Source organism: Salvia splendens, chromosome 13, assembly GCF_004379255.2.
Source record: "Salvia splendens isolate huo1 chromosome 13, SspV2, whole genome shotgun sequence".
Classification (NCBI taxonomy): domain Eukaryota; kingdom Viridiplantae; phylum Streptophyta; class Magnoliopsida; order Lamiales; family Lamiaceae; genus Salvia; species Salvia splendens.
The window spans coordinates 20,687,549-20,748,654 of NC_056044.1; the positions used below are offsets into that span (position 1 = coordinate 20,687,549).

Genomic DNA, 61,106 nt, shown 5'->3' on the forward strand with positions numbered 1-61,106 from the left:
CGATTATTAATGAGGAATCGCTCATTCAATATCTATGACTCTGTCAATATATATTTGTGTGCTTTTTTCCATTGAGGTGTGAAGGTGTGGTTTGCGGGATTCAATGAGTCAAATTGATAAAATTCGAGTTGGATGATTTAAACGAGGAGTTTGTTTTTGGACGCTTGATTAAATTTTTTCAATTACATAAAATTTGTAATTCTCCCTCCGTCCCATAAAAATATGGATAATGGAATGGCACGGAAATTAAAAAAAAATTAGTAAAGTAAGAGAAGAGAATAGAATGATATGGTAAAGTAAGAAAGATGAGGAGAATGATAGTTAAAGTGGCGTTAGTGGATAGTGAGACATACATTATTAAATTGATGGTATAACTTTCTAAAAATGGAATGCACGTATTTTTATGGGATGGATGAAAATGGAAAGTGTACATATTTTTATGGGACCGAGGGAGTATAAGAATACTCACATATTTCCAAACACAGTTATTATATAATTAGGAATCATATTTCTTAGAATCTAAATACTAAGGAATCATAAATTTTAAAAATCATAATTCCAAAGAATCATAATCAAAGAAATCATTATCCTGATAATCATTTTTCCTAATAAATTTACTTCCAGTCAAACAAACATCACCTACAAGTAATCTAATATCGGTTTTTTAATTAAAAATATCTGAGGGTGAGGAGTTAGGCGGACCTTCAATAGGTACATATCAACAAAAAATTCATTGGCTTTGTACATAGTCCAAAGTCTGAAAGTCTGAAAGTGACTTGGAATCAACAACAAAACAAGGACACAGACAGAGTAGACCCACAAATCGAGTACTACCATGAAATCAACAACTGAGAAAATACAAAAACTAAGCTAGAGACAATCAATTATGGGCCACATCTCAAACATAAAGCACAAAAGGAGCTAAGTGACTAGGGGAGGGCATACCTTTGCAGACCACCCTCAAACCAAGCTGAAAATACCTATTGTTAGGTTTGGTATACTGAAAAGCATGTTTCGAGTATGAATAGAATTTTGCTTGTATAAAAAAACTCTATAATTCACTTTTACTCGATTCACTATTATTTAAGCAGTTTCGCACGAATAGAATCAATATTATTATTACATTGTGTTTGCTTGTGCATTTATTTTATGCTTTTCAAACATTTAAATGTATAAGAAGCAAACAAAGCCTAAGTCTTTTGCTTAGTAGATTGGTTGTGGGCAACGTCCACTTTAGGTAACTACAATCGGTTCGTCCACTTTAAGGTAACTATAGTCGGTTCGTCCACTTTAAGGTAACTACAGTCGGTTCTATGCAATGTTTTGCAAAGGAGAAATTAGAATTTCACAACCTAGATAGTCTTTGGCTACCTATCGCGAAAGGTTGCAATGTCAGTCCACATATTTCTAAGCCTTACTAATATAAGATGACATTGGTGTGATATATCACTGAACGGATCTAACGGTGAGATACGTTTTTCTTGCTATTTACTAAAAGACGAGGTCTTGGTGATTGTTATTTCTTAATCATTGTTGACATAACATTGAGCATACGATATTGATTATGCACTACTTTGATTTATCAAATAGTGCAGGTTTTCGCAACCCAAGAATCCTGATATCTTGGGTAGCGGTGATCAATATCTAGAGGTGCTAGTATTGTTATTGCAATGAATCGCGGTAAGTGAGTCTAGTTTTATAATGTCCTCAAGAGGAGTTTAATATAAAGTTTTATTATTCAGAAACTGGCTAGTTGGAATTTATTCCATGAATAATAACGAAGAATTTCAAACTAAGTCCACTCTTGGAATAAATAAGATATTAATTAATTGAGTTAGTAGCAGACTTTAGTTATTAATGGATATTTATATCTTAAGCGCGGAAAATAACATATTAAAGAGGAATGCCCAGAATTACTCGTAATTTGGGATTGGACGGGAGGTCAATATTATATTATTGTAGTGGCTGATTATAATATTCTGTTTGGGCATTGAGGCACAATTTAATTAAATGACAAACAGACATAGCTCAATCCAACCTCCATGGATCCCTAATCTGGCCAATCATAACTCTATGTAAATGAGACTAGAAGACATGGAGAAAAATAATTCATATTTTTTGAAAATTCCTACATGGAGATTTTTTAATTTCTCTTTTTTTTTTTGAGAGTAGTTTTTGTCTTCTTTCTAGTCTAGTTCTTTCAGTTTTGATAAGCTTTGCCCACACAAAGATCATAACTTGAGTTCGGGAAAAGATTAGAAGATTTGTGGTTGAGTTTCAAAGATCATCATGTAGAGAAGGCGCGAGCAATCGACGATTCTTTGGAGAATCAATTCGGTATTTATAAACCGTAGAATTCATGTTTTAGGATTTATTTTCTTTTAAGCATGAATTATTTGCGTTCTAGCATGCTCTGTGTTAACATATAAATAGATTAATTCCATAATCCATCAAATATATCCTATGTCTGATTTATTTGTTTTGTACAAGTCTTCCGCTGTGCAAGGGGCTTCAAACCCCAACAACTATGGGGTGACCTAATCCAAGGAAAGAAACAATTGGAACAAATTAAAGGAACAATTAAAAAAGAAGCAAATTACAATGACAGGCAATGTCTAAATGGACTACCCGTCTCTACGTTAAAATTTGAAGTTAGGATAGCCTAATTGGTCCATTGAGCGTCTTCAGAAAATGAGGTACATAATCAACATCAAATAGAGAGTCCGGATTTGATGAAGACAAAATGGGGTTAACTTGATCGTCGGAAGCCAAGTGAGCTGCGCTAAGCGCGTTCGGGCAGTGAGGGGCTCGACGGTGGGTCACAGGCCGGATTCGTTTGATTTTGTCAGCCTATTGGGCTTAACTTTTTACAACGTCCGACTTTGTTGGGCCGCAGTTATCAACCCAAATTTGATTATATCTACGATTTGAGTATCTTTGTGACAATTACAAGGTTTAATTGGATTATTAGAAAATTATTCACTAGTTTTTTATTTCGGTTATCAACTTAGAGATCGATTGCGTTTTAAACGTGGAATGATGTTGCCATACGATTTGGATTTAGCTGGAACCCACCAATCATTTTTATTACGTATATATATCCTTTATATGTACATTTTTTTTATAAAGTTTCTCATAAATGTGGATTGGTTTATCCCATAAGTGGATAAAATTATGTTTGAACTAGATATTATAATAACTATGATATGTATTATGATTTGGTAGCTTAGTTAAAAATTTACTTTATCATGAATCTATGTTTGATAAAATTATGTTAATTTTTTGTGGACAAAAATATCCATAGTCTAAATTTATTTTGATCAAATTTACGATTTTAATTAACGGTACATGCCAAATATATAATACATGTATAAATATATAATACATGTATGTATATATATGGCGAGATGAACTGATCACTATAAAAATTATCATCTGAAATAGTAACAATGATGCTAATTTATTTTATTTCTATAGTACTACTACATATTATATTTAAAACAAACTTTGAGAGATTTCAGAATATGAGTCTTAATTTGCTGACCTTTCGAAATTTGGAATTAAATTCGCCAACCTTTCAAAAAATGGGATCGAAGCATACGAAATTTTCAGAATAAGGGGCTTTTACTTTGTTTTATCTTTTTTCTTTTCTTTTTTCTTATTATATCCTACACAATTGGGAGAGTTAATTTTATCACAGCGAGTTGAAAGGCTATGAGAACAGACTATGACTCTATGTGTGTTTTTGTGCTTGTCGACTGGCTAAACGGGTACCTAGATCTAGTCGTGTCTCTTGAATGGTGTATCAGACATGATTTAGGAGTAGGGAAAATAATGAGAGGAATAGAGAGATCGATAATTGGATGATGTATTATTTCTGTAGAGACTAACCCTTTATAAAGGGTTGATACATGTGTGATAAGTCGTATTCTAGGCCTTGGTTACTGGTCAGTATAACGTGCATAATTGGATTATATCTGCAAAACAGTTGCTAAAGTGTGCAGGGAAAGGGTTCTAGTCAGTATGGAAAGAGTCGGACAACTCAGGTGAAAAGGGCATCAGAATGTTGCTATACTGACCAGTATGCATGCCAAAAAGTCTCGAGATGGAGAAGAAGGATTGCTGGGAAGATCAACCACAAACAAGGGCAAAAGAGTCATTACACGAAGAAAGTCTACCCTAAAAATCAAGGGCAGACCTCCATATAAATAGAAGCCACTTGAAGAGAGAAGGCATCATCAATTTTAGGACCTCTACACTTAGTTAGAATTCTCTCTCGGTAGATAATTCCTTTCAGCATTGATAACATATTCTCGTTCCTCGCCACATCCATGGTCACCTGAAGTTCACCAATTCGCCGGAGTTCCACATTGTCTCGTTCCAGCCAGTTCATCGCGTAGTGACTGTCGTTTCATCGCCCGTAGTGGCAAAACAATCTTTAATTACTTTCGTAGTTAATCTTACTTGTTTTTCTTACATTGGATCTGTTGCATTTTCAATACTTGCTGACTTTGAAGTGCTTTGGTTGAGATCCAGACGTTTTATTACTATGAAGTTGTTTTTGTGCATCGGTTTCTGTTTGATTCAGTTTCTTTCTGCCTAGATAGTGTAGATCTAGTTGCTACTGTAATTTCCAAGTGTTGAATGCATATTTTCATTTCTAAGTTGATCGTTCTGAGTTTGTGAATTGAGTTTGATGTTAGATTTAGATTTAAGTGTTAAGTGCGAAGGCTTAGTTCATGTGATTTCTGCCACCTTGCATGCTACCCAGTGAGCGTAATTTCCGTTTCGCTAGTTTAATCTTTTGATTTGGAGTTTTAGTTGTTAGATCTGTTTTCGTGAGTTGTTAATTTGAAACTCTCGTTGATGAATTCTGGGTTTGTTGATCTGAGTTATTCATGTGGAAGAAGATAACACCTACATCTAAGTTTGGGACCACTTTTGCTTTTTAGTTACTTTTTGCTCTGTCCTTTACTTTTCTCTACCTTTTTCTGCTGGTACCCTACAGATCTTTCAGCCTAGTCACCTTACTGCCACTTATTCTCTGATATTCCGTTTAGCCTTTTATAGTAACCTGTATCCTCCAGATATTTTCTGAAACATAATGTTCCCTCAATCTCACGTACACAACTACTTGTTAATCATCCTTCACACCTCCTAATCAGTAGTGTACCACCTTAATTTCCAGTCTAGATAGAATCTCAACCCAAAGCGTGGTAGCTAACCAACAATTCCAAAATATCACCACAATTACCAAAGCGCATTCATCTCTGTGGATTCAACCCTTACATCCACTATACTAGTCAGTAGAAGTGGGTTGAGGAATTATTGATACCAGGTTCAGGCTTAGCTGGGACTTCCATCCTGATCAGTAGGATACATCCTTTGCTTGACGCGACACTTGCTCAAACCTGCTCTTTCAATGTGTAAATATTGTAAAATATCAATCAAATATCAATCATCCTATTCTATTCTTGGAGTATAATTGTGGAGCATAATTGAGATTAATTATTCCTTGGTATATTTTCTTTTCTTAACACTCCCCCTCAAGTTGAGTAGTGGGATCTCCAAAACTCAACTTGCCAAGTACGTTCATGAGACTTCTTGAGTTGACAGCTTTGGTGAGAATATCGGCTAGCTGTTCTTCGGATCGAACAAATGGTAGCTCCACAACTCCACTTTCCAACTTCTCTTTGATGAAGTGTCTGTCGACTTCAACATGTTTCGTTCTATCATACTATACCGGGTTCTCAAATATATAAATTGCTGCCTTGTTGTCACAGTATAGTTGACTCTTGTCTTGTATGAGCCCAATTTCATCCATCAGCCTTCTTAGCCATAAGATCTCCATTAATCCACTTCTTATCCCATGAAATTCAGCTTCCGCATTTGATAATGCCACCACTTTTTGTTTCTTACTCCTCCATGTGACCAGATTACCTTCAACAAACATGAAGTATTCGGCGGTTGATTTTCGATCAACTGGATTACTCGCCCAATCAGCATCGGTGAACCCATAAATTCCTCGGTGTTCATTCTTTCTGAACATTATCCCATGTCCGGCAGTTCCCTTGAGATACCGCACGATCCTCTATGCTGCTTCATAGTGATCTTTTTGAGGTCGATGCATGAATTGACTCACTATTCCCACTGCATAAGCAATATCTGGTCTAGTGTAAGAAAGATAGATGAGCTTCCCCACTAGGCGTTGGTACTTTCCTTGGTCCACTAACTCAGTTTCTTTAGAGATCTGCAGCCCGTGATTCACTAGAATTGGTGTATCGGCGGGCTTGCTGTAATGACCCGCTAAGCAGATATTATTATAAACTATATTATTAGCTTGATTATCTATATAAGTAACTTATGCGATTAAATCCGAGCTACGTTAGATTTTCGTTGTTTGTTTTGACATTAGGAAAGTGAATAGAACACGTAAAAATATTACACATATATGAATATAATATATTTAAATAAATAAATAAGGTCCCATAATCAAAATTTTAATGTCCGATACATCCAACAAAAGTCCAACAAAATTTAATACATCCTACAAAAGTGGGTACTTCAACGCGGACGGTCACGAACTTGAACCGATTATACCTACACCAAATTAAATGAACAAGTGAACAAATACTAAATTATTAATTTAATAAACAAATAAAATAAAAAAAAAGAAAAAAAGAGCAGATTTTTTCAGACAGAGCATTAAATGCTGCATTTAATTAGAGATAGGAATGTCAGGCAACTTGCTTACACCGTCCTCCCATCTCTTCCATAAATCTCTCTCCCTACTCCCTACATCTCTCCCACATCTCAACCAAATCTTCATCCTCTATAATATGTGTTGCACCATTCGTTTCTCCTGTCTCTGGAGCAAAACAATTATTCTTTAACTTCTTACTCAAGGTAATCTTGCAAACTTCCTTTATGTTACATGTTTTTTTTAATCAATTCATTCGATCTTCTTCCGGCCGAAATCGAGAACCAAATTCGAGAGAGGGAGCTATCGATAATTCTCTCAAAATCCGTTGAAGGTATACTCCCTCCCAAATTCAAGTTTCAATCATCAATTTATACATAATCATAGCATCAACCGAACTAATCGCATAACTCAAGCATTTAACACAATTGAACTTTCCCACGGCAAAATCGAAATGCGAAAAGAACGTAATTTGAGTGCAAGAACTTATCTTTCGGGATTATTCGGGTTGGTTTCGGGGCTGTTCGGAGGTGAATCGGGACTGTCCCGTTTGAACTTGGGGGCTGCGACCATGTTTCGGGGCTGCACGAACACCGATGGAGCAGCGGCTCCCGGCGGCGACAGCAGCAACTCTTCTGGCGTCTGACGGAGGCAGTGGCTGGACGACGGCAGCGGCGGATCGGCGGCAGAACCTCTTCCCTGCGACGGAGACTCTGGCAAAACTGAGAAATCAGAAGCCGACGACCTCGGCGACTCCGACGAAATCAAGGAAGAAGCCGACGGGAATTTAGAATTTTGTTCAGTCGACCGAGAGAAAGAAAGCCGAGAGAGAAGAAGAGAGGGATAGACGAGAGATAGGAGAGGAGAGGGGGAGCCGAGGGAGAGAAAGGAGGGGGAGAGGAAAGAGGTGATAGAGGGAACACGCCGACGGTGGAGCGACGGCGACGGCGACGCCGGATGGATGACTGGTCGACGACAGCGGGGTGTGAAGTTGTGTGAGGAGACGGAAATTCTGATTTTGGAAGATGGTTTTCCTATTTTGTGCAATTTGGGAGAAGAAGAGTGAATAGTGTTGATAGAGAGAGAAACCGACGGTGGATGGAGTATATAATTTAATTAAAATTAGAATTTGGGGCTGCTCTTTTGTTGATTCATCTATTGGGCCTCTAATTTAATTTGAGTTGGGTAAATTTCTATTTTGGCCCAAAGATTATGGGCTAGTTTATGGACCTTACAGTTAGGCTAGAATAATTAATTTTGGGTCATGATTTATCATAGAGCAAGGAGAGCCGTTGGACCAGATGGAATTAATTTCTAAGGGATTTTTGGACTGAAGAATAAAATGGTTAAGAAAGATAAAATAATTAGTTGCGATCCTGCGATCCGAATTGTTATAGTTTTGCGTAAATTTTGTAGTAGTGTATGGAATATCACTTTAGTCGGAGCTTGGAATAGCAAAAGAAGGAGTACTAAATAATAATATATGCTTTTTTAGAAATTTTCATAAGGATGAAAAATAAAAGACATTAATTAGGAGGCATGCATTCCTATTAACGTTTAAGAATTTCTTGAAGTCTAATTTAATATATTATATTATACTTTTTTCCAAAGGGTTATCTTTGCATGTTAAAGTTGGAGAGAGAATTTCAAGTTAAGGAAATTAGACGAACAAGGTGAGCTTTCTTATACGAAAAATAAAAATCGTATTATATGAAAACTGGAACACATGTTCGTGATTTTTAAAGATGTTGTCTTGCCATAAATGTTTTGTGTATGATGCCTATCTGTTTGGCTAAGGCCAAGTGAATTATGAATGATGATATAAGTCGAATTCGGGTCCCAGTGAGGGTGGTGTCCCCGCTCGGACTAGTGTACACAAGCTACCTCTGACATGTTGGGCAGAGCAGGTGACCGGGGAAGGTGGCCACCTTCCCGGCACAAGGATACCTCTGACATGATGAGCAGAGAAGGTGACCGTGCGAGAACACCATCTCGACGGCACAATGTGATCAGATATGGCTAAGTACAGGAAAAAGGGACTGCAGTCCAATGTGAATATTTTAGTAAGCTTGGGCCTTTTCAATAAAACCCCGAGTGTTACTGTGATGATGGCTTGACAATATTTTCAAATATATATTTGTATTTTTCGGCAATGTGTTCACTGAGTACTTTTGTACTCAGCCCTGCATATATTTCTAAATGTGCAGGTTGAGCAGCGAAGTGGTGGAGGAAGTGCTATTGAGACAACACATTTAATTCAGTCAGATTTTGACTCTCGGAGGTTCATGTCTTCATACATGGAACCGTGTTCATTTGCTTCCGTTGTGCATCTTAAAAGACTCAGGTCTATTTTGTTCAAAACTCTGATATTTTGACATTTTTACAAACAATTACTTGAGTTTTCCTAATCGAGTATCTTTTCTTCTATATATCAGCACTTGATTGGTCATGTATCGCAACCAATGCTTGATTTTATTTTCCCCTTATTTCTTTCCCTGTTTCTTTAACCCTCCCCTAGTCGCGATCACCCGTGTTTTCTATCCTTAGAAAATGCGGTCGTGACAGAGTGGTATCAGAGCATTCTTTCTCGCTCTGAACCCGAGAGTCTCATTTGAAAATCTTTGGTCTGGCCTTGTTCCACTAGACTGCCTAATCGATGAAAATACTCTTATCACTCCCTCCCATCGCGCTCAACGAGGAAAAAGGTAACTTGTTCTTTTTCAAAAGAAAGTCAAGATGTTTAAAAGTTTGAAATGGAAAAAAAAAGTACTGAAATATGAAAGTATAAAGTATATGAGTCTGGTACCAATTGTTGAAATGATGTCTTTTTTTTGAGTTTGTGAAATGATACCTCTTTTTGAGTAGTCATTGAATCGTGTTGCTAGTATGGGGAAATCGAAATTTCCAAAGAACTTAGAATACTTACTTATGTGTTCCTTCTAGAACACAATATGAACTCGAACTTAGAAGTACAGTATGAACATTTCTCGCTTTCCCGAGCGACGAAAAGAAAAGGACGCGATAAGAAAGAAACTTCGTCACGAGAAAAACAATCCAACATAGAACAAAACGATGATTCTTGAAAGATGGTAGGGGTTATATGCCATTTTCTACGTCCCAATGACATGAATAATCTGGGTTAGCCATTGTCTTTCTTGACAATCCAATCACTCCAAAGGATCATACCTTTGATCCAACTAAGCGATGTACACATACATAGCAAGAAAATATGATTGCAATGTAAAGAAATAACCTAGCTTTACAAAATAAGTAAACAGAAACGGCGTGTTACAAGGATGAGCGTTCTGACGAACCGAGAGTACCAAGGAGTCAAAATCCCCACATATGGTCATCTGACGTGATCGTAAGGTGAAAGTAGCTTGTGACCAAAGTTTCTCATAACTTAGTTACCATTCTCTATGAAGAATTAAACAAGGGAGTATCACCATTGTAGTTAACCAAGAAGATTCATCAGCATCGATTACTTGGGTTCCCATGAATTCCATTTTCTCACATCCCCCTTGATCAAAATACTTTTGTTGAATTAAGATATCAAATGACTTCTTTTGCAAGGTAATGTGCCATTATTTTCTCTCTTCTATGTCAGGGTTGTGAATCACTTTCAGTTTTGAGCTTGCTCCCTCATGTTATCTGATAACCTCCAATGACTACGGTCCTTCTTTACTCGTTCTGTATAAAAGCAATACATTGACTCTCTGAATTCTTGCCATCAAACTCCTATAATAGGAGCTGTTTTATTTATAGCCTTCAGAATGAACATGTTTTCCTAAACTATTGTCTCTTCAATGATAATATATTCTTCAAAGATCATTAGTAGACCTTTAGTGTTTTCAAATGTGCTTGCTGACACTCATTAATTTATAAAGAATAGTCACATCTTCTTAATCCCACTATAATTATTCCATGATGCTTTGAGCTCTTTAGCAACTCCAAGTCTAAAGTAATTTGCTCTCTTCCCGAACTAGTTTGCTCTGGTTGTCTTCTCTTTTAGTTAATTTCCGTGATTTGGTTATAAACTTTGTGAATTTATTAACATGATATAGTATCACGATGTTGTTGACCCAAAAGGGTGGTTCCTTGTTATTCTTCTTTCTCAAATCCACTTGAGCCCAATCATTTTCAGTCTTACTATATTGGAGCAGCAATCTGGTGAGACCTTAAACCTTTTAATTTGACCCTTTGTGTTTTCAGACATACTTATTGACAAGCTCTTTGTTTTACATGAGTACTCTCATCTTCTGAATTCAAATATGTCTGTTTCTCTTGATTTGAGCTTTTCTGCAAGCTCCATGTTAAAGCTGGCACATTGCTTCTCCCTTGGCTAGTTTCCTCTTGTTGCCCTCTTTATTAGTTAGTTTCCCTGAATTGCTTATAAACTCTAAAAATTTTATTGATATGATCTTCTATCACAGTGTTGTTGAGCAAATTGCAATTGTTTGTTTTCCTATTCTTTTCAAATCCATTTGTAACCAACCATCTCAGGTCTTCCTGTTATCATCTGGAGATACTTGAAACTTTTCTACTTCACTGTTCATTTTGATTAAATTATTGGCAACCCATTATTGACATCTACATTCTATTCACCATACTCTCACTTTCGCAATTTATTCCATCTGGCAAGCTCTTCCCACAACAAAATTTCCCAAGCTCTATGGGTATAGCTCAAGCCCTTTGAAGTTGTATATTTTCTTTTCTGGGAGTGAGCATAATGAGCCCAATTGAGCCTAGTCTTTGCACTTCATGAAAACTTTTGGTTGCAAGCTACGGTGAGAGTTTGTGATGAACCAAATTTCTCATGTAACCGAACTAATTAAGTCGTTTGTTTTCATGGTGACCTTGGAACCTCCCAAAGTAAGAACGATTCGAATGATTCTTTTTGAATCCCAAAATCAGTTCCTATCAAAGTTAAAACGGTTAGATCAACTCTATATTTCCTCGCATGAGACCCTCATGGAGGCAAGACATTGACCACTGCAGAAAACGCCAAAAAAAAAAATTGTACGCCGACGAACGTCAAATCGAATTGAAATTTAACATCAGAGAGAAGGTCTTTTTGAAAGTATCCCCTTCCAAAGGAATAATCAGATTTGGACTCAAAGGTAAGCTAAAACCACGATTTATTGGACCATATGAAATTCTGGAAGAAGTAGGCCCAGTAGCATATCGCTTGGCATTACCACCCAACATTGGGAACGTACACAACGTACTCCACGTCTCCCAACTTCGAAGGTACGTGTTAGACCCAAAACATGTGATTCGCCATGAAGAAATCGCTCTAGAACCTGACCTGAATTACGAAGAAAAGCCGGTAGAAATACTGGACCGAAAGGTACAACAGCTTCGGAACAAGTCGATTACTACAGTGAAGGTTTTGTGGAAAAACCACGGACAGGAAGAAGCAACATGGGAACTAGAAGAGAAAATGAAAGAGAAATATCCCAAACTTTTTGTCTAAATACATCCTAAATTTCGGGACGAAATTTCTTTTAAGAGGGGTAGAATGTAACGACCCGCTAAGCAGATATTATTATAAACTATATTATTAGCTTGATTATCTATATAAGTAACATTTATGCGATTAAATCTGAGCTACGTTAGATTTTCGTTGTTTGTTTTGACATTAGGAAAGTGAATAGAACACGTAAAAATATTACACATATATGAATATAATATATTTAAATAAATAAATAAGGTCTCATAATCAAAATTTTAATGTCCGATACATCCAACAAAAGTCCAACAAAATTTAATACATCCTACAAAAGCGGGTACTTCAACGCGGACGGTCACGAAATTGAACCGATTATACCTACACCAAATTAAATGAACAAGTGAACAAATACTAAATTATTAATTTAATAAACAAATAAAATAAAATAAAAAAAGAAAAAAAGAGCAGATTTTTTCAGATAGAGCATTAAATGCTGCATTTAATTAGAGATAGGAATGTCAGGCAACTTGCTTACACCGTCCTCCCATCTCTTCCATAAATCTCTCTCCCTACTCTCTACATCTCTCCCACATCTCAACCAAATCTTCATCCTCTATAATATGTGTTGCACCATTCGTTTCTCCTGTCTCTGGAGCAAAAAAATTATTCTTTAATTTCTCACTCAAGGTAATCTTGCACACTTCCTTTATGTTACATGTTTTTTTTAATCAATTCATCCGATCTTCTTCCGGCAGAAATCGAGAACCAAATTCGAGAGAGGGAGCTATCGATAATTCTCTCAAAATCCGTTGAAGGTATACTCCCTCCCAAATTCAAGTTTCAATCATCAATTTATACATAATCATAGCATCAACCGAACTAATCGCATAACTCAAGCATTTAACACAATTGAACTTTCCCACGGCAAAATCGAAATGCGAAAAGAACGTAATTTGAGTGCAAGAACTTATCTTTCGGGATTGTTCGGGTTGGTTTCGGGGCTGTTCGGAGGTGAATCGGGACTGTCCCGTTTGAACTTGGGGGCTGCGACCATGTTTCGGGGCTGCACGAACACCGATGGAGCAGCGGCTCCCGGCGGCGACAGCAGCAACTCTTCTGGCGTCTGACGGAGGCAGTGGCTGGACGACGGCAGCGGCGGATCGGCGGCAGAACCTCTTCCCTGCGACGGAGACTCTGGCAAAACTGAGAAATCAGAAGCCGACGACTTCGGCGACTCTGACGAAATCAAGGAAGAAGCCGACGGGAATTTAGAATTTTGTTCAGTCGACCGAGAGAGAGAAAGCCGAGAGAGAAGAAGAGAGGGATAGACGAGAGATAGGAGAGGAGAGGGGGAGCCGAGGGAGAGAAAGGAGGGGGAGAGGAAAGAGGTGATGGAGGGAACACGCCGACGGTGGAGCGACGGCGACGGCAACGCCGGATGGATGACTGGTCGACGACAGCGGGGTGTGATGTTGTGTGAGGAGACGGAAATTCTGATTTTGGAAGATGGTTTTCCTATTTTGTGCAATTTGGGAGAAGAAGAGTGAATAGTGTTGATAGAGAGAGAAACCGACGGTGGAGGGAGTATATAATTTAATTAAAATTAGAATTTGGGGCTGCTCTTTTGTTGATTCATCTATTGGGCCTCTAATTTAATTTGAGTTGGGTAAATTTCTATTTTGGCCCAAAGATTATGGGCTAGTTTATGGACCTTACAGTTAGGCTAGAATAATTAATTTTGGGTCAAGATTTATCATAGAGCAAGGAGATCCGTTGGACCGGATGGAATTAATTTCTAAGGGATTTTTGGACTGAAGAATAAAATGGTTAAGAAAGTTAAAATAATTAGTTGCGATCCTGCGATCCGAATTGTTATAGTTTTGCGTAAAATTTGTAGTAGTGTATGGAATATCACTTTAGTCGGAGCTTGGAATAGCAAAAGAAGGAGTACTAAATAATAATATATGCTTTTTAGAAATTTTCATAAGGATGAAAAATAAAAGACATTAATTAGGAGGCATGCATTCCTATTAATGTTTAAGAATTTCTTGAAGTCTAATTTAATATATTATATTATACTTTTTTCCAAAGGGTTATCTTTGCATGGTAAAGTTGGAGAGAGAATTTCAAGTTAAGGAAATTAGACGAACAAGGTGAGCTTTCTTATACGAAAAATAAAAATCGTATTATATGAAAACTGGAACACATGTTCGTGATTTTTAAAGATGTTGTCTTGCCATAAATGTTTTGTGTATGATGCCTAATTGTTTGGCTAAGGCCAAGTGAATTATGAATGATAATATAAGTCGAATTCGGGTCCCAGTGAGGGTGGTGTCCCCGCTCGGACTAGTGTACACAAGCTACCTCTGACATGTTGGGCAGAGCAGGTGACCGAGGAAGGTGGCCACCTTCCCAGCACAAGGATACCTCTGACATGATGAGCAGAGAAGGTGACCGTGCGAGAACACCATCTCGACGGCACAATGTGATCAGATATGGCTAAGTACAGGAAAAAGGGACTACAGTCCAATGTGAATATTTTAGTAAGCTTGGGCCTTTTCAATAAAACCCCGAGTGTTACTGTGATGATGGCTTGACAATATTTTCAAATATATATTTGTATTTTTCGGCAATGTGTTCACTGAGTACTTTTGTACTCAGCCCTGCATATATTTCTAAATGTGCAGGTTGAGCAGCGAAGTGGTGGAGGAAGTGCTATTGAGACAACACATTTAATTCAGTCAGATTTTGACTCTCGGAGGTTCATGTCTTCATACATGGAACCGCGTTCATTTGCTTCCGTTGTGCATCTTAAAAGACTCAAGTCTATTTTGTTCAAAACTCTGATATTTTGACATTTTTACAAACAATTACTCGAGTTTTCCTAATCGAGTATCTTTTCTTCTATGTATCAGCACTTGATTAGTCATGTATCGCAACCAATGCTTGATTTTATTTTCCCCTTATTTCTTTCCCCGTTTCATTAACCCTCCCCTAGTCGCGATCACCCGTATTTTCTATCCTTAGAAAATGCGGTCGTGACACTTGCAATCTATCAAACTCGTCTCCGCCAGAATGTCCAAGATATACTTCTTCTGCCTTAAGAAGATTCCTCCCTCAGAGCGCAACACTTCTATCCCCAAGAAATATTTAAGATTCCCCAAGAAATATTTAAGATTCCCCAAGTCTTTCATCTCGAACTCCTGGAATAAGCTCTCTTTTAGGCTCTCTAGTTCTTCTGTATCGTCTCCCGTGATGATCATATCATGTACATAGATGATCAGGCATGTGATCTTGTCGTCTCTCTTTTTCAGGAACAGAGTATGATCTGAGTTACTCTGCCGGAACCCATACTTGGTCATGACTTCTTTGAATCTCCCAGAACAAACCCTTGGTGACTGTTTGAGTTCATAGAGAGTCTTCTTTAGCCGACACACTTCTCCCCTTTTAAATCCCTCAGAGAACCCCGAGGGTGCTTCTGTATACCTCTATTTTCAAATATATATTTGTATTTTTCGGCAATGTGTTCACTGAGTACTTTTGTACTCAGCCCTGCATATATTTCTAAATGTGCAGGTTGAGCAGCGAAGTGGTGGAGGAAGTGCTATTGAGACAACACATTTAATTCAGTCAGATTTTGACTCTCGGAGGTTCATGTCTTCATACATGGAACCGCGTTCATTTGCTTCCGTTGTGCATCTTAAAAGACTCAAGTCTATTTTGTTCAAAACTCTGATATTTTGACATTTTTACAAACAATTACTCGAGTTTTCCTAATCGAGTATCTTTTCTTCTATGTATCAGCACTTGATTAGTCATGTATCGCAACCAATGCTTGATTTTATTTTCCCCTTATTTCTTTCCCCGTTTCATTAACCCTCCCCTAGTCGCGATCACCCGTGTTTTCTATCCTTAGAAAATGCGGTCGTGACACTTGCAATCTATCAAACTCGTCTCCGCCAGAATGTCCAAGATATACTTCTTCTGCCTTAAGAAGATTCCTCCCTCAGAGCGCAACACTTCTATCCCCAAGAAATATTTAAGATTCCCCAAGAAATATTTAAGATTCCCCAAGTCTTTCATCTCGAACTCCTGGAATAAGCTCTCTTTTAGGCTCTCTAGTTCTTCTGTATCGTCTCCCGTGATGATCATATCATGTACATAGATGATCAGGCATGTGATCTTGTCGTCTCTCTTTTTCAGGAACAGAGTATGATCTGAGTTACTCTGCCGGAACCCATACTTGGTCATGACTTCTTTGAATCTCCCAGAACAAACCCTTGGTGACTGTTTGAGTTCATAGAGAGTCTTCTTTAGCCGACACACTTCTCCCCTTTTAAATCCCTCAGAGAACCCCGAGGGTGCTTCTGTATACCTCTATTTTCAGTTCCCCATGTAGAAATGTGATTGCTATGTCAAATTGGTGAAGTGGCCAGTTCCTATTTGTAGCAACTGAGAGTAACACCCGAATGGTATACATCTTTACTACGGGAGAGAAAGTCTCATCGTAATCAACTCCGTAAGTCTGCGTGTATCCTTTTGCAACCAAACATGCTTTGTATCTCTCTATAGATCCGTCTTGTCTTCGTTTGATGGTGAACACCCACTTGCATCCAACCGCCTTTTTTCCGTCTGGTATTTTGCATTTCTCCCATGTACCGTTTCTTTCTAAGGCTCCCATTTCTTTCAGCATTGCCTCTCGCCAGTGTTTGTGTCTCCAAGCTTCTTCCACAGTACAAGGAATCTCCTTCTCTTCATATAAGGTGGCCTCGAATGCGTACGCCATCTCCCAGAGGTGCCCCTTGGCCAAGTTCACAACGGAGTGCTTGGCTTTCCTGCTGACGACCTCGGGGCTATATCTCTTTGGCGGGACTCCTCTATTAGGCCTCGGTGGCAATTTATATCCTCCAATTCATTCACTAATCTGTTCTTCCAATATTTCACAAACTTCTGATTCATTTTGTGAGTCCGAATCGGGTTCAATATCTGTCTCAGGGTTAGTCTCACCAAATATAGGAACATCAATATTGCTAGTATCAGCATGTTGAGGAGAAATATCAGAAGCACTTAAAGTAGATACCAGTAGGGGATCTTCTTGGAAGGTGTCACTGTTGCGGGCTGTATTTCTTCAGAGTCTCGTTTCGGTGGGCCTGGAAGGCCTGAGGCTGGTAACCGACTTAGTGGGTCAGTATGACTCTCCCCTGACCACTAAGGTGGTTAAAGAAATAGTCTGTTACAAGAAAGTCGCAGTTCATTGTAGTGAACATGCGATTGGTTTTAGGGTCGAAGTATTTTGTGAGTTTCCATAACCCACGAAGACATACTTTATAGCACACGGAGAAAGTTTGGTTCGCTCATGTTTCGGGATATGGACAAAAACTGAGCATCCGAAAACTCGAGGCTGAAGAGTCAAAGGTAACGGTATTTGGGCTAGTGTCGAGAGGACTTCCAGGGGTGTTTGGAGGTCTAGGGTGCTAGAGGGTAGACGATTTGTCAGATAGATAGATACGGCGATAGCTTCGGGCCAGAAGTGTCTAGAGGTGTTGGACTCAATAAGCATGGCTCGAGCCATTTCTAGGAGAGTGCGGTTCTTCCTCTCTGACACACCATTTTGTTCCGGGGTGTATGGGCATGTAGTTTTGTGGACTAGACCTTTTTCGTGACAGAAGGTTTTCATTTTTAAGTTGACAAATTTCACCCCCCATTGTCGGATCGAATGATCTTTATGTTTTTCCAAAATTGGGTCTGAACTAGTGCGTGAAAGTGACTAAAATGTTCAAAAACCTCATTTTTTTGTTTCATAAAGTTGACCCGGGTCATACGAGTGCAATCATCTATAAAGAGAAGAAAGTATTTGAACCCTTGTCCCCCCACAATTGGAGAGAGACCCATACATTAGAATGAACCAGTGAAAAAGGGAATCAACACGGGTATTATTAGATTTATATGAATGTTTATGGTTCTTGGCCAACACACAGGTTTCACAATACATATCTTGACTAAATTTAGGAAAAAGGATTTTTAGATAACCCGTGGAAGGATGTCCTAAGTGTCAATGCCAGAGCCATGCCTCTCTATCAGTAGTCACATGAGTCAGTAAAGCGGTTCCTTCTTTGCTATTTCGTCCAGATAATATAGCCCATCCCGCTTAGTGCCACGTCCAATAATTTCTCCTGTCCTCTTATCCTATAATAGATAGAAGTTTGGTTGCATTACCAGAGTACAGTTTAATTCTTTTGTCACATGACTGATCGACAACAGTTTATGCGACATAGAAGGAACATATAAACAATTAGATAATGTCAGAGCAGATGAAATTCTGACAGTTCCTGCTCCTTCAACAAATGTAAATTCTCCACTGGCAGTTTGGATATGACTTTTTGGTGCCCTATGCATATTGGATATATCACACATATCATAAGTAATAGTGTCAGTGGCTACGCTGTCAAAAATCCATTTATCATTTTTCTTTTCAGAGGAAACGAACAAGGCATAAGAAGCAGGCAAATTTTCAAGTATCTTAAATCGATTTTCACAAAGTAATGGAGCTGTTTCTGAATTTGCACTAACTTTAGGGGCATTTTTAGTGAATTTTTGGATGTGTAGGGCTTGGTTTACAATTTTCGGGGTCTAATTTGTAATATTCCAAGGTCTGGAGGGTCTTTATCAGGTAGTGAGAAAGTGTGAGTCTCAAACCCTAATTTACCTCCCAAATTTGGCGCCTCCATCTCCATTTCACTTCCTCCTTTATCTACAGCGTTGTCTCTTCCTCTGGTGATCGTTGCTATGTCGGCCGCCATAGCCTCTCCCCCTGGGTTGCCACCTCGGTTGTTAGCGGCTCCAAGGTTGTTCCTGATGGCGGCGACCGTTGTATGCTCTCCTCCGCATACTGTCGCGGCTGCTCGGACACTGCCTTTAGATGATGTCGGCGGTGGTTTGGCCTTTCTCTCTTGCCACCACTCCAGGTAGCCATGGATTTCGAAGCAGGTTTCACGGGTGTGCTTTTTCTTCCCGCAATGGGAATAGACGAGTTTCGATTTATCATCTTCGATCCATCTGTTCCACCCACCTCCATTTCCGCAACCGTTCTGTTGAGGATGGCTCCGATGCACCACCTGGTTCTGCCATTGGTGAGTCACGGCCAGACCTGCCCCAATTCCATGTGCGCCGGACTCCTTTGTCTGGAGGATGCTTGATCTAACAAGTTCTCACCAGAGGATGGCGCATGCAACTTCAGCCGAGGGAAGTGGTTATGTCCTTAGAATCTCCTTCTTGATGCTTTCATACTTGCTATTTAGGGCTACCAGTAATTGAAATAGCCTTTGTTCTTATTTCTCGGTGTTGTATATATCAATATCCTCTGGGTACTTCATTGGGTTCGGGTGTCTTTGATCTATGGAGATCCACAAATCGTTCAATTTGGTCCATTTTTCCTCCAGTGGCTCCTCCTTCTTTTTTAATGTGATTGCCTTTGCATACAGGTCGTATACTTGGATCTTGTCACTCCCGCTGGCATAAGTCACTTCGAGACTGGCCCATATGTCTCTGGCCATCGAATATTGAGTCAATCGACTCACTAGCCTATGTTCTACATTCGGGGTCAGCCATGTGAACACACAATGGTCAACCTGCTGCCACTTTCCGAAAGCTTGGTCCGTCTTTTCCGGGGGGATGGAACTCCAGTGATATGAGAGATCATCCCCCTCCCACTGATTTCCGCTTTCATGAGGATAAACCATTGGGGGTAATTGTTGCCATTTAGTTTCTCTGCAATAACTAATGGTGAAGAATCGACTCTATAGGTTTCTGGTGCTGGATCTAGAGGTTTGGTGGGTATTATTTGGCTCTGACTTTGTGCAATACTTGCACGCATAAATTCGGCAAACATTCGAGCAAATTTCTCTGTTTCCGTTGGTTTTGTTGGTTCATCGTTATCTGACATTTTTTATTTTTGCAGAATCTGTCGGGTTTTGGTTGAAAGGTTTGAGATTGGTCCAAGACAGTGATGAGACTACTCTGAGTCTCAACCCTGCTCTGATACCATCTTGAATGGTGTATCTGGTATGATTTAGGAGTAGGGAAAATAATGAGAGGAATAGAGAGATCGAAATTGGATGATGTATTATTTCTGTAGAGACTAACCCTTTATATAGGGTTGATACATGTGTAAATATGGTACAATATCAATCAGATATCAATCATCCTATTATATTTTGGAGTATAATTGTGGAGCATAGTTGAGATTATTCCTTGGTATCTTTTCTTTTCTTAACAATGTCGTTGGGTTTGTGTCTATCTTCCCTATCAAAAACCTCAATCCACTTCTACTGGCTAGTATAGCGGAGTAAATGATCGATCCCACAGAGATAGATGTAGGTGAAATACACTTGCGATAAAAATCTGGGAGGGATTGGTTAGCTACTACATTTTTTTGGGTTGAGTTTTACCTACGCATAAAATAAAATGAGACTCTATCTATCCTGACCAGTAAGTAACTAAATATTGAATGCTGCGAGATGTGTACGTGAAAGTGAGGGCTGGACAACTAGTGTGCATGTGAAAAGTGAAACTTTACACCCTAAATGGATACACAAAAGCAAAAGGAATAACAGACTCACTGGCCGACGGCTACCTAGAATGACAGTAAAAGCTAAAAAAGCAAAGGACAAACAGAAAAAGCAACTAAAGCAAAAGGTGGTCCCAGACTAGAATGTGACGTTCTCTTCTTCACCAAGCAAACAAAAAATGATCAGCAAACTTAACTTCCATGGATGAATGCTTGAGGTCGGAATTAAGCAACTCAAATCTAACCCCAAAATCACACAATAATACTAGATCTAGGCGAGAATCAAACACATGCAACCAAGCAAGCAGAAATCGACACACGTGCATTCAGATCAGCATGCAAGGTGGCGAAAAACTCATATCTATGCATTTTAAGAAGAAACAACCGATTAAAACCTTGAGAAACTTGAAGAAACACTAGATCTAACTTAACTAAGCAGATTTAAGCACTTAAACAACAGAAATCACATAAAACTACCAGATCTATCTAACTAGGCAGAAAAAAAATAATAACAAGCTGAAACTCAAATAAAACCATAAAACTTAACTTCATTCAATATATTCAAAACAAAAGATGTTTTCAACAAAGTAACTACATAAATCCAAGCTAAAAGCAAGTAAAACAAGTTCTTAAACTAAGAAAGCATTAAAAGAAAGCATGTAAAGGGTGTTGTTCTTCAAAAACTGGAGCTTCTGGAACTACGGTGGTGGACTGGCTGGTCGGACGGTAGACTCCCACTTACGGCTGTGGCCGGAACTTCAGGTGGAACACTAGCTACGATAAGCTAAGAGAATGCTGTAAAGTTTATCTAAAGGAAAGCAGGTAAAAGTTATCTAGAAAATGGTCTAAGCATGGACAAAGTTTTTTCAATGTTGATCTTCTATTTATATAATTGTTTGCCCCAAACCTTAGGGGTGCTCCTTCTCTTAAGTTGACGATTTTGACCCTTCTAGATAGATGATCCTTTGTAGCAATTCGCTCCATCTTGTGGTCAAGCTTTATGGCATGCATCCTGGTTAGTATAGCACAGTCTCTGCGTTCTTTGCACTTGAATCTCTTCCGACCCTTTCCTCCTACTTAGTACCTTATCCTGCAAACTTTAGCAATTATTTTTGCAGATATTATTCAATTAAGCACGTTATACTGACCAGTAACCAAGGCTTAAATGAGACTTATCGCGAGTTTTGGTATTGATGATGCAGGTTCAATGCTACTGTGTGAATTTGTTTTAGCGATTAGATGAAATTGGGAATTTGAGACGAATTGTGTCGGTAATTGTCATATTCTGAGTTAGGTAGTGATACGCTCGGATTTTGCACTGTTTTAAGGCCCTTATTTGGTCTATTTTTAATGTAAAAAACACAATTCTTGTCCATATTTGGCATATTTTGTCTATTTTGGTATTTTGACGTGTTTTGTGAGAAATGTGAATATTTTAGCCTAAAAAGATAGCAAAAAGTCAAAGTTGGAAATCTGGAGCATTCGAGAGGCCCAGCGGTCCGCTGCAACCCATACAGCGGCCGCTAGGGATACAGCGGCCGCTAGGGCCCAACGACTGCTGAGCTAGTAGCGGTCCGCTCCGGAGGAAATTGTGCTGAAATGAAGAACACACCCAGCGACCGCTAGGAAGTGCGCAGCGACCGCTCCAAATGTTCCAGAAGCTATGGGACAATTTTCAGCGACCGCTGGGATGAAGTGTAGCGACCGTTGTTCAAGAGGCAGAGACTACAGATCAACATGCAGCGACCGCTGTCCAAGGTGCAGTGGCCCGCTGGGAAAATGCGGCGCACAGAATTGACCTACTTTCTCCCCAATATTTACCAAACTTAGCCACTTTTTACCTTATTTGCTGGAGCTCGAAATTTCCTCTATAAATACTCCCTCAAACCTCTTCATTAAGGATCTTCTTTTTGCCATATAATTATAGAGCATAAATTTGAGAGTTCTTCATTGTGCATGAGGTTGAAGAAGGAATCAAGAGAAGATCAAGGCTACAAGGATTCAACCTTTGGGTTTTATTACTTTAGTTCTTATGTTCACTTTATTTTTCCTTCATTCTATGTTTTTAGCTTATTCAATTATGTGTAACAAAATTCATAGTATTCTAGGGATGTGTTAGTAACGAATTTGGTTATACAATTCTGTTTTCTATTTAGTATCCGTTTTGTTTTTACTTCGTTTCTTCTCTAAGTTGTTCTATAATATTTCACGTTTGAGTGACATATTCGGTGTTGATTTAGTATAACTTGCTACATAATCGTGAGAGGAGGTTGACGAGTTAGATCCACTTAGTAGACACTACAATTAGCTTCCCTTAAAACGACACTGTTAATTGAGAGTGGGGACTTTATAAGGGTCTTAGGAGCTTTTAGGAGTTACGGATCTAGGATTGACAACCCTAGTGTTAGTAATGTACGCTTGTGACGCATGGGCACAACTTATGTGACTCGTTCTATCGAAGTATAAACTGTGCTAGGGTATTGTAGTTGGAATTTGTATAACCATAACTGTGAACGCATATTCCTAGAATTCTCTTATCTCTCATATTTTACCTCTTTAATTATTTGCAAATAGTTGTTTTCTTGCCTTCAAATTGTTTTTAGTTTTCAAAATTCTCAAAACTTTCGGTTTTCCAAATAGTGAACGAAGCTTAGTAGAAGGTAGGCAGTCTGTGATTTTTTCCCCGTGATCGATTTCCAGTACTGACCTTTAGCTATACTATTTCTACTCTGTATACTTGCAGGTATTTATAGTGCTAATAAAAAGTGCATCCGGTAGTTTCCTTGTTGCCACATTATGCGGTTAAGCTTGCAACAAAGCTTGAATCAACTTCGTGTCTGAGAGCTGCTCAATTCTTGGTGGCGCAAAGGTCGTGTCTTGGTAATTAATTTGTTCTCAAGTTTTGTTTCTCTGTGATTGTATATGCCACTCATTAGTCAAATTCACGAGTTTCATATGCCAATTGTGTTGTGTTGTTTTGCACAACCGATCAGCTGAAATAATTTGTTTTTGCTTTGCAAATCTTTATGGGGTTAATATCAGACCTGTTACACCTTTCCATAACTTAAGACAACCGTTTGTTGATACAACACTTATAAACCGCAGCTTGCCTGATGAGTTGCTTTTTGATGTATAACTATGTTATGAAGTAGATGTTAGGATGAGTATACTAAAAAGCATGTTTCGAGCATGTTGCACGAATATAATTGCTTGTATACAATAACTCTATAATCCACTTTTAACCCAAAGTGAGAAGAAGTAATTTTATCGCATTGGTGTTTGCTTATGTATTTATAAGATGTTTCTCAAACATTTAAATGCATAAGAAGCAAACAAGTCTAATTCTTCTGCATAGTAGACTGGTCATGAACGACGTTCACAGAAGGTGACGTAGTCGGTCCTTTGTAGAAGAGAAGTAAAATTTCACAACCTAGATAGGCTTTGGCTACCTATCGTGAAAGGTTGCAGTGTCAGTCTGCATGTTTCCTTACCTTAGGAAATAAACGACACTGGTGTGGTATAACACTGAAGGATCTAATAGTTGAGATAAGTCTTTCTTGCTATTTACCGAAAGACGAGGTCTCGGTGATTGTTATTTCTTAATCATTGTTGACATAACATTGAGCATACGATATTGATTATGCACTACTTTGATTTATCAAATGGTGCGGATTTTTTGCAATCCAAGAATCTTGATATCTTGGGAAGTTGTGAATGTCTAGAGGTGCTAGTATTGTTATTGCAATGAATCGTATGATGGGTGAGTTCAGTTTGATAATATCCTCAAGAGGTGTTTGAAAAAAGGTTATATTATTCAGAAACCCGGTTGGTTGGAATTTATTCCAGAGTAATAAATAACAATTTAAAACTAAACAACTCTTGGAAAAAGATATTAATTAATTAAGGTACAATAGAAGACTTAAATTAATTAATTAATGGATATTTATATCTTAAACACAGAAAATAATAAATTAAAGAGGCAGAGCTCGGATTACGCGTAATTTGGAATTGGATGGGCAGTCAATATTAATATACTATAGTGGATGATAATAATATTCTGTTTAGACTTATATTAAATTGGGGCTCAATTTAATTAGTAAAAGTCCGACAGGTTTGGCACAAGTCCAACCTCCATGGATCCCTAATGTGGCCCATCATAACTCTATATAAAGGAGACTAAATAGAAGACTGAATTTTAGCTTAAAAATTTCGTAACCCCTCTCTCCAGAGGAGACAGAATTTTTCATTCCCTACTAGTGGGAATTTTGTCTTCTGTCTAGTCGAGCCCTTTTCGATTTTGACAAGCTTTTCTAAAACCTTAAAGCCCTTTCCATCAAAGTGGCTATTTAATTAGGATGTTTCTTTTTGACCAAGTAATACCAAGATCAAATTAAATAATTGATCATAATAATTTAATTTGATTATATCAATACTAATTACACCATATATATATATATATATATATATAGAGAGAGAGAGAGAGATAGAGAGAGAGAGAGAAGTGATCAAGGTAGAACTAATTTTAAGTGTATAACTAGAGAATAAATCTCAGCCACACAAATAAATGCAACAAATATTATTTATTTTCATAATGTAAAATAGGCCAAGGGTATTTTTGGAAATCACATAATGAAATTCAAAAGCTCATGCGCGATTCATTTCCTTCCAGATTTATTTCCTTCCAGATTGAGATTGTCGATGTTCTGTTCCTCGACTAGGGATTTGGACGAAGAGGATTCGGGCTTGGATTTAGAGGTTTCGGTGTTTCAATTTGGGTCTGATGAGGAAGATTTCATATCCTTACTCTGGTGATCTTGCTGCAGCTGCTTCTTGAGGAGGGCTTTGGCTTCGGATTCCCGCTCCTCCTCCTCGCGTAGCCGCGGGAGTCGTTTCTGCTCGATTTCGGAACGCTTGAAAAACTTCTTTCTGCCGACGTTCTGCTCCAGACTCTGTCGTTTCTTCAGCAATTCCTGCTTAAGAATGTCCATAGTCTCGATTCAATTATCGGGAAGATTGGTTGGATTCAAAAGTGCGTAAGTGAACTTAGGATTGGTCGGCAGGCCGACGGCTGCGTCGATAAGGGCGGGCACTGCCTGGGTCGATGGGCGCAGTGACGGGGGACAGCGATGAACAGCACAGACAAATACAGAGAAATACTCACCTCGAACATAAAATGGCTTCAGATTATTTTCTACTCACCTCAACCAGATCTAAGAATGAAGTATACGCATTTCATTATTTTACAATACTGCAAAATCGAGAAAAATCGGCATAAAACCATATATTTGAGGTCAGCATGAAAACAAAAATTGGTGAATTGGCGTTAGCCGTTGTTAAGCACTTGTGAATTGCAGATTCGCAAGATTATGAAGATGAAACTAAAAAAAATTGGACAAATTCAAAGGAATCGGGCAAAAACTAGCTTAATTATTCAGCAAAGGCAAATGGATTTCGATACCTTCCAATTCATAACCCTGAAACGCATCACTATAACCATGTTTTTACTTCACTGATGTTAACAAAATACATCACTATAACAAAATATCACAGAAACATCACTCTAACCCTGGAACACATCACTATAACCATGTTTTTACTTCACTGATGTTAACAAAATACATCACTATAGCAAAAAATAAAAAAAACATCACTCTAACCATGGAACACATCACTATAACCATGTTTTTACTTCACTGATGTTAACAAAATACATCACTATAGCGAAAACTCAAAGAAACATCACTCTAACCCAGGAACACATCACTATAACCATGTTTTTACTTCACTGATGTTAACAAAATACATCACTATAGCAAAAAATAAAGAAACATCACTCTAACCATGGAACACATCACTCTAACCATATTTTTCCCTCACTGATGTTAACAAAATACATCACTACAACAAAAAATCATAGAAACATCACTCTAACCCTGGAACACATCACTATAACCATGTTTTTACTTCACTGATGTTAACAAAATACATCACTATAGCAAAAAAATCAAAGAAACATCACTCTAACCCTGGAACACATCACTATAATCATGTTTTTACTTCATTGATGTTAACAAAATACATCACTATAGCAAAAACTCAAAGAATCATCACTCTAACCCTGGAACACATCACTATAACCATGTTTTTACTTCACTGATGTTAACAAAATACATCACTATAGCAAAAACTCAAAGAAACATCACTCTAACCCTGGAACACATCACTATAACCATGTTTTTACATAACTGATGTTAACAAAATACATCACTATAGCAACATATCATAGAAACATCACTCTAACCCTGAAACACATCACTATAACCATGTTTTTACTTTACTGATGTTAACAAAATGCATCACTATAACAAACAATCAAAGAAACATTACTATAACTACGGAATACTTGGTGTATACAACCGGAACCTCTCCCAAAATCACTCTCAAATCTCGACACTCCCACCAATCTCTCAGCCACCAAACCAACCAAAACATCTACCCTCCGTGGCCGCCTCGTGGAACTTGAACGTTGCTGCATTGAGGTTCTTGATCGAGACGCCGGCCACCAGCGTCGGGTTGTTATTGTGGGATAGCGAATTGAGGCCGTCGATTTTGACCGAGATGATCTCGAGCGATGGATGCTTCACGTGGAAGATCGTGAGCATGGGGATGAGTGTTGTGACAGCTGGGATTAGGTGAAGCGTGGCGGATCAGCTGTAACACTTGAGGCACCGGTGGCGGCGGTGTGATATGAACTTCGGTGGAAAAGGGCTGAGCTTGGAGTAGGCGGAGATGGCCGGGGCGAGCGGCTTCTCTTGCTCTCTTCTTTCTGCTATGGATGAAGAAAATTTACGTAACCTAATTTTTCTGTGCAATGACCATTATACCCCCGCCTTGTTATAGTGAAGTAAATTAGTGATAGATGGAACTAATTTCTCCTTTAAATTCGAAAATCACATGTATTAATACTAGTCTTTGATTTTCTTGATCTTGTGGCTATGATTTGTTCTCTAGTTATATGCTTAATGGGCACTTGCCCTATATCACTACTATATATATATCGGTCCATGATCAATTGAGATGTTTTAGGCTAATTGAGAAATGAGATGCAACATCATCCACTCATTTTTATTAAATGAGTGGTCTAGATTTTGCCACACAAAAAATATTTTTAGATTGATTTATTATGAAAGGGTATAACGGTCATTTCGTAGTTTAGTTTAGGGTTCTTCAGCCTTCAATCGCGATTTTGGTGAGATTGGCGATTTCTGTGAGATCTCTCTGATTCAATTGATTCCAACGCTTTCTGATTCAATTGATTCAAAAATTAGAACACAGACGATTTCAACGATCTCTGATTCGACGATTCCTCAGTATATCAATTTTTGAAAAAAAAAAAGGACTAATTCGACGGAGTTTGGTTGAATCTGAAGTTTTTAGGTTGATTTTATCGACTTTGATTCTGTATTTTATGCTTTATTTGTTGATGCCCAGTCGAATTTGTTCCTAATCGGTTTTTTTTTTTTTGCTTTTTCATCTTTAGCTTCGAGTTCAATTCGTAATCAATACCTAAGGTGTTATCTGATGGATTCTTCATCTTATTCCGAGTCGATGTCGACGAATGGTGAAGGTAATTTAGATTGGTTTTCATTAACATGACTTTTTTGTACTTTGTTGGTGAATTATACTCTGTTGACATAAATGGACAGCTGTTGATATTTGAATTGATGTTCTGTTGACATAAATGCAAATCTGTTGACATGATGTATGTTACCTGTTAAATATTCTATATAGTTATACTCTTTGTTGACATACAAAATAGTTGTATGCAAAATGCACTCTCCCCTGGCTAAAGAGCCCATGCTGTGGTGTTTGTTGGTGGAGAAAGGTGTTATGGGTAGGGTTGACAGTCCATGATAGGATGTCTAAGATGTTGGTGTTAGTGTGTTGGTGCTGCGTATTTTGAGATTTTGATTCTGGTATGGGTCAGTTAAGATATGGTAGTTGATATTATGTTCTGATTTGAATTGATGTTCTGTTTACATAAATGCAAATATGTTGACATGATGTATGTTACCTGTTAAATATTCTATGTAGCTATACTCTTTGTTGACATTTTGCTGACATACAAAATAGTTGTATGCAAAATGCACCCTCCCCTGGCTGAAGAACCACTGGTGTGGTGTTTGTTGGAGGAGGAAGGGGTTATGGGTAGGGTTGAGAGTATATGATAGGATGTCTGATATGTTGGTGCTGCTTATTTTGAGATTTTGATTCTGGATTCTGGTGTGGGTCAGTTAAGATATGCTAGTTGACAGTATCTGTTTTAGGTTGTTGACATATTTTCCCATTATGTTGTAGGATATGTTATTCCAATTTGCAACGCTAGGTTGAGGCCTTATGAAGGTCAAAAATTTTCTTCACTTGAGGAGGGAATTTCTTTTTATGAAAAGTATGCTCAAGAGGTTTGTTTTGATTGTCGAAGATTTGGAAATAGGTCTAGTGGTGTTGTTATTACTTTTCAGTATGTTATTTGCAACAGACAAGGTTTTCATACAGTTGATCCGTTGGATGTCGATGTAAGTATATCTGAGGATGTGAACGTGTCAGATGATGATGAAGTAACTTCAAAGAACAAATGCAGACGTGGCACAAAAAGGTGTGGATGTGGAGCAAGGATCAGTTTCAAGTTTTTTTCTGATTGTGGTGTTAAATATTATCTTGTGCATCAATTCATTAAGGAACACAATCATGCTATGGTTGACAAAGATCATAAGCGATTTATGAAAGGAAATCGCAGTATGAATGATGTCCATCATAAGTTTGTTGAAGATTGCACCAAAGCTAACATCGGTCATACTTCAACTTTCAACTTATTAAAGGAGTTTTTGGGTGGTTATGATGTTGTTGGGTGTACGTTGAATGATGTTAGGAATTGTTCTCGTGATATTAAAGAGAAACTGAAAGAAGTGGATGTTCAAATGATCCTAAATCAGATGCAAGAGAAGAAGATAATTTGTGAAGACTTTTTTTACAAATATCAATTATCACTTGATGATAATAAGTTAGTGAGCTTATTTTGGTCTGATGCTGAGTCTCGGAAACATTACCATATGTTTGGAGATGTTATAGCATTTGATACAACATATTCGACAAACATGTAGTTTATTTATTATACTTGGTAATTTACATACATATTAGTTAGTTGACTTAGCAGTTGACATAGTAGTCAACATAGGATATATCTGTAGTTGACATTGGTTATTATTAAAAATTTGTTGATGTTTTGTGTTGATCTATTTGTTCAATAGGTATCATATGGTGTTTGGTCCATTTACCGGGAAAAACAATCACGGGTGTCCTATTGCATTTGGAGCTGGTTTCGTATCCAGTGAGAATTGTGATGTATTCTCATGGATTTTCACTGTGTTTGTTGAGAATGCATGGGTGTTGCTCCAAGGATCATAATCACAGACCAAGATTGGAGAATGGGGCTTGCAATTGAGAAGGTATTATCTGGTACAAGGCATCGTTTGTGCATGTGGCATATTATGAACAAGTTGTTTGAGAAAATACCTAAATCTTTTTCTGATAGAGAAAAGTTTAGTAAGGAGTTTAAGGCTTGTGTTTGGTCAGAATTGTTAGATCCAGATGAGTTTGATATATTATGGACTGGTATTGTTGAAAAATATGGAGTGGAAGATCATAAATGGTTTAAGGACATGTTTGCTATTAGACATTTGTGGATTCCAGCCTACTTTAGAGATGTTCCTATGGGTTCTTTAATGAGAACAACATCTTTTTTAGAATCTGAAAACAGTTTTTTTAAGAGGTACTCGAAACCGCTGTTTAATTTTGCTGACTTCACTCTTCAGTATAATAATGCCATTGATACTCAAAAGAATCAAACTGAAAGGCTTGACTATTATGATTATATAATCTCTCCAAAATATGCCACTGATTTAGCATTTGAGAAGCAATTGGCATCTGTATACACGGATATGATGTTTAGAGTGGTACAAGAATTGATTTCTGTGGCTGATAAGAGTTGTCGGATGATTAGCATGTCCACTTTAGAGAACATCGAGGTCTTTAAAGTTTCTGATGCTAGAAAGAAGACCTTCACAATTACACATGAGATAGAGACTGAGTCATTTGATTGTGAGTGTAAACTATTTGAAAGGTGTGGTTATCTATGCAGCCACCTTTTCTTCGTCCTCAGAAACAAAGATGTCAACAATATTCCAGAGAAGTATGTTGGTAACCGGTGCTGAAAAGTGAATTATTGAAGGCAGTTCATGGTCTCACGAGTGACGAAAGTGCGTCTGACAAAGGTATGTGAACTGTTTCCTATAGATATTTCAGTTTATTTGTCATATGTTGCTCAAACAGGACGGCGACATTCTCTGTATCTAACAAAAACACTCATGTTTAGTATATTTCAATTTTGTGTTGACATAAACTATATAGGCTGTTGACATGTTACAGATTTAGTGTTCATATCATTTATATAGGATATTGACATGTTATATGTTTGCAGGTTCTAACGAAGATGACAAGCTACAGATTGGTAACAGTTGTCATGGACATTACTTTGGTCTATATCAACGCGCTTTTAAGAATAAAAATCATCCGATTGCATTGGATAATTTGCTTGCGGGTATTGGTCCTCAAATTTTTACTGATGACACTACTGGATCTTCATCAGTTGATAAAAATGATTCCATCAAGAACATATATGGTATTGCTGTACCTGAAGAAATAACTGCACATGCTCCAGATGTGGTTAGTACAAAGGGAGGTGCAAGTGATAAGAAAAGCAGGATTAAGTCGAGCATAGAAAAAGTAGACATAATTGTTCTTTTTTAACAAACAAAGTTGTTTTTTAGTTTTAACATATGCTATAAGTTATTGACATTTTCTTATTAGTTGTTGATATTTGATTTTGCACTCTGACTTTTGGCACTGGAATCTCCCAGAATGGAACAACATTCTGTTGTCAGTGCAATAAAATTCATGTTAGTTACAATTAAAATTATGTCAAATATATATACTAGCCATGTCAGCAACTAATATAATTATATCAACTATGGTGCATCTCGTGTCAACAGCACATACAAGTCATGTCAACTACGGTACATATCGTGTCAACTACATGTACAAGCCATGTCAACTATGTTACATACTATGTCAACTACACATAGAACGATGTCAACTACAATTATAAGTCATGTCAACAACAATCATAAGAAAAAATAGTTGTTGACATTTAATTCTAGTTGTTGACATTTGATAAGAAAAAATAGCTGTAGACATTTAATTCTAGTTGTTGACATTTGATAAGAAAAAATTGTTGTTGACATTTAATTCTAGTTGTTGACATTTGATATATTACTATAGACTGCATGGTTTAAAAATCAGTATGAGATAATTGTTTTACATATCCATCTAAAAAACATGATAAGATCAAATATCCAAACCACTTTTTGCTCAAAATCAGAATAAAACAGTTGGTTATACCGAGGTACTCCTTTTTCGCTTGGCTATACCGAGGTACTCCTTTTCGCTTAGATATTTTTCTATTTTCTAGTTTAAAATGAAACACAATAAATCTATATCAATAATAAGTTCAGGCATTAAGTATACTCTGTTAATAAATCCTAAATGAAACACAATAAATCTATATCAATAACTCTTTCTAGATCAATCTACAGCCATCCTAACAGCCATTCATACAAATCCTTAATTGGTTATTATAGTTATGTCTATAGCTATGTCAATAGGTATTGTATGAAATGATCTTTAACTATGTCAATAACTATTATAGCTATGTCAATAGCCATGTCAAACAAATCATATACTCTGTTCAAACAAGCATATACTCTGTTTTATAGCTATGTCAATAGCTATTGTATGAAATGAAATACAATAAATCTATATCAATAACTATTTCTGGTTCTATCTATAGTCATCCTAACATCTATTCAAACAAGCATATACTGTTATTATAGCTATGTCAATAGCTATTGTATGAAATGTCAATAATCTTAAAAATTTAAACAAATCCATAACTGGAAGGTGATGCTTCCAATTGCGATTCTACCATGGCTAATCAACAAAAAAATTCAGGAGAAATCGAATTCATAAGAAAACAAATCCAGATTTGTTTTAATACACTAAAATTGAAGCAATATACTTAAAATTTGAATCAATTGCTGAACCTGAAGAAGTCAGAACCACCGCTGAAGAAGTCGGAACCACCGCTGATGTGGAACGCCGATTCTCTTCGATCGGCGCTTCAACCGATTCAGCTACAATCGGCGCTTCAGCCGATTCTCTTCGAATTTGGTCTTCAATCGTCATTGTAGAAATTTATGTTTGAAGGTTTACGATTTGAATTTTGAAGATCAGCAAATTTATGTTTGCACAATTGTATGAATTATATGAAGATCAGAAGATATTTCAGCGAGAGTTTTAGAGAGGGTTTTAGAAAATGATTTCAAATCTAATTTTATTTTTTTCCGCCATTTGATTAATGAAATGACACTTATACCCTCGTGTTGACATAATGTGATAGCTGTTGACATTTAGTTAATCTTGTGGATTAGTGGCTGATATTGCATCTCATTTCTCAATTTAGCTAAATAATCTCAACCTAACAGGACCCTATATATATATATATATAGATATATATCTATATAGGGTCCCTTATATGCACAACACCTCCTTAGTGTAGAACTAGAGACCAAATATTAGCCATTGGATATAATTTTTGATGGATGAGATGAGATATTGTACAAATAATTTATGTCATTCATCCTAAGAGCAATTTACTTCATACCAGGGGCTATTTAGTCATAATACATTATTATAAGTTATTTTCATTTCTCGGGTGAAGTTATTTGATTATAAGATGGATAAATTATATCATAAGATGAAGTTATTTATTTTGGGCTGTTCAAATTTTGGCTCATTTTAACCGAAATGTTTCCATTTCTCGTGTGAAGTTATTTCATTATAAGATGAAGTACAAGTACAGTGATTATAAGATGAAGTGATTGAACGACGGTAGTGTAGTAGCGGCGGTGGTGGCACACTATATCGGGGCCGAGTTGCGGGTGAAATTCAACCCGAGACTGACCTCGAGTCGGTGCCTGAACAACAATGTTGTACCGCGAGTAGGGAGAGTCGAGTTATGGCGGTTACCTACACCGGATGTCACGAATCAAGGGTGGCTATAAGTTGTTGACAGAGAAGATTGATGGAGAGGATTTTTCGGATGGCTAGGGTTCGAAATTGGAGACGGGGATGAGAGTGAAAGAGTTTGAGCAAGAGCAGATGGTGAGAGAGAGAGAGAGAGAGAGAGATGCCAGATGTGAGTGAGAGGGGGAATGACGGGTGGCCTGCCGCCACTCGCCGGCGATGGTAGAGGCACTGGAGAGAGATGCAGTGAGCGAGATGTAGACGATGGAGGAGGGAGGTTTTAACCGAAATGTTTCCATTTCTCGGGTGAAGTTATTTCATTATAAGATGAAGTACAGATATTATAAGATGAAGCTTCCCATCCTCGCCAACTTCAACTTGCGTCTCCAACGGCTCTCTCACGTACAGCGCAATGACATCCGTGTCGACGCGCAAGGAGATGATTGAAGCAGTGGTGTCAGGGAACTGCTCGGAGATTAAGGATCGAGCGTGTACCAGATGATGCACTGGAGGACGACGATCTGGACCATGAGGCTGCCGGAGTCGACGCCGTACATGCCTTTGAGCAAGGGAATGCCCACGACGAGGGGTGTTGGGGAGGGTGGAGAGGGAAAAGAGGGTGATGGACCAGTCAAGGGAAGCTCGGGCGCTGATCCTCGACCAGACAGCGAGAACGATAAGCTTCTGGAGTGTGTCGGTGGCGATGAAGCGGTAGTTCATGGCGTAGGGGTTGTTGGTGGAGATGAAGTGGAAGGAGAGGAGAGTGACGACGAAGAGGCGACGAAGCGTTTGATGCCGGAGCACTGGTCGGGGGTGAAGATTTTCCACCATTTGACGGAGCCGTAGGCGAGGATCATGACGACGTAATTCTAAAACTAACCTTTTGGCAATTTGATTGAATAAAAAAGTAGATAAGTTCTAATTTTTAATAACCATTAGATGTGATTAATGGGTGGATGAGATTTGGTCTCTAGTTCGGTCTTTAAAATTGGTTCGACGTTGATCACAACTCTATATTTATATGTTCTTTTCTTTCCTTAGTAATCAAATGAATAAAACATAACAGGACCCTATATATATATATATATATATTCTTTCTTTCCTTAGTAATCAAATGAATAAAATATTCCTTTTACTATAATGACTATCACAATTTTGCCAATTAATGGCAATCAAATCCGCACATATATATACTCATATATTCTCCTTTTCTTTATCAGCATAGGAACGTGATATTAGTCAAACTTAATGACTAATTATGATTTAGGGAATATATTATGGCTAATTGGTTATATGTCCTTTTTTATTCCAATTAATACAATAATTAATTGAAAGCTAATTAACTAGGGAAAATAATGTGTCTTATACCAAATTCATGTATTATATGAAAAATTCAATTCTATTTGGGATTATATCACATGTCACATATGTGAGACATAAAACTTACATTCTCCCACTTGGCGAACATGTGGAACACAAAGTTTTCGATCTCCCACTTGTCACACGTGACAGAGCCATAATATAATAGATATAATAAACATAAGGCGCGCATAATATTGGACTTTATAAATACTTCCATCATTGGCAAACATAAGTATTATATTAGTGAGACTACTGATGTGGGTCATATCGGGCGTATATCATTCGGTCAATATAGTTCCTTCCATGTACCACATTACTAATAACCACACTAAAATAATCTATAAGTGACACAACGTCTATAAATGTCTTATTTCAAGACGTCTTGCATTAATACTAAAAACGTATATATGCATATCAAATAATAAATTTATGCCTGAAAAGTAGAAACAACTTTATTGAATTCAAAATATCCATAACTTAAGTGTCTGAACCAACATGGAAACATAAAGATTAGACGTTTCTATACCCAAGACCCATTTTGTTAACTTATTCCATAAATGTCTTAGGCGATAACGCCTTAGTCAATGGATCAACTACTATAAGCTGTGTGCTTATATATTTCATAGATATTCTTTGTTCCCAAACTTCATCTTTCACGACAAGAAACTTTAATTCCATGTGTTTAGCTCCTTTGAATACTTGTCATTCTTACAGAAAGATACGATTGCACTATTATCACAAATTCACAATACAATTTCAAGGACATGGATATTGAGGAGACAATACCAAGGCCTGAAATAAAATTTTGCAATCATTAATGCTTCAAAGCAAGCCATAAATTCAGCTTTAATGGTGGATGTTGAATTAGAACTTTGCTTTACACTATTCCATGATATGGCTCCTCCAACCATAAGAAGAATGTAATCAAAAGTCGATTTTCTAAAGTCAACACATCAAGCATAATCTGAATTGGAATATCTAATCACTTCTAATTGATCAGATTTCCTAAATGTGAGCATAAAATCTTTTATCCCCTTTAAGTATCTCATTATCATCTTTGCAACTCTCTAGTGTTCAATGTCAGGGTTACTTTGGTAACGACCTAGCATTTTGAGCGCAAAGCTGATGTCTGGTCTAGTATAGACTTGAGCATACATCAAACTTTCCACGATAGATGCATAAAAATATTTTCCATCTCTTTAGGTTCTAATTCAGTTTTTGGACATTGATTCAAACTGAATTTGTCACCTTTATGAATTGGAGCAACGCTTGGAGAACATGCACTCATGCCATATCTCTCTAAAAGATTCGATCTATGTAGCTCTTATGAGACAATCGAAAAGTTCACGTGATTGATCACAAGATATTTTATCCTATGACGTAGGATGTCTCACACATATCTTTTATGTTGGAATTTTTAGAGAGATAATTTTAGTGTCATGTAGTAATCCAATATCACTACTAGCAAGCAATCATCAACATACAGAACCAAAAATATGAACTTGCTCCCACTAACCTTGAGGTATATGCACCGATCAACAGTGTTTTCATTAAGTCCAAAAGCAGTAATAGTGTCATGGAATTTAAATACCGTTGTTGAGAAGCCTGTTTCAGTCCATAAATTGATTTCTTAAGTTAGCAGACTAAATTTTCGTTCCCTTTCTTAATTAAGTCTTCAGATTGTTTCATGTAGACTTCTTCTTCCAAATCATCATTTAGAAAAGCAATTTTCACATCCATTTGATGTAGTTCCAAGTCAAAATGGGCTATAAGTGCCAAAATAATTCTAAGTGAGCCCTTCTTTGATACTTGAGAGAAAGTCTCTTTATAATCAATGCTATCCTTTCTGAGTATAACCTTTGGCAACAAGTCTAACTTTAAATCGTTCGATTAAACCATTTATGTCGAATTTGGTCTTGAATGCCCATTTACACCCAATACACTTTTGTCTATCAGGTAATTTGACAAGGTCCCAGACTTTATTATAATCCATAGATTTTAATTCTTCTATCATGGCATCAATCCATTTATTAGAATTATTATACTTAATGGCTAGTGAATATAAAACTGGATCATTACGTATTCCTATATCACATTCGGATTCTTGGAGATATGCCACATAGTCATCAGAAAAGGCCACCTTCGTTCTCGTTGAAAATGCCTTAATGGCACTTCTGTAGATGCTCCTTCCACATTTATGTTCAATGACTTTGGCATCATCATTAATGGCTGGTCATTCAAATATTGTTAGGTTGTTCAACAATATTTGGCACACTTAATTCTTGAGGAAATGAGGGAAGAAGGTTATACCCTTATTTCATTAATGACCGCATTACGAGTGTTAGAACTCCCACTAATCTCGCCATTCTCAAAGAATCTTATATTTCCAGTTTGCATAATTCTCATGCTATCATTAGTACAATAAAACCTATACCTTTTGGATTTTTCTGGTACCCCATAAAATAACCAATAACTGTCTAAAATCCAATTTCTTTTCTTGCGAAGAGTATAATCTAGTTTCCGTTGGACAGCCCCAAACATGAAGATGCTGCAAACTGGGTTTTCTACATGTCCAAAGTTCATAAGGGAGTCTTTGGTACAACCTTACTAGAAACCCGGTTTAATACATAAATAGCGGTTCTAAGACCATAAATTCACAACGATATGGGTAAGGTTGAATTATCATACTTCTAACCATTTCTATGGGAGTTCAGTTTCCTCTCTCAGTAACATCATTCTGCTAAGGCGTACTTAGCATAGTGTATTAAGTACAAATGTCATGCTTTTCTAAGTATTTGGCAAAAGGTCCATGTAATTGACTTATTTTAGTGGCACGACCATAAAATTCACCACCTCTATTAGATCGAATAATTTTCACCTTTCTATTTAATTGTCTTTCAACCTCAGTCATAAAATGTTCAACTGTTTCTGCTCCCTGAGATTTTTCTTGCAATAAATAAACTCATAACGCGAAAAATTGTCAATAAAGGTGATAAAATATTTTTCTCCACCAAAAGTCAGGACATCAAAAGGTCCACAAATATTTGTATGTATAATTTGAAGGAGCTCAGTGCTCTTGTGGTATTTTTCTTAGTGTGTTTTGTTTGTTTACCTTTAATACAATCCACACAAACGGTAAAGCTTGTAAAGTTTAAATTCGAATGAATACTATCCTTTATAAAGCCTCTTAATTCTTTCACTGGATGATAAATTCGAATGAATATTATCCTTTAGACGCTTCTTAGGTTGCAATATGAGCATAAGATGCATTCATTCCATGCTCCTTCAGCTTTTGCTCCTCCTACACCAACACGTTTCCCAATTCTTTAAGAGTCCACTTATCTTTTATAGTGAATCAATTTGGAATGGTCCATATTGAGGAGGTAAGGAAGTTAGGATGAATTGGACGAAGAAATCCCCATCCACCTGTAATCATAACTTTTCCTCGGAAGAGATGTTATTTATGTCCTTCACATGCTCGTACATAGTCCGAGAACCCATCATATTGCATGCTTATGAGATCCTTCATAAGTTTTTCTGCAAGAGAGTTATATCCAGTTGTGAAGCGATCCTCAACATTCTGCAAACATTCTTTTGCAATATCAATCATTGAGAACTTTATCTGCAACGAACATTCTAATGAATTTTAAACTTAATCCTGTTAGATTTTGCCCAAGCATTATGGGCAATCAACCAAACTACTTTCATCAGAAAAATTGATTGACTTATCATTCAACAGTACTAGGTCCAAGTCCATTACTCCCAGAGTGAACTCAAGTTTCTCTTTCCATTCAGAGGAGTTAGTTCCATTAAGTTGGGAAACGTTTGAGGTAAACATACTAGTAGAAAAAAATGCTTGACATTATAGTAGCAATTAAAAGAATGAATGCTCACATATAAAAGCTTTGAATAATAACACGAACATTAATTTGAAAACCCATATCATAAGACAATTATGAAAACTCCTTTGGGTAGTCTTCATACAATAATAAACATCATGCTTTAATATCCACATCTTAGTTTAATAATTGAGTAATAATAAATTGGCGTTACCTTTGGGTAATCGACACCAATTTATATTATTAACTCCATTAGTGTTCATTACGTCGCAAAAGACTATTTCCTTTGGGAATCTAGCCCTTTTTATGACAAACAAACTATGTAGATAATGAATAGCCACAACAAGTATGATGATTAATTGCATAAATAGATTTTAATATTAATTTGATCATAAACTCTTCTTATTTTACCTCATTGTGATGATTCCAAAATAAACATAATATAATCAAGAATGTATAGTGATTAATTGCTTAAACGGATTTGCATATGAACTTGATTATAGACTCTCCTTATTATAAACATAATACTTATAATCAAGGTAAATTTAATTGAATTATGCCATCATTCATTCCACTGTCTCATAGATTCATGATCATTAAACATATAATGAAATCTAAATTCACCAATACATATATACAATGAATTCATCAAAACCAATAAAACATATAAAGTCAGTTTACATAGATACGAACTATTAATTCTTAAACAGAAAACAAGTGAAATTGGATTAACAAATGAATTCTTAATTCATCATCTAAAGTAGTCACGGTAAGCGGATTCATAATCCAAACAAAGCAAAAAAACAATTCACTAAACATCCCTAACATATTTTAATTTGGAAACTATCTACACGTCTGTAATCAAATATCACCGAATCCACAAACATCCATAATCAATTCCAATATATATTAATTTGGAATCAAACAGTATATTTCAATTGTGGCACAGAGAGGGAGATTTGAAACGTTAATTGAACGATAGAAAAAAAAATCTCGCGACGCATAGATTTAAGAAGCAAATGACATAAATTATGGTTTCAATGATACGAAAATACACGAGTTCTCAACCATGGCTCTGATACGACATGTTGGAAATTATTTATCATCAAATATTCAAGAATACATAATTGAATATAAATAAAGCAAGATCTTTGAACAACATGTATTTCACGTAAAATCATAAACAAAATAGGATCAAAATATACTTTGCCGATCCATAGCGGAAGCGATTGAGGAAGGAGGAAACGATTTCCTTGAACTCTTTTCGGCGTAGTGGCGCAAGTCCAACTCCAATGATTTGTTTCTCTCTCTTTCTCTCGTTTATGTGTTCTCTGTAATGTGTGTGATTTGATGAGATCTCACACTTGTATTTATAGGCAGAGTGAGGACAAACCCTAATTCTAAAACCTTAAAACCCTTTCCATCAAAGTGGCTATTTAATTATGACGTTTCTTTTTGACCAAGTAATACCAAGATCAAATTACACCATAAATAATTGATCATAATAATTTAATTGATTATCAATACAAATTACAACATAAATATATATAGGGTTGTGATCAATTGAGATTTTTTAGCCTTATTGAGAATTTAGATGCATTATCAGCCACTCATTTTTATTAAATGAGTGGTCCAGAATTTGCCACATGGAAAATATTTTTAGATTAATTAATTATAAAAAGGAAGAATGGTAATTTCATGGTACATTTTATTCAATAAATACTTTTTTAATTTTTTTAATATATTTTTTTTCAACTACATATACAATTCATGTCCACTACACACATATAATGTCAACTATATATACAATTCATGTTAACTACACATATAATGTCAACTATGTGTACAATCCATGTCAAATATATATACAATTCATGTCAACTACACACATATAATGTCAACTACATATACAATTCATGTCAACTATACACATATAATGTCAACTATAACTTGTTGACATTTGATGTGCAAGCTATTAACGATAATACCCCCGAATTGACATAAATTACTTGCAGTTGACATTTCGAAAATGTTGTGGATGAGTAGTTGAAAATGCATCTCAATTCTCAATTAAGCTAAAAAAATCTCAATCTAACATGACCATATATATATATATATATATATATATATATATATATATATATATATAGGGAGATGATCAAAATAAGTATGTGTTTAAATCCAGAAATGCAGACCAAATCTCAGCCCTAGGATTAGATGATCTAATGGTCAATAATTAACCAAAAACACGGAAGGTCATAATTAAGCAATTTTAGGTCATATTATAATATTTGGATTTAATGTCATACTAAGATCGTTTTAGGTCATGCTTTGTTAGCATGACCTACAAATTACCTAATTATGACCTAAAAGTGCCCTAATTATGATATTGTTCTGCATTTCTGTATTTAAATCCAGTTTTGCATAGATCAAAACCCTATATATATATATATATATATATATATATATAGGGATGTATTCATTTCCTTTTCCTATATTTCCTCCTTTTTCCTTCTTAATATCAGCCATTAGATTAGAGAAATGGACGGTCAAGATCAACATTGAGTAATTAATCTCGTATTGCATTATTTGTCCTATTTTGTGCATTATGAGGGTACAATAGTAATCTAATAATGGCTGGAAACCGCTACGAATAATGCACCACATGGTCACGAGTAATGCATATAATTGCCTATATAATGCACAATATGTGAACTGCAATGCATACGGACAAGATGTGTTGTGTTATGATGTTTGACACACGTTTCTTGTTTCCACTAAGGGTTTAATAAGCTTAGGGGCTAGGGTATAGTACGTAGACATGTATGTAATCTTCACATGGTAACGAGTAATGGATATAATTGACTATATAATGCACAATTTGTGAACTGCAATGCATACGAACAAGATGTGCTGTGTTATGATGTTTGACACACGTTTCTTGTTTCCCCTAAGGCTTTAATAAGCTTAGGGGCTAGGGTATAGTACGTACGCATTAATAACAAATTATAAAACGATACGAATAATTCACCAAATTGTCACGAGTAATGGATGTTATTAACTATATAATGCACAATATGTGAACTGCAATGCATACGAATAAGATGTACCATGTTATGATGTTTGACACACGTTTCTTGTTTTCCCTAAGGGTTTAATAAGCTTAGGGGCTAGGGTATAGTACGTAGACATTACTAAATGCACGTATGTAATCTTCAATCCGTTGATTAACCCATATACACAATACCTCTAATAATGCATAATATACTGAGATAATGACAATTAACAGCTACATAATGCACTACCTAAACCAAATAATGCACATACGTATATTCCAATAACAACAATTTGTTAGTAATGTCTACGTACTATACCCTAGCCCCTAAGCTTATTAAACCCTTAGGGGAAACAAGAAACGTGTGTCAAACATCATAACATGGTACATCTTATTCGTATGCATTGCAGTTCACATATTGTGCATTATATAGTTAATAACATCCATTACTCGTGACAATTTGGTGAATTATTTGTATCGTTTTATAATTTGTTATTAATGCGTACGTACTATACCCTAGCCCCTAAGCTTATTAAACCCTTAGGGGAAACAAGAAACGTGTGTCAAACATCATAACACAGCACATCTTGTTCGTATGCATTGCAGTTCACAAATTATGCATTATATAGTCAATTATATCCATTACTCGTTACCATGTGAAGATTACATACGTGTCTACATACTATACCCTAGCCCCTAAGCTTATTAAACCCTTAGGGGAAACAAGAAACGTGTGTCCAAACATCATAACATGGTACATCTTATTCGTATGCATTGCAGTTCACATATTGTGCATTATATAGTCAATTATATGCATTACTCGTGACCATGTGGTGCATTATTCGCAGATACCAAAATGTGGCAGTTACTTTTCCGTCAAATGTCAATAATAACCCTGTAATGCATACAACCACCTTCTATAATGCAACACGGAACCAGTTTTATAGAATCAATCTGATCCGTTGATGCCTTAGATCTAACGCGTAATACTAAGAAGGAAAAAGGATCTAAGATGTGAAAAAGATTCATCCCTTAGATCCTTTATTCTTCTTAATATGGGCCGTTAGATCTCATTCATCAACTGTCCAGATGATCTGCATTATTACACTATAATGGTGCATTATTAGTCGGTGTGCATTATTCAACTGAAAATCTGCATTATTACACTATAATGGTGCATTATTAGTCGGTGTGCATTATTCAACTGAAAATCTGCATTATTAAATGACACGTGTCACCAATCTAATCGTCGGATGACAAAATCGTGGGGCTGAGATTAAAAAGAACAAAGAACAAAAGATACAAAAAGGAAATGAATACATCCCTATATATATATATATATGCGTTCTTTTCTTTCCTTAGTAATCAAAAGAATAAAATATTCCTTTTACTATAATGACTACCACAATTTTGCCAATTAATGGCAATCAAATCCGCACATATATATATACTCATATATTCTCCTTTTCTTTATCAACATAGGAACGTGATAGTAGTCAAACTTAATGACTAATTACTCCCTCCGTCCCGCTTTAGGAGTCCCGGTTGATCAATTTAGGATGTCCCGCTTTAGGAGTCCCGTTTGAAATAAACTAATAAAAAATGCCTACAAAGTAAGTAAAAAGTGTTAAAAGCGGGTCTCAACATTAACTACAACATTTATTTATTACACACTCAATTAAAAGTGGGTCCCAACATCCACTACAATATTTATTTATTACACACTCAAACACTTTCTTAAAACATATGCCCAACTCAACCGGGACTCCTAAAGCGGGACGGAGGGAGTATGATTTAGGGAATACATTATGGCTAATTGGTTATACGTCCATTTTCATTCCAATTAATACAGTAATTAATTGAAAGTTAATTAACTAGGGAAAATGTGTCTTATACCAAATTCCAGTATTATATGAAAAATTTAATTCTATTTAGAATTCTATCACATGTCACATATGTGAGACATAAAACTTACAAGTCTCTCTGCATATATTTTCAAGGATGAGTCCTTATGCCCTTGGGAGAGCAGCTTGTGTCGATAACTGAGAAAGGAGAAAAGAAAGAACAACAGAAAAAAGAAAAGAAACCATTACTTATATTGCATCAGGAAAAAGAGTGGCATAGATGATCAAAGTAAACAACACGTGAACTATTCGCTTATTAAATTTCAACTTACCTATTTCCTATTGATTTTTCAGAATTTGGATGGTGGGTAGTTTAGTCAATTGATAAATATTGTGTGAGATGTAATAAGAAAAAAGAAAAGAAAAGAAAAGAAGAGAAAAGAGATAAAAAAAAAAAGTAAAAATCCCTTATTCTGAAAAATTTGCATGTGTCGATCTCATTTTCTGAAAGGTCAGCGAATTTAATCTCAAATCTCGAAAGGTCAGCGAATTGAGACCTATATTCCGAAATCTCTCAACTTTATTTATGTTGATTTATAGTATTAATATATATTAGTATGATAGTTAGATTTTATGAAAATTTTAATTGTTTGGATACGTAAATTAGTTGATACGATATATATTTTGATGTTAATTATAAGAAATTAATTTTGGATTTTTTCATTTTTATATTATATTTGTGCGATTTTGAATTTCGCATTCGTTGGATATATTTGTGTAATTTTGGTTCTTTGGTTCGTATCGGTTTTGTAGTCGAATTTAGTTTTTATGGTTTTGTTTTTTGGACAATTAGGTTCGGTTTAATTTTATTTTGATAAAATTTCAATTTTTTTTCAGTCGATTTAATCAAAAATCAAATTGAAAACTAAATACTCACCCCTACCTATAATAGCACTTAACTTGTTTTTAATAAGAGAACTGATCAATAAATTACTTGTTCGTCCGCTGTTTGGAATATTTGAGAAAAGTAAATATAAATTGATCAATTTTCCTAATTTTTTTTATATTTACAATAATATCTATAAAATCGGCTTTTTTGGCTGGTAGAAAGAAGATCAAATGTCTCTCAAATTTTTTAGATAGATAGGACTTTCGGGACTAAAGTAAGTTAGTTCAAAATAGTTTATTTGTTTGATAAGCAAAATAATTTTTGCAGATAAAATTTGTAAGGACGAAAATACCGTTATGTATTTAATTTCTTTTATGGATCTTAAATATATAATTTCTAATAAATTAGTTATATTATCCGTTTATATATTAATTTATACTAGAACTTATGACTGATAAAAGGTGTATTAGGTCTATCTATAATCAATTTTTGTAAGATGAATTAAGATTAGCTCAATTTTTTTTATAAATTAGTTCAATAATCTAATTTTGTATAAATAAGTATGTCAATAATGAAATTGATATCCATAAAATCAAAATTTGATAGAAAATTTTCAAGAATCCAACAGCTCCGTCTCCATATTTCCATGGCCTCAAGGATCCATTACCTAATTTTATTCAAGAATCCAATAGCAAAATTTGATATAAAATTTGGCAACAAAATCTATTTCATATCCAAATTCTATGTCCCAAGGAAGACAAAATCGAAATCGAGCAAGTCTAGATAGATGACCAAAATCAAGCAAAAGCCATAAAACGTAAATCGAACAGAAACTCAAAATTGATTACATGAACCTAGATTTTCGACCGTGGAGAGGGAGGGGGCTGACGAAGCAAGAGGCTTAGATCCTGGGAAAATTCTATAAATGGGTAGTTCTGGAAAACTGCTTCCATGGATGGGTGGTTTTTTTTTATTGTTTCTATCAATGGGTGTTACGCATTTTTAGAATGCGTATCTCAGTTGGAATTTTAAAATCGCATAACAGAACTCATAATCGCCATTCTGAACCTCCACTGTTGTTCGGACTCCGTCGCCTCCTCGCCGCCGCCGCCGCCGTTCCCGTCGACCTGCTGCCGCCGCCGTCACTCTGTTTGTTTACTTTCCACCACTCTGTATCCTTTTGATACCAAACTGTCGTTTGGTATCAAATTTGGTTCCTAACCCAATCCGTGTAGGATTCTTCTCATCCCAAAACCAACTGCTAGATTCAGAATCATCATGGTTACGTTAATAGTAATTACCTTCGGTCGTCACTAGAGTACGAAAATAAGCTAACCCTGGATGCTCATACTCCTGCTCACTTTGCTCTTTAGGGACTACTGGGACATACCTACGAGGCACATTCAATGTTTCACCGTCAGATGCATCTTGGGTTGCTTCTGATTCTTCACTCAATTCAGGTGGAGTTGTTGATTTTTCTGACACGGAGTCATCAGATTCAGAATCGTTACTAACTTCATTCTGTGGAGATAGTCCACCATCCCAAAAACCAGGCCCAACATCCCCAAAATTAGCTGGCTTGTGACTAACTTCATTATGTCCAGATGGTCCATCATCATATTGTACTCTATCTTGAAGTTACCATTGTGCCCTTCTAGATTGATAGACAACAACCGTTTGTGGAGTGCGTTGTTGTGCTAACTTAGCTTGATAGTAAAAAAATAACTCAATTTGACCTGATTGAATAGCTGTTGCAAACATATCCCTCATATATGCATCGCAAAGTTGAATGCCCACAAAGTTATATCCATTACCCACTTGAATTGCACGCTTCCATGTCAAAGTAATCATATATTCATTAACATTGATTTCAATACAATCACATATTCTGTTAACCAACTCTTTGTATGGAACAAACTTATCTAACACAAGGTATGCATTTGCCACGGGTGGCTCATATGACAAACCAATTCCTCCTATTTCTACTATTTTCCATCCCAATATAAAAGGACACAAACAGATTCTGTATCCATAATCCTGCAATCTATACATAACTTTATCTCAATATTTGAATAATTGAAAATAAACTATATACCAAATCTTAATTAACAATTCAAAAGAACACTACATACCAAATCCTAGTAGTTAATAACACACATTGAACATACAATTTGTACCAACAACATAGAATTTTAATTTTCACCATAAACTATGAACATGATGCTAAATTATGAAGAAAGCACGTAACTTGCATTTAGGAAGAAACAATAAGACGAATTTGGGCGATTTATGCAAGAATTGGACGAAAAGGTGGCATTTTTGGAAGGGGTTCGCGAAAAATATAAATACTGAACATTCTGAGTTATGTTCTGCGATTTTAAAATTCCAACTGAGATAGTTTAATGCGCATTCTTAGAATCCGTATTTAAAAACGCATTGTTGGAATGCATAACACCCATTATTAGAAACAATAAAAAAAAACTACCCATTCATGGAAGCAGTTTTCCAGAACTGCCCATTTATAGAATTTTCCCATCAGATCCTCGATTGCAATAATCACAACCCCGCAAAAATTGACGCAAATAAGAGAATCGACAAAGGGTAGCATTTGAACTTGTCACCGCCCACCAGATCCAGCCCGGTAGCCATGGAGCACAACACTCATATTGCAACGGTGGTTGTCAGCGGCGCACCACTACCGCCACGGGAGAGGTGAACTGAGACCCAAAATCAAGAACAAGTACGAGAGTTTGGTGGTTCAACAGAGACTCATGCAAGGCTCGCATAAGAAACAAAATTCTGCTCTCCATAGAAGAATGGAGACAGCGGCCAGAGCAATATCACGTTCTAAGAAAATCATAGCTACCACCAAGAGAGAGCCCTACCGCCTATAAAACAACCAAAATCACAGTCCATGTAATCGACAACGATCACGCAGAAGATGTCTAGCTAGATCAAGCCATAGAGGGGGAAGGGCCGGAGAAATAGATGGTGAGAAAAGAGAGATGTGAAATAGAGGGCATTTATGTATCATGGGTAAATAGTACACTAACCCATCAAATTGGTGGGTTAGACTTATCGCGAAAACCAGGTTAGAGGGTCGGGCCGAGTGCGGGCTTTACATATTTTCTTGGGCTCATGGAAGCAACTTTCTTGACAACCAAACAAATGATTGAAGCTGGTATCAACCCTTTTCCTACTCTACCTAGGCAATCAAATGTGGCCGAACTATGTTAGGTACGGAGTATTTTTACCTTAGAAAATTTTAGTACACAATAATTAAAATAGAGAAATAGATCCACCAACCCTAAATTATTGGTATACTCCATATATTCCCATCCCAAAAACTCGTTCTCTTTTAAAAAAAATTAATAAAAAAAAGAAACTCTTTCTCTCTCCCACACACATAGTATATACATATTGATTAAATCTTAAAGAAACCCTTTTTCCCACCTCAACAACACCATTCGAGATCCACCAATCCCACACCTCATTCGCCTCTTAAACCCTAGAAACCACCGCCGGTGCTGCGGAAATCACTCGTCGGAGCTTTCACAGATTCCGACCTGAATCCAGAAGTAGAGTGAGAAATAACCGACCTCCAGTTTCTCTCTCCGCGCTCTTTGATTCGGATCCGTTTCGTATCCAGGTACGATCCGATCGGGAGATCATTAAACCTCCAATCATTTCTATCCTCTTCTCCTATTAATAGGGCGAATTTGATTGTTACTCCTATTTTTTAAAGCTCTAGGGTTTGTCATTTATTCACGGTTGCGGAAGTGATTTAGATGATATTTTGGAAAAAAAAATTATTTCATGTGGTTTGGGATTTCGCAGGGCTATTTTTTGGATTGTCGATCAGTGATGGCAGCACCAGCAGCGGAGGTGGCAGCGGCGGCGGAGACCCAGCAACCAGTTACTGCCCAAGTTGTGAGTTCGCTTCTCAGTTTTCCTTCTATTCAATGTTAGTGATGTAGCTTTTTTCTCGTGTAATTGAACTTTTTATCGATTTTGTTGGTGCGATAGGTTGGGAACGCATTTGTGTCGCAGTATTATCACATATTGCATCAGTCACCAGAGCTTGTTCACAAGTTTTATCAGGATATCAGTAAGCTTGGTCGTTCCGAGGAGGATGGCTCCATGAGCATAACCACCACTATGCAAGTAATCTCTCTCTCTCTCTCTCTCTCTCTCTCTCTGGATTGGTGTAATGTAAATTATGTAATAGCTGTGCTGAACATAAGTTAATTGTCAATGTGAAAATATATAGATTTTCTAGGGCCTATGTGCTAAAGAATTCTTGTTGAGATTGTAAAATGTTGGTTTTCCACGTGCTTTAGCTGATGACGTGGTCTGACTATTCAGGCCATCAACAGAAAAATCGTTTCGCTCAACTACGAGGAGTTGAAAGCTGAGATTAAGTCAGTAGATTCTCAAGAATCATTTAATGGTGGAGTTCACGTTCTGGTGACTGGCTATTTAACAGGAAAAGGCATCAAAGTTAGGCACTTTGCTCAATCTTTCTTCCTTGCTCCGCAAGACCGGGGTTACTTTGTTTTGAATGACATGTTCCGTTATGTGAATAACGATGGTGTTAGCCCAGCATTGGTCCCTGATGTTGTAGTTCCTGTTCCTGAAGAGCCAGGTTAGTTACTTGTGCAGAATTTTTTGGCATCTTGTCTTTCTCAACAAGGTTGAGCTCATATATTTCTTGTTTCCTGTCAACAGTTCCCATCCCGGTTCAGGAGAACCATGTTTCTGAGCAGATCGCACCATCTGCAGAAGAAGCTATTTCTGGAGAAGTGTACAACCCACCAGAGAACGGGGACTTGCCGGTTACCGAAGAAGAAGAAGTTCCTGAGCCGGAGGTTGTTGATGAGGTTCAGGATAATACAGAGCCTGTGGTTGAAACCCCTGCCAAAATTGACGAAGCGCCAAAGAAGTCTTATGCTTCTATTGTAAGTGTGACCATAAGCAGTTCCAAGAAATAAACCAGCTCATGTTGTCCTTCCTTTCTAGTTGCTCACATTACTTACTTTACTTTCATACCTTGTTTAATCTATTGTGATCTGACTCTGGTTCATCTTGTTTCTATCTTGTTCCTGCCCATTGCTTGCAATTTTGTAGAAGTATAACAAGAGTGTGTTTCTATGTTTCCAATTACCCCACGTTTATCTATCCTGGCTCATGATTTCCAGGTGATGCATCTGAAGGCAACTGCTGCAACTTTCTCGCCGCCTCCTGCTGCTGCCCGAAAAGCTCTCCCAAAGAGCTTGGACCAAGTGAAGCCTAATCCTATTCCGGCGCCAGATGCTCCAGTTTCCAATTCAGATGTTTTTGATCATGAACATAACCAAGAGGGTGAAGGCATGTCTTTGGCTGCAGTCCTTGCATCTCGGTTGGATCATCTTTCTAGAATGTACAAACTGACATGTCTATCTGTTTTATGCAGCTGATGGGTTCTCCATATACATAAAGGGCCTTCCCATGAATGCTACTGAAGCTTTACTTGAGGATATATTCAACAAATTTGGGACCATAAAGAATGATGGAATTCAAGTTAGAAGCAACAGAGTATGTTCTAATATAATGATTCTCATTAACTATGGAAGGATAAATAACATATTTTTCTATTGTACAATTTCTTACTCCCTCTGTCCCATAGTAGATGTCACACTTGGGAGATGGTACGGGATTTTAGGAGATGTTATTTTGTGTGTTAAGTGGTGAGAGAAAATATAATTTTATAATTGATGTGAGAAGAAACTTTTTTTAAAAGAGGAAATGTGACATCTTTTGTGGGACAAACTAAAAAGGAAAGTGTGACATCTACTATGGGACGGAGGGAGTATATTACATCATTATATATTTGCTGCAGCAACAAGGATTTTGTTTTGGCTTTGTGGAATTTGAGGAGGCAACATCTATGCAAAAAGCCCTTGAGGTATGGTTTCTACTTTCTATGCTATGGTGCAAGATAAGAGCAAAATATAGGTTTTCTATACCTTATAGTTTGTGGAAGGCTATTGACTGGTTACTGTGGAAGGCTATTGCTTGGAGAAAGAATTTCATAGTTTGTCTTGCTTGTAGTGCTTTTACTGTTCTGTTTTTTCCCTGATTGTAGCATGCCTTACTGTTTGTTTGATATAGTTTTGGCCTGGCAGATTTATTCAGGTATCATTTTCTCATGTCAGATTAGCTTAGGAACTTATATATTAGGTCGTTGGCTCTCTATTTATATACTCCTCCCTCCGTCCCATTCAAGATGTCCACCTACCCTTTTTAGTTTGTCCCACTCAAGATGTCCACTTTCTATATTTTGAAACAAGTCCCTCTCTCCTTATTAAAGTATTAAACTATATTTTTCTCTCTACTTCACCTAACAACTCCTAAAATCTTGTGCCACTCAAGAATGTGCACATCTTGAGTGGGATGGAGAGAGTATAACTTATGATTTTTTTCTTTGGGAGTTCCTTACCATATCTTTCCAAAGAAATGTTTGGATGCAATATCTGAAACATAATTTTTTACATTCACTCAAGCACTTGGTCAGGTATCTTTTGGTTGAGAGGATTGATGGCAATCTGATTTGAATTGGTTAGTGGTGGTCAAGTGTCAACGATGTTAACTTTTGTTTGGATCCCGCATAGCATAAACCATCAACGCCAATGATGCCTCTCGTATTCCACTTCCTAATTCCTAATTCTACGGACCCCACTGAACCGCCCTTATTTTTTCATTATGTTACTGTTGCCTTCATTTCCTTTTCTTTCTAAATTTAATATTATGATTCATTGGTTATTTTTGCTGTTCTGCATTTCTCATACCATCTTCACATTACAGGCTTCTCCAGTAACAATTGGTGGGCGTCAAGCCTTTGTTGAGGAAAAGAGGTCTACGAATTCTCGTGGTAAGTGGATTCTGTTCCAACCCCCCCCCCCCCCCTGAAAAAACTCCGACTGTTCTTTGCTTGCACGTTCACATTCGTTAGTTATTTGGTTGATGTTTTGCATAATGCACTGTGGCTCTAGTTTCTCTTTCGTCTTGCCTTCTGCTGGACTTCTGAAGATGTGCACTCATCTTAGACTTTTATTGAGCTACTGCTAGATCAACGTCTAACTTGAAAATGATTATGAACATTCATATCTGATCATTGCTTATCTTTGTGACGGTTTATATTCTGTGAGGCAGGAAGCAACAGGGGAAGGTTCCCATCAGGAAGGGGCTCTGGGTTCAGAAACGATGGAGTTAGAGGACGAGGTGGCTATGGTGGTGGTAGGGGATATAATAGGGGTGATTTCAACGGCAGGGGTGAGTTTGGCCACAGGGGTGGAAACCGGGGAGGTTCCGCAAACCGTGATGGATATCAAAGGTCCGAAAGCATCAATAGCAACGGGAGTGGCCGTGCCAACCGAGCTGCTGGGATGGCCAACGGCAACACAAAAAACACAACCCCTCATGTCTCCGCCCCTGCTTGAAGAGCCGTATCTCCAAGTTAGGTTCTGTTATTCCCTTCTTCTTCCCATTTCAAGATTAGTTTTTACCTCGTCGGAATCTTCTTTTCTGGCAGTTCAGCTGCAGCGTGACGTGTGCAACTGAATTATTCTTCGGCCATTCTTCTAACTCATTTGTTTCTGAGTTTCCTCAGTGTGGGTATAAATTTATCGGTAGACGAGATTGGTAGGTTTTTGTTTTAGTAGATTATACTGTCAATGGCCCAAGGAGAAGTAACTGAATTCTTCAAACAATTTTTTCTCCTTTTTTGGGTATTTGAAGGTATCATTTTTCTGCATTTTTCTCTATTGTAATGTCTCTAAATGAGGAACTATTTTGGCTATTATTTACTTGTAGACTCAGATCTATTCTATTATTTTTCATGAATTTGGTTAGGTATGCTATTCAATTAATGTTTAGAATCTCGTCGAAATTTTAATGAATATGCGCTTTAATCTATTAAAGTACAATGATTAAATTCGGGCGGCCTTAATATTGGGCGATTATGTTGTCTAAGAATTGATTAAACGCACAAGCCCAATACCATCAAATTTGTCAAGTGAATCCAAAAATACAATTTTTTTTATTCTGTAATAGTAACTGATTAGGATCTTCAGTTTTTAACTTTTGATATCAGTTGCCACGTAAAACTACTCATTTCGTTCCTTATAATTTGTCATCATTTGATCCAGCACGAGTTTTAAGATATGTAATAGAAAGTGGGTTGAAAAATTTAGTGATATGTGAGTCTTACTTTTATACCTCGTATATTAGTTTTATAATAAAATGTGAGTGAGAATGAGTTAGTGGAGTATATGGTCCACTACTAAAAATGATAAAAGTGAAAGATGACAAATTTTTAGAGATGAATAAAAAATGAAATGTGATAAATTTTCAGGAACATGGGGAGAGAGTAATAGAATTGCTTTTGATATTAATTGACAATTGTCTAGAATTGCTTTTGATATTAATTGACAATTGACAAGTAAAACTTTCAATTATACAAAAATTCAAAGAAATCTTAGAATTACGTATACGGTTAAACATTTAGATCTTAGAATTCATTATCTGCATTTATGTATACTCAAAAATTCTAAATAAATATTATTCGTCTCTTAAATGTTATTTAAGAATATAAGTCCAAGATGGTCAATTCATTTTCTGCATTTATGTATACTCAAAAATACTAAATAAATATTATTCGTCTCTATCTCATCAATGTTATTTAAAAAAAAGAAAAATCCAAGATGGTCTCTCTCCTACCGTGCTACGAAAAAGACCACTTGGTTTCCTCTCTCTTCTAGTATTATTCTATACAATTACCAATGATATTATGCTTTTTGGCGCAATTTCATTGTTGCTTGAATATTTTTTTGATATTCAATATCTTTAATAGTCTTTCTCCATTCCACTCAAGATATTCATAATTGTGAGTGACACAATATTTTAGGAGAAGTTATTAAGAGAAGTATATAGAGAAAACTGTAGTTGAATATTTTAATGAGGAAATAGAAGAAAGAAATTTATTTCCAAATGTAGAAAATATGAAACTAACTAAAAGAATTGTGGATATCTTGAATGAGACGGAAGAAGTATATTATATAATCCTTCTTAATATTCACGGCCAAAATTAATATTTTTTCATTCTTTCATAAATAGAGATCAAATTGCTAAAATTTTACATCCAAAAAATCCTTTCTTTTATCCTCATATAATCCTCCTCAGCTACGATATTTTATTTCTCTAGTATCTTTTGTTGTTTACTATCTACCATATTATTCGATTCTCAAAATTTCAATTCAATCCAAATTCCAAAGTTTCTATCAATTCACAAAATTATTTCTCCAATTTTAATAATAATTTAAATTCCAGCAAAAATCGCATTTCAATTATTGTGATTTATTATTTTTGATGTATTTTTACAACCTGTCATTTTTGTGTGTTTTTTGAATAATTTTACAATAAAAATGTTTTAATACAAGTATTATTATTACTCCATCCGTCTGTGAAATGTTGTCTATTTTTTTCCATTTCGGTCCGTACACAAACTGCTGTCCACTTTACTTTTTTTTTCTTCCATTTTTGGTAAATGGAGCACACTTTCCACTAACTTATTAGAGCATCTACAACGGTGGTGGGAGTGAAGGCCGCCGTCCGTGCCAGCGGCGAGGACGAGGACCGCCGCCGCTGCGCTCGCGCCACTAGCGACGTGGCGGCTTATGATTGGGCAACGGCATAGCCGTTGCCTTTGAATTATTTTTTTTATTTTAAAAATTGTTTTTAAATTATATAAAATGATTAAAAAAATTCCAAATCCCAAAAATATGGTCTTTTTTTTCCCGTTTTTTCTGAATTTTTTTGATTTTTTTTATTTTTCCCCCCAAAATCATCTATAAATACACACATTCATCATCCATTTATCACATCAATTCATCTCTCATTCTTAATTCTCATACAAACTATCAACACATTCATCACTCATTCAAAACCTCAAATGGATTTCACTCATATTATGGCGGAAGCGGAACGCGAAGAACAAGAATACTACGAACAACATCTTGCCGCTTACGAAGCATATGTCGCGGCGAATACCCCCGCTCCTCCTCCTCAACGAACCAGATCAAATCGGCGCTACATTCATCGTGACCGGGAGAGAGCCCACGAAAGGCTCGTTGCCGACTACTTTGCCGACCAGCCGCGGTTTCCGGCAGATTACTTCAGGCGCCGTTTTCGCATGTCAAAGCGCTTGTTCATGCGAATTGTCAACACATTGTCCGCACGTGTTGAATTCTTCCAAACAGGTCCAGATGTAGCCGGGCGGCAAAGTATCACGCCGTTGCAGAAGTGTACGTGTGCCATCCGACAACTCGCTACTGGGCAAACGGCCGACATCTTCGACGAGTATTTGCATATCGGTGAGTCCACTGTAATCCTTTGTCTAAAGAATTTTTGCGAGGGCGTTCGTTCAGCTTTCGGGGATGAATTCCTTCGGGCACCCACCACCGATGATTGCCAACAGTTGCTTCGTCTTCACGAATCAGTCCATGGCTTTCCCGGAATGCTTGGCAGCATTGACTGCTTGCATTGGAGGTGGAAGAATTGCCCGACTGCTTGGACGGGGCAACACTTGAGCGGTCACAAAGGCGGCGGCCCAACTCTTATCCTTGAGGCGGTCGCCGACTACCGCCTATGGATTTGGCATGCATATTTCGGCGTTGCTGGATCCAACAACGACTTGAATGTACTATATTCTTCACCACTCTTCACTGATGTGATGAATGGTGTAGCACCGGCGATCGACTTCACCATCAACGGAAATAGCTACCACATGGGTTACTATCTCGCCGATGGTATCTACCCAAGGTGGTCGATTTTCGTGAAGACGTTCAACAACCCGCACGACCTGAGATGGGTTCTTTTTGCGCAGCGTCAAGAGTCCGCACGGAAAGATGTCGAAAGAGCTTTTGGGGTCCTTCAAGCCCGATTCAACATTGTGAAGTCCCCGGCTCGGCTATGGTACGTGAATAATATCGCCGACATCATGTTCACGTGTATTATCTTACACAACATGATTATAGCCGACGAAGGGCCGAGGGCGGCTAGCTTCTACGACGAGGACGAAGCCGGAAGCTCAACAGCGAGGTCTCCCCCACGCCGAGGCGAGCATACGACGGTCGGCCAAAGAATCGAGACAAGACACACAATGCGCGATACCCGAATCCACAATCAACTACAAGAAGACCTAATCAAACACATGTGGGCGAAATTCGGCAACGCGTAGTGTTTTTTTTAATTTTTAGTATTTTAATTATGTAATTTTTTATTTTTTAGGATTTTAATTATGTCGTTTTTATTTTATTTGTCATTTGTATAATTATTTAGGTTTTTTTGATGAATTTTAGTATTATTGAAATGTTATTGTTTAATTGAATTTTAAATTAATTGTGTTCGTCCTTGCGGAAGAGCACAGCTGTGGGTGTTGTGCTCTTTCCAGAGAGCAGGCAGAAAAAGTGGGGTCGGGCCCACAACCGTGCCGCTGGCAAGAGTACGGTTGTGGATGCTCTTACACTCACACTCTATTATAAAACTTCTAGTATATAAATGTGGAACCTACATTCCACTAATTTTTTCATTCATTTTTCTTCACATTTCTTAAAACTCGCGCCGAGTCAAATGTGGACAACATTACAGACAGAGGGAATACAACAATAATATAAAAAGATATACACTATATTGGGGGTTGTTAGATCATTGAAAAATTGTCAAAATGATACTCTTTCCGTCCACCAAATGTTGTGCAGATTTTGACTCGGTACGGATTTTAAGAAATTTAAAGATAAGAGGTGTAAAAAGATGGGCTTGGATCCCCTGCTGTGCTGCCCTCCACAGCAGGGGCTGCTGTTCCATACAGCATAATATTTAATTCATGAATTATAAAATTAAAATATTATTTTTATTTATTATATAATATTATGCTGTATGGAACAGCAGCCCCTGCTGTGGAGGGCAGCACAGCAGGGGATCCAAGCCCTAAAAAGATAGTCGAATATGGATCATGCTTTTATATATTAGTTTTATATTAGAATGTGACTGTAGTGAGTTAGTGAAAAGTGAAATCCATTTATAAAAAAATAAAAAAGCAAACGTGGATAATATTTTATGGACTGACCAAAATGACAAATATGGACAACACTTTGTGGACGAAGGGAGTATGATTATTGAGGATATGGACGGAAGAAATTAATTAAATATTATAAAATGTGGCTTGTTCGGTAGAATGTATGATCTTAAATCTTTTAAGCATTTAAGTATTTAACACTATTTAAATTTTGCTACTATTATTTTGTTTTTTCTTGTTAAATTATTAAAATAAAATATATAATTAAAATTAAAAAATAAAAAATACATAATTCTATGCATCATCGACGCAGCTAAAGTATGTCCAAATATTTCTTCAGTAAGAGCACCCACAATGGGGCGCCCGATGGCACGCCCGATCCGTGCCATCGTCCTCGGGCGCGCCCGATGGCTCCATTGTGGGTGCCCGGACGATGGCACGCCCTACGCCCACGCCCTAAGCTTCGGGCGCGGAAGAAGCGCGAACGATAGGCCATCGTCCGCGCCATCGGGCACCATTGTGGGCTCCGCGGACGATGGCATGCGTTTTTGATTTTTTTTTCGAATCTTGTCTATTCAAACCTCGTTTCTCATTCACTTGTTCATACGAACATCTCACCTCTCTCATTTCTCTCATCTCTCACATTTCTACCTTTCTTACATACCAAAATGAACCACGACGATGACACCACTAGTTCCTCGGAGGAAGGTAGTCCGACCGGGGATGCCTTAGATGCAGCCGTTGAAGAGGCCATAGCGGAATGCTTAGCCGAACTGCAGCGCGAGGAGGCGGCGGCGGAGCGGATCCACAGGCCTATTCGACGTCGGACGGTTGTCCGACGTGACCACGCGGCAGCTCACCAACGTCTGGTTGCAGACCATTTTGCCAAGCAACCACGGTGGGGCCCGACTATTTTCCCCCGCCGGTTTAGAATGCCGCGTTACCTTTTTCTCAGCATTGTCCGGACGTTGGAGTCACGTGATGAATACATGACGTATTGGGAAGATGGCGTCGACAGATCCGGACTTACACCGTTGCAAAAGTGCACGGCTGCACTCCGTCAGTTGGCCTACGGCACCACGGCCGACATTTTCGACTAGTACCTCCACGTCGGGGAGACAACAGGTCGGGAGTGCCTGAAGAGATTTTGTAGGGGAATTGTGGAGGCCTATGAGGACACATATTTGCGCAGGCCGACTGTTGTTGATTGTCAGGGCATGATGAAGATGTACGAGACGGTTCACGGCTTTCCTGGGATGCTAGGGACCATCGACTGTATGCACTGGGAGTGGAAGAATTGTCCGAAGGCGTGGAGAGGCCAATTCACTAGTTGATACAAGGGCAGCCACCCGACGATGATCCTCGAAGCCGTCGCTCACTATCGGCTCTGGATCTGGCATGCTTACTTCGGTGTAGCCGGGTCGAACAACGACATCAACGTCCTCAACTCATCCATCCTCTTCACCGAGCAATGCAATGGCAACAGCCCGACCATCGAGTTCACTGCCAATAGGCGCCAATATCACATGGGGTACTACTTGGCCGATGGCATATACCCACGGTGGCCTGTTTTTGTGAAGACGATCAGATGCCCAATTGGTGAGAAGAGGGTTTTATTTGCGCACAAGCAGGAGGCGGCGCGGAAGGATGTCGAGCGAGCATTTGGTGTGCTCCAAGCACGGTGGACAATAGTGAAATGGCCGGCTCGTCTCTGGTTTAAGGAAGTCATCGCCGATGTCATGTATGCGTGCATAATCACGCACAATATGATAGTCGAGCATGAAGGTGAGAGCATCACCGACTGGAACGATGATGAAGGTGCATCTAGCTCGTCCGGCACGACGACCGCGCCCACCGCTAGAGGATTACCGACGTGCTTTAATGGGGTTCTATCTAGACAGGCCTCAATGCGCAACCAACAAGACCATGCTCAGCTCATGAACGACATGGTTGAAGAAGTGTGGGCCCGTAACCGCCGTCGCTGAGTTTGCGTATTTTTTTAATTCGTATTGTAATGTATTAATTTTTATAAATGAAATGAAGTTTTTTCCCAATTTTTATAGTTATTTAAATATTCAAATAAAAGAAAATACATAGGGCGCGCCTTAGGGCACACCTTAGGGCGCCCCATTATAGGTGAGAGGGTAGGAGGATAAAAATGATGACGTGGCGGTGCATTGGGCGCGCCTTAAGGCGCCCCATTACTAATGCTCTAAATCTTATTTGAGTTGGCCATGTTGCTCTTTATTGCATGTCTACTAATTACAAGCTGCATATGCTAAAAAATTAACTGCAAAATGTTTTAGGGCCCCATCTCGCACTTTCAGCGAAATAATTTGTAATCGCTAGTATGCTACTTCTCTTTCACGATATATATATATATATATATATATATATATATATATATATATATATATATATATGAAAATGATCAATACAAAACTTGATCTCAATACAAAATCCAGACCAAATCCTGACCATGAGATTTGACAATCCAATGGTCAATAATTAAACAAAAACACGGAGGGTCATTGTAAAGCAGTTTTAGGTCATATTATAAACTTTGGGTTTGAGGTCATGTTAAGATCATTTCATGTCATCCTTACTATAATGACGTAAAAATAAGCTTACAATAACCTAAAATGACTTTTGTATGCTTGGTTCTGCATTTTTGTATTAAGAATGGTTTTGCATGGATCAAAACCCTATATATATATATATATATATATATATATATATATATATATATATATATATATATATAGTAGTGATCTAGGGCAAGTGCTCATTAACTACATAACTAGAGAATAAATCTAAGCCACAAGATCAAGAAAATCAAGGGTTATTATTAATACATGTAATTTTTGAATTTAAGGAGAAATTAGTTCCCTCAATCACAAATTTACTCCACAATAACAAGGCGGGGGTATAATAGTCATTGCATAGCCAAAATTAGATTTCGTCGGCAAATTGAATTCATTTGAAAAAAACCGCGATTACTCTTCTCTCTTCTCCTCTTCTCTGTTCTGGAAATTCACCAGAAATTAAGCTCCGTTGCTTGATTGAAACGAAATTTCTTTAAGAATTCATGAAATTGATGCGAAATAGCTCGCTCGAGCTGAAGATATTTATGAAATTGGCGCGGAATTGCTGCAGGTGACGGTAGAGGAGGAAAACACGTTGGTGATAAAGAGCAACGGGGAGAGGAAGAGAGAGGAAGGAGAGGTGGAAGGTTGCATGTGTGTGTAAATCATGCGTGTGTGTGTAAATTCGGAGGATCTTTGATGAGCAGAGTGAGGATTTGTCTTATTCCTCTTCTTGTGCAATTCAATTGTCTTTTTAGAGAGAGAGAAAGAGAATAAATACAGATTTAAGAGCAAACTTGGTAGTTGGGTTGTCAAATAGTGTTAGAAGATTTTATCGATTATTAATTCATAAAAAAAAATACTCCTACGTGGATCAATCCAATATATATGAATCAAAATATGTAAGTTCATTTCTTAGAAAATAAATTTAATATTTTTAAATTCACAATCGTTGCAAATTTACCGAGTCAAATTACATGCATGCTAATAGTGATGTGTTTTATTAACACCAGTGAAGTAAAATCATGCTAAAAGTGATGTATTTTGTAAACAAGAGTGAAGTAAAATCATGCTAAGAGTGATGTGTTTTGTAAACAAGAGTGAAGTAAAATCATAATAAGAGTGATGTGTTTTGTAAACAAGAGTGAAGTAAAATAATAATAAGAGTGATGTGTTTTGTAAACAAGAGTGAAGTAAAATCATAATAAGAGTGATGTGTTTTGTAAACAATAGTGAAGTAAAATCATGCTAAAGTGATGTATTTTGTAAACAAGAGTGAAGTAAAATCATGCTAAGAGTGATGTGTTTTGTAAGCAAGAGTGAAGTAAAATAATAATAAGAGTGATGTGTTTTGTAAACAAGAGTGAAGTAAAATCATAATAAGAGTGATGTGTTTTGTAAACAATAGTGAAGTAAAATCATGCTAAAGTGATGTATTTTGTAAACAAGAGTGAAGTAAAATCATGCTAAGAGTGATGTGTTTTGTAAGCAAGAGTGAAGTA

General features: G+C 37.2%; 1 protein-coding gene and 1 long non-coding RNA gene across 2 annotated transcripts; both read left to right on the forward strand.

Moving 5' to 3' along the window:
• Positions 1–12,763: 12,763 nt before the first annotated feature.
• LOC121763052 lies at positions 12,764–14,415 on the forward strand. The gene is made up of 3 exons (XR_006042340.1): positions 12,764–12,839; positions 12,908–12,967; positions 14,244–14,415. It is a non-coding gene; the product is annotated as an uncharacterized LOC121763052 (long non-coding RNA).
• A 33,864-nt stretch (positions 14,416–48,279) lies between these two features.
• Positions 48,280–52,788, forward strand: LOC121763007 (nuclear transport factor 2-like). The gene is made up of 10 exons (XM_042159050.1): positions 48,280–48,556; positions 48,745–48,837; positions 48,934–49,071; positions 49,273–49,552; positions 49,636–49,865; positions 50,106–50,274; positions 50,360–50,481; positions 50,786–50,851; positions 51,751–51,817; positions 52,099–52,788. The coding sequence occupies exons 2-10, from the start codon at positions 48,772–48,774 to the stop codon at positions 52,383–52,385; spliced, it is 1,425 nt and encodes a 474-aa protein (XP_042014984.1). The 5' UTR covers positions 48,280–48,556; positions 48,745–48,771; the 3' UTR covers positions 52,386–52,788.
• The last annotated feature ends 8,318 nt before the right edge of the window (positions 52,789–61,106 follow it).

Coding starts and splice junctions, on each gene's coding strand:
- LOC121763007 (XM_042159050.1), top strand. CDS start 48,772: ATGGCAGCACCAGCAGCGGAGGTGGCAGCGGCGGCGGAGACCCAGCAA. Junction 50,275..50,359: donor ACATAACCAAGAGGGTGAAG/GCATGTCTTTGG, acceptor TGTTTTATGCAG/CTGATGGGTTCTCCATATAC. Junction 50,852..51,750: donor CTATGCAAAAAGCCCTTGAG/GTATGGTTTCTA, acceptor TTCACATTACAG/GCTTCTCCAGTAACAATTGG.